The sequence below is a fragment of the Myotis myotis genome, unplaced genomic scaffold (genome assembly GCF_014108235.1).
Source record: "Myotis myotis isolate mMyoMyo1 unplaced genomic scaffold, mMyoMyo1.p scaffold_m19_p_14, whole genome shotgun sequence".
Taxonomy (NCBI): Eukaryota; Metazoa; Chordata; class Mammalia; order Chiroptera; family Vespertilionidae; genus Myotis; species Myotis myotis.
Genome location: NW_023416318.1, coordinates 3,654,655 through 3,726,743, shown reverse-complemented (window position 1 = coordinate 3,726,743; position 72,089 = coordinate 3,654,655). Strand labels below are relative to the sequence as shown.

Sequence of the window (72,089 nt, the reverse complement as noted above, 5' to 3'; positions counted from 1 at the left end):
ACATCTGAAATTATTTTCCCACTTTACCTTTATGATAGATTGGTATATTCCTATTTAAACCTAAAGCTGAATAAATTTTTAGAGCAGCTCAAATGTTAGGACTCTGATGTTTTTTTCAGAAGTTAATGTCTTATTATAACTGACCTTTAGGGCAAATACATTACAGTTATATATTTTTCTGTGCACCTATGATGTAAAAATAGTTCTGCCATAAAGCCAAATGAATTGATGAAAAAACACTAAAAATTCCTTCTGGAAATGCTTTATAAAAATTAATGTTGAAAGGTATCCAGCAAAAAATAAAGCCATTTATGTATATCCAGAGAGGTGGTTCTGGTAAGTAGTGCCATTGAATTTAAGTAATTCCTTTTCAGTTATAAAATCAAACACGGCTAATTAGGTGTGCTTTTCAGTATACATGCAATGAGGTAAATTTTAAAAACATAAGAAAATAATATTTGTACCTTAGCCAGTTTGTTAAGTGGTTAGAGAATCCACCTGCAGACAGAAGGGTCTTGGGTTTGATTCCAATCAAGGGCATATACCTCAGTTGGAGGTTAAATCCCTGGCCCCAGTTGGGGTGCATGCAGGCGGCAACAATCGATGTGTCTCTCTCACACCAATGTTTCTCTGTCTGTTTCTCCCCCTCCCTTTTACTCTCTCTAAAAAAATCAATGGGAAAAATAACCTCAGCTGAGGATTAACCAAAAAAAAGGAAAGAAAATAATATTTGAGCCACATTCTTTGTAAGCTGATGGGAAAATAAGCATGTGATGTATGCTGCTTAACCCAATCATGTCCGCTTTCATTTCTCTCAAAGAACCAGAGCAGGCCTCAACATGTCCATGTGCTTTACATATCTCATTAGGACAGCCTTGAACCATGAACTTTGTGTGATCAGCAGTGTGTAATGAAATGGTAAGGGAAATTTCCTATCCAAAGTCCCAAGCTTGTACCATGTAGCTGCTACCATGAATTCTCATAAATTTTAGAAAATAATCCTTTTGTTAAAACATAAATAGCCTAGAGAAAAAAAATGTTACTTGAGAGATACATTTCAATTGAGTTGCAAAATTAGTAATTGTATTAGATTATTTCCTACTAACAGGATTGTTTTAGAAAAAGCATGCTTCAAAAGGAAATTTTATATATATATATATATATATATATATATATATATATATATATATATGCAATTTATCTTAGGACTAACAATCTGAAAATGCAGACTTATTTTTTAAAATATTTTGTATATATTTTGTGAGTACCTATTGTGTGATAGCTAGCTGCTAGATATATATTTTATGATTGAATCCTTCAATCCTAAAAGAAAGATATTGCAATTACCTGTTAAAGATGAAGGAATTGAAGTTCATTTTATTTGAATAACTCTCTCATGTTGCCAGTAATTAATGGAGAGAGGCTTTAAAATGGTTAATCTATCTGACCCTTAAACTTTTGTTTCTAACCACTCTATTATCTTGTATCACTTTACCTCCTGGACTCTCACAGTTACCCTGTGGAAAGAGTATCACCGTCTTCTCTTAATAAATGAAATAACTGAGACAACATTAAAAGCAACTTGCCAAACTCAAGTGCGTAATTATGATTGGTCATACTGGGACCGATTTTGAATGTCAAACCCAGTAAAATCCCACTGCCTTTTTATTCACATCAGACCTGTTCTTTGACATTTTGACCTGGGGGAGGGAGTGTCCCTAAAGTGAGGTTACGGTGTTTCATTCTATATCTGAGAGATCCTTAGGGACATGTCAACATCATCATTACCTTTGGACTGCTAACCTGGGTCAAGAATTTTGCTAGCACGTAAAGAAAAGAAAATACTTCAAAATGTGACCATTCTTGGTTCTTGTCATATGATTCCGCTAGATTTCTTTACACCTTAAAAGAGAACTAGGTATACTGGATTTGCATTACTGCCTCCCAAACTATGAAAACACATTACCTAATTTCAGAGGAGCAAGGCCAAGGTTGTTACGTGAGACAAATGCCTGATGGCAATAACATCGGTGGCCCACATGATCCGTCTCAGTTCTGGTAGTATGGGGAGCTCAAATACATCTTACCACATACCCAACACTATGGAGAGAGGAAAATGTGAGGAATTGAAAGAATTTTGCTAAAGCATTAAATCTTTTTTCCCCTTTATTGATTAAGATATTACAAATGTGTCCTTATCCCCCCAGTGTCCCCTCATCTCCCCAATCCTGCCCTCACCCTCAGCCCACATCCATCGTAAAGCATTAAATCTTGATGCTAGAGGTGACAATCAATCTGACCTGAAGGCTACATAATGAGAAAAAACATTACATCCTGACTTGTAAGCAGGACAAAGGAGTTATTTATTTGTTGGGGACAGCAAGAACATTCTTCAGATTAATGGCTCCACTGCAGGTGTCAAATGCTCTCATGTCTAAAGAGGCCAGTGCAGGTAAATAAATGCAAGAAGGAATTGTTCTTAAGAAGCAACACAATTTGCTCACTATACCTATAATAATAGTCCACTTTAACAATAATTATACTTACCCCGTTTCCTGAAAAACACTTCCTTCTCTGACTTTCATTTTTTGGAGTTTGAGTTTTATTTCAGTGTCCCTTCATTTTATTACCTAAAAGACAATAGTGCAAAGGCAAGGATAAATACCAACTGAGATTAATTTTTGTTATGAGAAGAAGAGAGAGATGAGAACTGTGCACACACTTCTTCAAAACCAATTCTGAGAACCCGCCAAATTTTGCCATATAGGAATGTGGAATCTGTCGGCCAGATATTACTTTTTCCAAAGGAACAGATGATCCTGGTATTGTAAAATCAATTCATTTTTACTTGGCAACAAAATGGTATTAAACCAATTCCATATGGATGAACTTATGCCTATCATGACAACTGTTTCCATCTGCATCTGTCCCAGAAATCCCAATTTTTCAGCTTCCGCTGCAATGCACAAGATAATGGAGATCCTAGGGTATTCACAAAATTTAGTTGAAATTTGGGAGAAATCGTGAAGCCCAGATTCACATAAATGTCCAGGACATACATAGCTGCCTATTCAAAACTCCTGCTACTATCTGTGTCACTTTATTGGCTACCATCCTCAGGCAAGTGGGCCACTCCTCCAGGGAAGTACAAGCCCTGTGCCAGGCGGGCTCCAATCCAAATACTAACTTGAAAAATGTTTGTTTTAAAGGTCAAGTATGAATGAGTATGTATTAAATCATAGTTGGCCCAAGAATGGAGCCAGTCATTAACTAACTAGTGAACCACAACTTGCATTTATCTCACACACCCCCTTATCGTATTCACCCCTTTTGAACTGCATACCTTTCTAGAAAAGAGAAAGATTGAATGAATTGTAGAGAACAAGTATTCCCAGAATTACTCCAATGTTAGTAATCAATATCCCCTACAATTTAAAATTCCCTATGTAAACTATTCTCAGCACACAGTTGCCCCAAATATCCACTCTGGTTATTCCAACAGCTATTTTAAATTTTAAGCATAAAAATCATAATATTTTTTCTGCTTTAGGCTATTTCTTATTAAAAACCAAGGAATAAACCAGAAAGGGAAACTATTTACGTGTTATGCAATAATTTTAATTTTTTTTTTTACAAAGAAGCAATAGTGAAATGTCAGTTTTTTGTTTGTTTTTTGTTTTGTTTTTCAAATCAGGAACACAAAGCAAGGGGAAGGGTTATCATAAGTTTGACAAGAATAAAATTGTAAACAATAAGATGGCTTGAACTTATTTTTATTTTAGAATTAATTTTGCTATGAGTGCTAAAGTAATCCTTCTCATTTCTATAATCTTTATGTAATATGTCTGCTGCCTAAACTTTTATTACAAACAGTGTTCATTGGTTACATTTCTCATAATGCCTTTCGACCAATTATTTAACTCAGATGAAGGAAGCGGTGGTTTCCAGCAATTCTGCCTTATTCCACTGAGAGGACGCCCCTCAGTATGGACAGCATGAGAAGAGGTGCTAAACTCCAAACAGTCCCCATTGTCTGTGTAAAATAAACATCTTTTTTCAAAGCTAAATACCCATTCTGTTCCATCAATTTATGTATTCATATTCACTAAGGACAGGAAGATGCCTTACCTATTCTTGAAGGGGTGGTTCTAGGGTTACAAGTTGGATGTACCAACTAAGAGGCAAAAAAGCTTCTGAGCCAAGGTAGCACTGTGAGAGCCAACAGCTTTATCAATATTCAGGCTAAAATCCTCTTACCACTGACAGATGGAGTATTATCGAATTCCATTCTATGTTTAGAGAGGGTCTAATATTACAGTTCCAAATACAAATTCATGAACACAAAACTATTTGTTTAAAATATTCAGCCCAAGTCCTCATACTACAGTTTTAAATCTCCCGATTCTCTTGCATTACTTGTGCAAATGCAAAATAATTTAGTGTAGTTTTGTTTATAGACTCCCCTTTTGCCCAGATTTCTTCCTCAAATTAAAGAATGCTAGTTTATTTCATATTTTACTTTAATTGAATTAATTTACTCCGCCTCCTTCAGCAAGGTTATGAATCCTTCATTAATGTTTGCCTCCATCGATATTTACAATAGCACCAAGCAGATAGGCCACCAGTTTAAGCCTTTTATTAAAAATCAAACAAATGGAAGAAAAGCTCATAAAATCAGCCTATTGAATAACTTTTAAATATTATGTTGGAAGCATCATCCCTGAATAGAAACCAAATATTATCATATTTGATATGTAAAATTAAATCCAGTATTAAATCTTGCATCTATTGTCAAAGAAAATTATTATTTAATATGCTAACAAACCATATTTAAAACAATTTTAGATATGACTTTTTTCTCCAAAAGTAGTGTTACTTAACTAATGGCCAGAGTGCTATTAAAGAAATATCTAAATAAAATTTTATACTGGGAATGGCATACTTTCACCAAACATATATAGGACTTACTGGTAAAGTCTCTGAAAGATTTTTTAAACTAAATACCAGCATTAATTCCATGTATATAGTTTAAATTTGAATATAAATGATTGATTTTAATGTCATTTAAGATTAAGTCAAGGAATCAGAAGCAATTCTGAAGGGTTTTAAAGCAATAAAGTAGAAAGTCAGGCCTATGTTGGGAGAACAGGAGGGAAGGTCAAAGGAGGTGCTGCTAAGGGCTTCGCCTGCGGTGCAGGAAGGGATGAACTTAAGATCCTGATTGGAGTTTGCTGAAGTTGCTCAAGAACTTTTGGGAAGACATAAATAACTACCAACTCTCCCTGTAGTCTGTAGCTTCTGCATAGCTTGCCCCTGAAGCCATTGTGAAGCATTAACATCTGGGAAATTTCAACCAACTCTCAGGCTGTTCCATCTCTACACCTAGAAGCTGCAATGAGCCTGAGGAATGGTGCCCTGTCTTCCCTTTCTGTCATCAACTCGAACTAAACACTTCTCCCTGGCAGATTCTCCAGCCGTGGGCAAACTACGGCCCGCAGGCCAGATCCGGCCTGTTTGAAATGAATAAAACTAAAAAAAAAAAAGACCGTACCCTTTTATGTAATGATGTTTACTTTGAATTTGTATTAGTTCACACAAACACTCCATCCATGCTTTTGTTCCGGCCCTCCGGTCCAGTTTAAGAACCCATTGTGGCCCTCGAGTCAGAAAGTTTGCCCACCCCTGTAACGTGGACCACACAGGAATAAGAAATGAGCCCACTTTTCTGGATCTCCTCTTCTTCCATGTTTGTTTTTTTTTTCCACTCAGCCATGGGAACATCTTTTAAGGACCTCCTGGGGACAACATAGAAAGGCAGTGTTTATTCTATGTATGATTTTGCATGCTGTGCACTGGAACAATGTGATACCAAGTTGATACAAATACATTTTAAGTCCAACTCCAATCTTAAACCTTTCTCATGCTTGATTTCAAACATTTGAAAAAACAAAAGTACACACAATTTTACAATGATGCACTTATTCTTATTTGCTGTGTTATTTTCTGTTTCTCCCCCGCCCCCTCACTTCAGTTGAAATATGTTAGGTTTCAATGTGCTTTTGTTGCAGGTGGAGATGGGGTTCTTTCATGGATCTCAAGGGAGGCATTCCAGAGACCCAGGAATGGGCAGTTGTGAGTGACATGGTGGGATTTATTTGGGTAGAAGTAGAAGGCTGCCCCTGGTTCCCAATGTCTCATCTCCATCTGTCCCACTGTGAACGAAGTCCAACCTTGTCTTCATCAAGCCCAGAAATAGAGCCAATGTCCAGAGATTTGTGCTATTGGTTCAGTCCATGTCTGTTCCCATTTGGATAGCCTAGCCTGTTCTGAGTTGCAGTCCCCCCTGGAGCAGGGTAGCACTTGGAGTCTGTCAGGCTTCTTGACCCAGGCCATGGCTAGGGCCACATGACTGCTATGGAGAGAGATACAGCATGGAGAGAGACATGAGAGAAAACAGGGCAAGCATGTGGGGGGGGGGAGAGTTTTTTTAGCTTGAGTTATATTATCTTGGGCTTGGGAAGGACCAGGAGCCCTTTCAAATGTACCAATCAACTTCCCAATCGTTCCCAGGTTTGTGCTGGATCCTCCCCATAACCAATCCATTTCCTAGATCTTTTGGGGTTCTGTGTCCCTTATCCAATATGATCCTTTGCCCAGGCTAGACACACAGGACTTTAATGGTTGCCATCTTAGTTTCTACTGCACACGCCTCATTGTAGAAGCATCTCTCCTTGCTGCCACCTTGACTCCTACTGCTCATGCGCCATTTCCCCTCCTCCTTCTCCCTATAATAAGAAATAGGAAGTTGCCTGGGGGTGTTGGAAAGCTGGTCCCCCCTCCCTACATAGGGAAGGGAGGGATGTAGACCCTCGTGGCTCAGCAATGCTGTGATCCCCTGGGGAGTGTGTGAAGCTGTAGCTCCCTAGTGAAGGAGGACTATGCTCCTCAGTTGATTATGCTTAATAATTCTGATTCCTTTTGCTTTCTTCCTTTATTAGCTATCTGAGGTGATATGCTTCTTCCAGAGGAAGTAGTAATGCCCAGGGGGTTGGGAGACTTTCTAGATTCCAATCTAATAAGCCTGTTTTATTTTATACAGTAACTGGTGAAGAAAACAAGAAAGATGGGCCAGAGACCATGCGCATCACTCACCTGTGTTTCCATAGACCGTCTGAAACTACTTCAAAAGCTATGAAAAAGTTAGTTGAAATAGAAAGACAAGCAACCCAAGTGAGAAATTGTCTCGCTCTTAAATCTTTTAGAGATGTTCCCTCAAATAAAAGTCACATAAAGTGCTCACAGCCAGATATTACTTCAGGTTTGAATTCTTTTGAGACCGATAAAAAATGTCTGCCTCTCCACAAAATTAAAACTGCCAAGCTAGTGCATCACGGAACTGGCAGGGAATGCACTAAATGGGGGACAGAATAACACAGGGGGGTTGCTAATGGCCAGGATCCTGAGCTTCTTAGCTGAATTCAGTCCAGGTTGGTAGTGGCTAACTATCATCAACATCAAAATTCCTGTGTCAGGGTTCTGAGCTTCATGAGTTATGGGTTTCCAACTCTTCCCCGAGGAGGCATAGTAAAGGCAGTACAGCACTGATGCCTCTGTGACCTTTCTAAGGCAAAGCTCAAGCATTTGAAGCTTAGGTAGTTGATCATATTGGTTATCTGACCTTATCATATGGCCTAAGTCGAGTTAAAATGTGAATTATTTTATTTTTTGTCTATCTGGTCCTTCTTCAGCATGTTGGTAGGTTAAATATTAATTGGTTCTTCACTTCATTTTACATATGAAATGTTAAGACAAAATCATCAGTATCTGAACATAGAAAATTGCACCATCCAAAATATAGATATAAATCTTGCTCAATGCTCTCAAATTTTATAAAATAATACTCTCATAAATATTTTTTAATGTTTTCCCAAATTTAATATTATTTTTTAAAATATATTCTTTATTGATTTCAGAGAGGAAGGGAGTGGGAGAGAGAGATAGAAACATCAATGATGAGAGAGAATCATTGATCAGCTGCCTCCTGCACGCCGTCTACTGGGGATTGAGCCTGCAACCTGGGCATGTGCCCTTGACTGGAATGAAACCTGGGACCCTTCAGTCCACAGGCCAACACTCTACCCACTGAGCCAAACCAGCTAGGGCTGTATCACAGTTTTAAGTCTTTCACAATCTGACCCTGATTGTCCCCAGACTTATTTCCACCAACATTTGTTGTCTTTTCTTTAAAACATTAAGATCAGTATTTGACAGCCATGTTATTTAATGTTTCACACATTGATTGTACTACCTTCTCTTCCCTAAATTCTTTCATTGACTTCAATAATTTGTACATAATAATTTTTTTTCATTAAACTGTGAGCCCTCAAAAACAGAGACCTATATTTCAGTAGGGAAGCTGCTTAATAACTGTCTATTGGGTTGACATGTAATTAATGAAGTGGGCGGCTTTGTCTAAAATGATACATACACTAAACTATACTAGTTAATTCGGGAACAAGAAGCAGGTTCTAACTCACGGCTGGTGTTGCTACAGCCTGGGCTCCTTCTCATCACAACACTCAATGTGGCTGCTATTCAGACAGCATCAGCTGTGAGCTAGAACCTGCTTCTTGTTTCTGAATTAACTAGTATTTATTGGGAGAGATGCTCTTGCTATATAGTTTCCATTCTTGCTGAAAAAAAGGGACCTTTTTTTAAGTTATTGTTCATTATATCATTTTATTCTTTCTTTCAACATATGTATGTTGTACTTTAATTCTTTGGCAAGTATGTTTTTTTCTAGCCATGGTAAAATAAAATTCAACAAGGTGATAAAATATGAAGTTATAGAGCTTTTTGGTATTACTTTGGTATTATAAATAGGGGTAGCCTGAGAAAAGAATGAGAAGAACCCAGCAATATGAAGATTGGCGGCCAGTGGCTCCCAGGGGCAAGAATATAGATAGAATGACCTGAACACCCAAACAAAATTAATTATTGAAGAAACTGGAATTTATAGAATATAAGGGACTTGGTAAAGCAGAACAATAGAGAAGTAGTTGGATTTCAAATTAGACAAGGCTTTGAAAGTTATAGCAACATGTTTGGATTTTATTCTAAGAGTAAATAAGAGGGGGTGGTTAGTAAACTATACAGGGACTGGCAAAATTAGGTTTCCAGTTGTAAGTAAATGAAAAAAAATCATTCTAGTATTATTATTTATTAATTATTGTATTATTTTCCACAGAACAACTGTAAACCAACTTTTGCCCACCCCTGTATTGTAAGTGAGAAATAAAGTGGCTTAATCAGAATGCTAAGAGCTTAATTTAAAACTGTAGATTCATACAGGGTATATTAACTTGTTGATGGATTGCTTGTACTTATGTAGTATGTGGTATGTAGTATGAGGGTAGGGTAGGTGTGACTGAAGGATGGGTAAGAGGCATAGAAATATTAAAGATGATTATATAAGTTTGCCTTAATGGATAGATGATTGGGGAGTCAGTTTTAGAGAGGAAGTTCAAGAATTCTGCCTTTAACTGGAAATCCAATGGAGGCCTTTTAGTGATACTGATGTAGAGCTCAGAGGAGAAGGATAAAGTCATAGATTTGAAGTCAGTTGTATGTAAATGCGATTTAAATCAATGAAATATAATGATTTTATCTGAAGGGTATGTATATAGAGGAGGTGGCTCTAAATTAAGCCTAACGATATTTAAATTCTTACTTATCAGCTGAAAAAAAAATAATTTTTAGTGAAATAAAAAACATTTAGTGACAGAGTCAGAAAATGGGCAGCCACTGAATAAGGAGAAACTTCATGGAATTGGGGAGATAGAACCCGACGGGCCTTTTCAGAGTAATGATACACAACAAAGAAGTGAATCATTACCTCTTTTAAGATATTTTCCTGTGAAGGAGAGTAGAGGGTTATAGCAGTAGCTGGACATGAGATCAAAGGAGAGGAATTTTGTCTGTGTGTGGTTTTTTTGTGTGTTTTTTTTTTAATAGGATACTGGAGCACCTCTGTTTGCTGATGGAATGATCCAGGATAAAGGGAGACACTGAGAGCAGAAAAAATGTGTCTGCAGAAATAAGTTATTTAGAATGTGAAAAGGACAAAGTGACCTTTATACAAACATAAAATTACTCTATTCTAACATGAAAAATTAAAGAGATTTTATCACAAATGATTAGGCAATTAGGATGGCAATTTCATTTTAGAATGAGGAGTTATACTTTTAAAAGCTTCTTTTTTATTTTTGGTGATAACAATTTTCACACATAGTGGAAGGATGAATTATCTAAAGAAGAAATTCTTTTATTTCATTTTTATATTTTCCCGCAAAGATCACTGGTTTGGTACGTAATCCTTACCTGTGAAATGATGGGATTAGCAAAAAAAGACCAAAATATCCCCTTTGTCTCTTAAAGTTTTTTAGAAGACGGTTATAACCACAACATATTTCCTGCAACTGCCTATTACCATTGTCCTTTCATTGTGGAGTTTTGACTCCAGAGTCCTCATACAATTAATTTTTCTGAAGTCAAGATTCAGAAGCTTAAAAGTTACTATTACACAAGAATAAACTCAAAATGAATAAAAGAGCTAAATGTAAATCATAAAACCATAAAAAATATAAAAGAAAACATAGGCAGCAAAATATCATACATCTTACATAGCAGAATTTTCATTGATACAATGTCTATGAGGGCAAAAGAGAGAAACAAAAGGAAAAATAAACAAATGGAACTACATCAAAATCAAAAGCTTCTGCACAGCAAAAGAAACTCGCATCAAAATGAGAACTCCAGCCCTCGCCAGTTTGGCTCAGTAGATAGAGCATCGGCCTGTGGACTGAAGGATCCCAGGTTTGATTCTGATCAAGGGCACATGTCCCGGTTGCAGGCTTGATCCCCATTACAGGTCATGCAGGAGGCAGCCTATCAATGATTCTCTCTCATCATTGATGTTTCTGTCTCTCTCCTTTCCTCCTGAAATCAATAAAAAATATATTAAAAAATGAAAATTCCACAGTGTCAAGAATAATACATTTAATAAAGCATTAATTTCCAAAATATATAAATTACTCATACAATTCAACAAAAGAATGACCTACTAGTAAATAGGCACTTCTCCAAAGAGGACATACAAATGGCTAAGAGAAATATGAAAAAATGCTCAACGTCACTAATCGTCTGAGAGATGCAAATTAAAACAACAATGAGATACCACCTCACATGTGCTAGAATAGCTACCATCAATAAATCAACAAACAACAAGTGTCGGGGATCATGTGGTGAAAAGGGAACCCTAGTACACTGCTGGTGGGAATGCAGACTGGTGCTATTACTATGGAAAACAGTGAGGAGTTTCCTAACAATAATTAAATATAGAACTTCCATTTGACCACGGATCCCACTTCTGGGAATCTATCCTAAGAAACCCAGAACACCAGTCAGAAAGAATGTATGCACCCCTGTGTTCATAGCAGCACAATTACAATAGCTAAGATCTGGGAACAGCCCAAGTGCCCATCAGTAGACCAGTGGATAAAAGAGCTGTAATACATTTACACCATGGAATAATGGTGCAGAAAAGAAGGATCTCTTACCCTTTGAGACTACATGGAGGGATCTAGAGAGAATTATGCTAATCAAAATAAGCCAGTCCAAGAAAAACAAATATCACATGATCTCACTTATATGTGGAATCTAATAAACAAAATAAATGGACAAAAAAATAGACCCAGAGACATGGAAGCATGCAACAGACTGAGCATATTCAGAGGGAAGAGGGGCAGGAATAGATTAATCAAAGAACTTATATGCATACAATAGTGCAGTGAAGGGCTGGGGAGGGGGTGGAAAGAAGAGTGTCAATGGGGGAGGAATAAAGGGGCCATCTGTAATACTTTCAACAATAAAGATGAATTCTAAAATAAGCTACTATTCCACAATCATCCAAATAAAACATTTAAAAATAATTCATGGTATTTGTTAACTACAAACAATACTTATACCCTTTACATGTGTTCAAAATGAAAACATTTTGAGAACTTCAGGTATAATTTCATCCAGGAGGTATCATCCCATTTGTTTTTTTCTAAACTTTAGTACATAACAAATATTGCTAAATGTACTAATCCCAACTAAGTGCACTGATCAATTAATATTAAAAATTAAAAAAAAATACTTGTTGTTCTCTGACTGGTTTATTTCACATAGCGTAATTTTTTCCAGGTCCATCATCTGTTGCAAAGGATAAAAGTTTCTTAATTTTTATGGCAGAGTAGTATTCCATTGTGTAAATGTACCACAGCATTTTTATCCAAAAGTACCATATGATTTCATTCATATGTGGAATTTAATGACAAACTGAAGTACCAAGCAAAATAGAGACAAAAATCATAGACAGAGAGCAGGCAGACAGCTCTGGTGTGTGTGTCCTGGTGGTGGCAGGTGTTGAGGGCTGGTGGAGGCATTGAGGGAAAAAAAGACAAAAGAACACATGGACAATGGACATGGGCAGCAGTGTGGTGATTTCTGGGAGAGGGGAGAAGGTGGGTAGAGGTAGAGTGGGCATTAAGGGGATCAGTGGTGATAGGAAAAATGAAATAAAGTAAAATAAAGAAACTATGATGTCTAATACAAATTTAAAAATAAATGAATTAATTTTAAATTTTGGCTAGCAGTTCTTGAAAATTTTGAAAATTACACAGTAGCATGTACCAAAGCTTAAAAAACCCTGTTTAGTGCTGCAATTCAGCTTATTTATTACTAGAGGCCCAGTGCACGAATTCGTGCACCAGAGGGGTCCCTCTGCCTGGCCTGTGGGATCAGGCTGAAACCAGCTCTCTGACATCCCCTGAGGGGTCCTTGATTGTGAAAGGGCACAGGTCAGGCTAAGGGACCCCACTGGTGCATGATTGGGTCCAGGGAGGGAAGTGGAAGGTTGGCCAGCCAGGGAAGGGACCATGGGAGGGCTCTAGGACATGCCCGGCGCATCTCACTCAGTCCTGATCAGATGGACCCCAGCAGCAAGCTAAACTACCGGTCAACTGTCTGTCCCCTGGTGGTCAGTGCATGTCAATGCAAGCAGTTGAGTGGCCTTAGCATATCATTAGCATATTATGCTTTGATTGGTTGAACAGACGACCAGGCAACCGGACATTTAGCACATTAGGCTTTTATTATATAGAACTGGAGGCCCAGTGCACGAAATTCTTGCACTCTTCAAGGGGAAGTCCTTCAGCCCAGATTGTGAGAGGGTACAGGCCAGGCCAGGGGACCCCACCAGTGCACGATCAGGGCCAGGAAGAGACATGGGGTGTTGGCAAGCCGGGGAGGGAAAGCAGGAGGGCTCCAGGGCATGACTGGCCTGTCTTGCTCAGTTCCAATCAACCAGACCCCAGCAGCAAGCTAACCTACTGGTCAGAGTGTCTGCCCTCTGGTGGTCAGTGCACATCATAACGAGCGGTTGAGTGTTCTTAGTATATCATTAACATATTACCCTTTGATTGGTTGAATGGCTGACTGGACAACCAGACACTTAGCATATTAGGCTTTTATTATATAGGATATGCATTTGATATCTAACTACAGGTTTAAAATTGTTTTTCTTCCCAATCAACAAATATATATTTGTTACAAATTGGATCAGAATTGCTAATGAAATATTCAAAAGATAATATCTCCATCTAAGGCCAAATAAGCTTGTCTGTCAGATTGATTAGAAGTCTTTGGACTGTGTCAATCACCCAAACTCTTACATACCATCATGACATCATTGTCTATTAAGTCTGTCTACACTGAATGCCTGCAACAGTACATTGACTTCCTGAACTCAGTCTTATTTTATATTTTAACCACTGTAAAGCATAGGTAGGTTCATATCTCAAATATTAATTGCTCTTGTTACGGGCAGAATTCAGTGAATTTAAAGGTTGTTTTCATGACAAATTATGTATATTAGAAATAATTTGTTGCTCTAAATATAGACATTACTTTAAAAAACGTCTGAGGAAAATCGTTAAAATGACGCTATTCAATAAAAAAGAAATGCAATGAAAAATATTTAATATTTGACCTTTTTCAGTTTTTAAAATCCATTACGTGAAGCTGAATAATTTATGACTGTGTGAGTTATAAACAGGAAGGATGAAGCAGTGGATTACAAATAGAAACATCTTAGTAGAAATGGTAGTAAGAGTAACAGAATCGATCTATATCATGTGAATAACTATATGTTCAGAGTAAGGTCACTGGATTTGTATTGTGTTGATCACTTTTAGTTAATTTTTTTATTACTCTGCCACAAATACAATTTCCTTTTCCAACTGTGACCCCAACCTATTCATTTTCATTCTTCTTTGTTAGACAGACAGACACACGCACACACACATACACACACACAGACACACACAGACACACACACACACACATATGTATACGCTCAATAGTAGTTTCCAATAGACTGAACTGTCTTTGTTGCATTGGCTTTCTTATTTTTTTCTTCACATTGGTGATAGGAATAATTTGCATAAGAGACAGTTTATATAATGTTGAAAGCAATTCTAAGATTTTCTCATATACTAGAAGAGTGTTCATCTAGAGCAGTGGTTCTCAACCTTCCTAATGCCGCGACCCTTTAATACAGTTCCTCATGTTGTGGTGACCCCCAACCATAATATTATTTTCATTGCTACTTCATAACTGTAATTTTGCTACTGTTATGAATCATAATGTAAATATCTGATATGCAGGATGTATTTTCATTGTTACAAATTGAACATAATTAATGCATAGTGATTAATCATAAAAACAATATGTAATTATATATGTATTTGTCGATGGTCTTAGGCGACCCTGTGAAAGGGTCGTTCAACCCCCAAAGGGGTTGAGACCCACAGGTTGAGAACCACTGATTTAGAGCAAGCATGTCAAACTCAAAGGCTAACAGGAGCCAAATAAACAAGGTTTAAGTTTATGTGGGCCACAAAAAAACAAAAGTTTCAATTTTCATGAAACATAGGTTTATTTAGATAGAGACATGCTGAATGAAAGGGCTGAAATAAATGAGTAATCATTAACATAAAATAGTAGAACATTTTAATAAAAATTAATATTTTTTCTTGAACATTAACTTACCAGATACTGAATAACTGCACAAATTAATAAGTGTAACACAAATAAACATATTTTCCTTGTTCTCCAAAAACGAAATCATTCCAAACAAGTCAGTCTAAGACTATTGATGTGGCAATTGGCTGCTAAAATATTCGCTGCTAGTATTAGTGGAGAGAAATGATGTGCCTGCACGTAAGGCATGTAAGGGAAGTGCAACACGATTATAGTAATCAGTCACTAGTGAAAATTGTAGTTCGTTATTAATAACTGTGTATAACAGAATATTGTAAAAATTAATTTACGAAGTTTTTATTAAAACGTTTCTTACATGCTGTTATTTTGGCTGTGGGCTGCATGCGGCCCGCGGGCCAAGAGTTTGATATGCTTGGTCTAGAGATAACATAAATCAAGACACTGAGCAGCAGCGCCCTCAGCCATCTTAGCTGACAGGTGTTAAGACTCCTGAAACATTAGGTTTCCCAGATAGCATGCTCTGGTCTCTCTCTAGCTCTCTTTTTTTCTCTCTCTCAGTCCCTCGCTGTGTGTCTCCTTCTCCTCTACCTCCGAGATGAGGATGTGGTCTTCTACATGGTAAGATTACTTTAAATGTCCACTTCTTTTCTATTGTGAAATGGGTTGTTGATTTGCTTGACAATATCATTTGATCTTAAGATCTATCATCATTAAATACAAGTCTGTGCTTGCTAGTGTGCTTAACTAAAAATCCTCTCATGGCACATTGCAAAGCAGAGAAGTCGTTTGGTGATTGACTAACATTCAAATAGGTAAAGAAGACAGGAGGTATCCATCTATCCCAATGTTATGGTTCGCTGGTAATGAATATTTTTAGCATCTGTTTGGGTGTTTAGTTAAAATATCCATCAGCCCATCTCTTTCCAGCTGATAGGGAGTTTTCTGCAAAGGAATAATTTTTAAAAGTTTGCACACCTCATTTAACAGACACAGAATTAGAGCCCGAGTTACGTTTTCTCAGAGGAGCCCACTGATTGATTTACAGCACTAATCAATTTATTAGCAGTTCCCATGAAGTCTAAATGTTTACAGGACTACCATAGACTCAAGCGAAAGTTATGAAAATGATGTGAAAGAACACAAGTAAGAGTCCTAACTGGTTTACAAGCCAGCGTGCCTTCTTGATCGGAACGTCTTGATTTGAAATCATGTCAGGGAAAGTTGTTCTGTGAGCCTCTGTGTCTCCTTTAGATCGCTTTCTTAGATTAAGCTATTGCAGTGGGTCGCATAATAGGTCCCCAATACTTTTGTTTCCCTTTCTCACATTTTAGTCTTCCCTAGTCAACTTGTATGTTCACTTAATACAAGTAGTAAAATATTTGTATTCTATTCATCAAAAAACTTAAATAACCAGTTCTAAATACAGCTTCTCTATTTCTTATTAACTGTTCGATAGTGGGCAAGCTAGTTACTATGTGGATGTTTCAATTCATTTACCGATAACATGATGATAAGTTTAATTACTTAACAATGACTATAACGATTAAGTCAAATAGTCAAGATGAATTTATGTCAGGAACTCAAGTTTTGTTTAACATTGAAATAACAATCAATGTACTTCAACACAATGATAACGTACAAAGAAAAACATGTAAACATCTCAAAAGATGATTTTTTTTTATAAAACTATAACAACCACTCAGAAAGAGAATCATATATAGAGAGAGTCACCTTCTCAAACTGTAAGGAGGAATCTATAAATAACCCATAGTTCACATTTTACATCTTACAATAGTGAAATATTGAACACTCCCCTTCCCCCTCCCTCCCTACACTCAAGCAAGGTTTTCTGCTCTCTCAAAGTTGAGATTAAAACAGAGGTCCTAACAGTTATAATACAGGAGAAAATAAAACAAAACACATAAAAATTGAAAGAAATAAGTAGATTTATCTTTATTTGCAGACTAGAGGCCCAGTGCACAAAATATGTGCACTTAAGAGGGGGTCCCTCAGCTTGGCCTGCACCCTCTCACAGTCCAGGATCCCTGAGGGGACATCCTTAGTGCTGCCACGGAGGTGGGAGAAACTCCCGCCACTGCCACTGCGCTCACTAGCCTTGAGCCCGGCTTCTGGCTGAGCGGCATTCCCCCTGTAGGAGCACAGTGACCACCAGGGGGCAGCTCCTAGATTGAGTGTCTAGCCCCTGGTGGTCAGTGCGCATCATAGAGACCGGTCGTTCCGCCATTCGGTCAATTTGCACATTAGCCTTTTATTATATAGGGTTATATACTTTTATTGTAGAAAATCCTCAGGCTTCTGTTCTAAAGTATTCTGGATGTAATAAGAGCATTTTAAAAGTGTTTATGATTAAAAGAAGAAAATTATATTTCTACTATTAGCATCAAACAAATGAAAAATTATAGCAACAACAAAACAATAAAATAATTAAAAATAAATATATGAAAGGCTTGTCATAAGTCCATACAGAAAACTATTGAATATTGGTGAAAATTATAAAACTCATTAAAAATATAGAAAGAAACTACTTTAATTAGAAGAAAAATAACATGCACATTCTCTCAACTTTTTTCCATTCTCTCTAATTTGACTTAAAAAATTCCAGCAGTTTTGAAAGAAAATGACAACAAAAATGCAAAGGATCTGGAATAGCTAACATAATATTAATTTTTAAAATTCATACTATCTGATTTCAAAGACTACTCATACATTTTTAGTAATCAAGACAGTACAGTTTTGTCATAATAAGTTACAATCATTAGAACAGGTTGGAAAGGAACAAAAAAAATGACAAATTTGTATAATCAATCTAGTTTTTAAAAAGTTGTTAAAATATTAATGGTGAAAAGAAAACTTTCACAAATTGTGCTGGGACAATTGGATATCTATGTGGCAAAGGGGTGAAAACCTTTAGTCATAACTCATACTATACCTAAAATTAATTTCAATTGATTATAGGCATAGAATCTTTTAATATAAGGTGCTTAGAAAGACGCAGAAGAAAACCTTCATTGTGGAGAGCGGCTATAATATTTGGACAGGTTCAAGCCTCGGACTAATGAGAGGGCATGGTTCTCTCATGGCAAAACCACGTGCAGGTCCCAGCTTGGAGGGCATAGCCCTCCCAGCACAATTATAGCCAAAGGCTATGGTTGTAAGCTTGACCTTATGGGCCGAACCTGCGGTCCCAGATGGCTGAGTGATATGGGCTGCAGGAGTTGCAGCAACTGCTGCCAAAACAAAGCTTGATAGAGTTCTCAGGTGCATGTAATTAAGTAGATTTGAAGCTCAAAAGAACATTGTGAACATCTTGACCATGCCCTGGCTTTGCCTCATGAGATCTGACTATAAATAAAGACCCGGCTTGCAGGCTGTGGCACACTCTCCATCTGAGAACAGTGTCCCACCTGGCCTCAACTGTATTCTCTTGTTTGTTTTCTTTAATCCTTCACCACGCCTCCTCAGGTTTACACCTGGCCGTGCTGGAAGCAGTTCACTTCATAACTTTTGGGTAAATAAAAACTTCTTAGAAAGGCCCAAAACCCTACTAACTCTCAAAGAAAAATCGACAAGTTTTATTACATCAGATTTTGAAACATTTGCTTATAAAAAGCACCACTCAAAAAATGTGTAGTAGAAAAAATCACATGTAGAAGAATGTATTATATGTGTTTAGGTCTCTCTCTCTCTCTCTTTTCCCCACTCTCTCTGTTATATATGTTAAATGTATCATATTATTTATAAAACTGGATAGAAAGTATATATATATATATATATATATATATATATATATATATATATGTTTCTACATCTATATAATTGGGAAATTAATTATGCTTAGAATGTATAAAAATTCACACAAATTAATATTATGAGATAAATCTAATAACAATGAACAAGGAATTATATGGACAATTCAAAAATTCTAGTTAATAATTACATGAAAGCGCTGGTCGGCTTGGCACAGTGGTTAGAGTGCTGGCCTGTGTACCAAAGGGTCTCAATTCCGGTCAAGGGCATGTACCTGAGTTGCAGATTTGATGCCTGGCCATACCATAGTCAGGTGTGTGCAGGAGGCTGATGTCTCTCTCTCTCTCTCTCTTTCCTTGGCATTCTCTCTAAAAATCAATGGTGAAAATATTATCAGGTGAGGATTTAAGAAAAAAAAGCACCTATAAGTTTTCTGCACATGTGAGTCATCAAGAAAATGAAAATTAAACTATCATGAGACACCACTTGACACTCACTAAAATAGGTAAAATTTTTAGAAAATGCATAAATTTAAGAGTGTGGAGCTCTTGTATAATTTTGGTGTAAAATTCTATTACAGTTTTAGAAAAAGTTTTTAACATTTTTTTAAAGCTAAGTAGAAACCTAACCTAGGTCCTAGAAACCCTGCCAGTAACACTTACCCAAGTGAAATATTAACATATGTTTACAAAATGACTTAGAGGGGAATATTTATAATATGTATTTGTAATAGTCTAAAACTATATAGAGATTAAATGCCTATCAACATGAAAAAAATGTGGTAGTCATGCAAGAAAATAAAAATAAATGAGGTACTGAGATATGTGGGGCACAAATAAAAAAGAAATGGCTATTTTAAAATAAGATATTGATTAATTTGAAATTATTCTCCAATAATTGTTGCACATTTATGTTTTCTAGGAAAGACATACCTGGGCTTTCATTTTGCAGGGGTTACAATTTCCAGAGCCGTAATCATTCAGGTCAATGATCCCTGGATGATCTCTGCTGCTTTAACAGTTGTTCTAAAAGTGTCATTCCCATTGATGGATAATGTAAGTTACTCTGTGCACCGTCTGACTCAAACAGGAAGAAGAAACCTTCCTTTCTCTTTCTGGACATCATATTTCTCAGAATGAAATATTATATTTCATGCTCTTTTGTTGGGGAACCTTAAAATGTGAACTTTTTTTATTTTTTAAGAATTTCAATCATTCTTTTATTAAATAGACATGGAGTGTTTACCATATGCCAAGCTCCACTCACAGCCCCTGCCTTTGTTTTTAATTTTAGAAAACTGAGGCGTGGAAGATAAGCAATGTACTCATCCCTAATGCCATTCTCAAGGCTACTCCTAGACTAAACCAGGCCATAAAGATAGTGTGTAACTGATCCAAGTCCCGCCTTCTGCAGGTTTGCTGCTGACCCAGTTCCTCTCATAAATGATTTATGATCTGACTGGAGGGGATGATGAGACACTGCCCAATAAAACCTATTGCTTCATTAACTATGATAAACTTGATGGAAATAATAGAGATTAGTATCTGGAGATGCGTGTCTCTTTGTTATTAATATAAGGAATAACACTATCTCTTGAGTAAGTTATATGCTCTATGAATCATAGAACTGGTCACCTTTCTTCTCTTGCCTTGGTACCAGAAGGCTAAGATATGTGATCTTCTCATAAATATAAGGGCATTAATAGATTATTAAAAACTAAGACACTGAGAAATTAGTTATTATGTGGATTTTTGAAAAACATATTTATTGTTGAAAGTATTACATATGTCCTCCTTTTTCCCCCATGGACCCCTTCTAGCCCACACACTCCCCCCACCCCATGTCTTTACCACACCATTATCTGTTTCCATGGGTTATGCTTTAAAAAATGTGTTTCCACCCCTGTCTTCCGTCTGAGATTCATGAAGGTTGATTATAAAATTTAAAAACTGATGCCCAGCCAGTGTTGCTCAGTGGCTGAGCATCAAACCATGAACCAGTAGGTCACTGTTTGATTCCCAGTTAGGGCACATGTAGGGTTGATCTCCAGTATGGAGGCCGCCTATCAATGATTCTCTCTCTTTCCCTGCCTCTCTCTGAAATCAATAAAAACATTTTATATTTTTTAAGAAATCAACTTAAAAGTTGTGAAACAATTAAAGTTCACTCTTTGTACTTTAGTTTCCTTTCCTGTAAAATGGGATAACAAATGCTAGCTCAAATTGGGCAAAAATACTAGTATATTAGACGGATTAGGCAGCATTTCAATTTGGTGAAAAACAACATCTAAATTTCAGTGACCTGATTAAACAACAGTTCGTCATCATTCACACCACTTGTTTGATACTGGTTGGCAAGCATATGGGGGTGTTTGAGGGTCCTATCATCTTTCAGATTCACGGTATAAAATACATATATAGAAAGGTACCACACTTTTTACTGCGCTCTAGCCTAACACGGCACAAGTTATTCCTGTTTCCAGCCTACTGACCAGAATAGGTCAAATAGGACTTATGGCTCTGTGTTCCTGGAAGGAGAATGAAGCAAATATGAGGAGCACAAATAATCTCTATAAGAATTAGATAAGAGAGTGCAGACAAAGGCATAGTGCTGTGCCTGTCTCAGATACCCTCAGAAATGTATAGCAGTTAGGGGGGAAAGGCATGTAATAAGAATAGAGCCACAGCTGTCTAATAATTACTCACTTCACTAACTACAGATACGAGGTTTCCTTACAGACCCTGGAAACAGGAGGATGACATAGCCCTGTAAAAGATAAGACACCTCAGAGCCCAGGTGGGCCCATTACTCAACAAAGAAAAATATTTTGAGAACAGACCAAGGACATGCTTTGATTTGGTTGCTGTACATGGACTCCTACCCCCTCTGGGAGTTTCTCTCAGGAACGCTGACCATTCTCTGGTCCCAGGAACAGGCTGAGCTGTTTGTTACATCATAGAAGATTAGCCACCTTGTTATAATACTTTGAGCTTCTGAATGCTGATTGCAGACTCTACCCTCCCCTGTCCTTGTTAGATTTGTAGCTTGCAGCTGCATGTAGCTATCTTCTACCTCATATGTATACAACCAGCACGGACCCTTTGGTTGTTGAGTTATACAGCTACTTATTTTCTAATTCATAATATTGTAAATTGCATTAGTATCTTCACTTCTCTTATGAAATTTTAGGCTTTGAAAGTCAGCATAGTGTAGGTAAAACTTTAGATTTGAAGTTAGATCTGAGTTCTAGTTATAGGTCTACAACTACTCTCTTTGACTCAAGAAAAGTTATGTAATGTCTCTGTGTCACATTTACCAATTAATTTGATTTTATTATACACTAGTGGCCCAGTGCATGAATTCGTGCACATTTAAAGGAAATTAATTAGAAGAAATATTTTAATATCACTATTCACCCTTTCTCTATAATAGAAGTGTCAACCAAATTCACAATCAACAATGACATATCAAAACACAGACATGCAATTGGCACCAGCGAGAGCTTTATATGTATCACTCATGTGTGAGTCAACTTAGCCTTTTATAGATATAGAATAAACTTGTTTAATTAGACCTATTTCTGATTTAGCTAAACTTTTTCCAGCCCAGTGAAGCACACCAACTTTTCTTTCAGGTAATTGTCATTAACACAGTAGTAAATATCAAAACAAAGCAGATTATTATTGTAGATCACGCAGGGAGAACAAAGGGTAAAATATTTAACTGCAGCAGTGTTTGACTATATTCTGTGCAGTGAGAAAACCTGAAGCCATTTTCAAGGTCCACCATTTCTTACTTCTCCATTGGGTCAAGTTTCTAAATCTCCATTTTCTGGCTATTGAAAAGAAAATATGATTCCACTGAGTCTCCTATCTACCTACTCCAGGACTTCTGTGAGGATCAAATGAGATGAGGCACAGGAAAATGCTTCACAGACATTTGGTTAAAGTGTGAAATGTTTGCACCTTGCTATAAAGCAAGTCATGTTCCCAGGCTGAAGAAACTCTAAAGAGGCTAGTCGCTAGGGAGAGGAAGTCAGGTGTTGCTATGTGACATCATTACCCAGATGGTTGGACAATTACCATATTAGCCTTTTTATTTATATATACTAGAGGCCCGATGCACAAAAATTTGTGCACTGGAGGCGGGGGGGGGGGGGGTCCCTCAGCCCAACTTGCCCCCTATCACATACTGGGAGCCCTCAGGGGATGTCCCTGCTCCCCTTGGGGAGCGGGCCTAAGCCACAGTATGGCCTCCTTTTGTGGGAGGCGACCAGGCTGATCAGGGGAAGGCACCAGCACCATCACCCCACTGCTGCAGCCACGGCCAGTCACCGCAGCCACCAAGGTGTTTTCATCAACACGGACTCCAGTCCCTTCACCATGAAAAAATGACAACTTTCTTTAGGCATTTTCAAGATGTGTCTTTCACAGCATATGACATTTCTTTCTTTCTTTCTTTTTTTATCCTCACCTGAGGATATGTTTCCATTGAATTTTAGAGAATGTGGAAGAGAAAGGGAAAGATAGAGAGAAACATCAAAGTGAGAGGAACACTTTGATTGGTTGCCTCCAGCATGAGCCCTGACCTGGGCCCAGGCCAGGGAGGAGCCTGCAACCTAGGTACATGCCCATGGTCAGATTGAACCCAGACCCAGCAGTGGGCAGGCCAAGGCATTATCCACTGAGCAAAACCAGCTAGGACAGGATATGACATTTCTTAACCCACCAGCAGTGGACCTTCCTTTTTTTCTCCAGGAGTGTGGTAAAAAACCCTAGTTCACCTATTTGTATTCTTATTACCAAAGTTACTAAGAATATTACCAGTGGAATAGAGGGAGGTAAGCCAATGAGCAATCAGAAAAGGTGTCTCCTCTGTAGTTCACACCAATTGCCGCCTTGGCCCCTTCCCAGGCCTAACGCCTCTGGCCAAGTCATTAGCCCTGGGCAGGGACCTCCAGCTCCCTCAATTGTCGGCTCAGCCCCTGCTCCCCATGATCACTGGCTCTGCCCCTGCTCCCCACCATCGCCAGCTCCCACCCTGCTCCCCGCATTCACTGGCTCTGCCCCTGCACAGGCCTAATGCCTCTGTCCAAGGCCTTAGGCCTGGGAAGGGGACTCCCAGCTCCCACCATTGCCAGCTCCACCCCTGCTACCCCCGATTGCTGGAACCTCCCCTGCCCAGACCTAACACCTCTGGACAAGGCATTAGGCCTGGGCAGGGGACCCCCAGCTCTCTGCAATTTCCTGCTCTGCCCCTGCCCAGGCCTAATGCCTGTGGCCCATGCATTAGGCCTGGGCATGGGACCCCCTGCTCCCCACGATCGCCGACTCTGCCCCTGCTACCTGCTATCACGGGCACTGCCCCTGCCCAGGCCTAACACCTCTGGCCGAGGCATTAGGCCTGGTCAGGGGACCCCAGCTCTCTGCAATCTCCCGCTTTGCCCCTGCCCAGGCCTAATGCCTGTGGCACAGGCATTAGGCCTGGTTAGGGAACCCCCAGCTCCCCATGATCACCAACTTGGCCCCTGCTCCCTGCGATTGCCGGCTCTGCCCCTGACCGAGGCATTAGGCCTGGGCAGGGGTCCCCCAGCTCCCCACAATTGATGGCTCTGCCCCTGCTCCCCACCATTGCTGGTTCCCCCCATGCTCCCCACCATCCCAGCTCTGCCCATGCCCAGGCTTAATGCTTCTGACCGAGACGTCGGGCCTGGGCAGGGGACCTCTCAACTCTGATTGCAAGGTCTGATAGCCGATAGCCACTGGTTGCCTATGTATGCAAATGAACTGCCATCTTTGTTGGGTGTTAATTTGCATATCATGGTGATTAGCCAATGGGAGGCATAGTGAAGGTACGGTCAATTACCCTGTTTGTCTATTATTAGATAGGATACTACTACAAAGTTTCTTACAGTGTAAGATTATCTGAAGATTACATTTGACTATGTAACTTTTTATTATCTTTTTAAATCCTCATCTGAGGATATATTTTTTTATTTATTTGAGAGAGAGAGAAAGTGGAGGGAGAAAGAAACACTGATAGGTTGTCTCAATCAGGAATCAAACCCACAGCCCAATTATGTGCCTGGATGAGCAACCAAAATTGCAACCTTTTGGTGTAGCAGAAGATACCCCAACCAACTGAGTACCTAGTCAGGGCAACTACATCTCTTTATAGAGCAACTAGATGTAACCCCTTTGTAACCTAAAGTTTAGCAAGTAAATTTTACTTTTTAAAATTTATCCTCTATAGAAAACATCACACTTAAACCATTTAAGTCTTTGCAAAAATGTATATAGAAGTACTAAAATATTATTCAGTGCATTATGAACACAAATCTGGAAGAGAATGACGGGTTCTTAAATTAGTCATTGTTAGCTCCAGGGCATACAGCAGACATTAATAAATTTGAAAATATTTTGTTATCATAGAAAATTAATTTTTTTCCATGCAAAAAATATAAGGTTTAGTCTTAGTCCTTTTTAAGTCATTTTCTCTTCTAATTTAAACCTCAAATTCAGTGGGTTGCCTATGTTTGCCTTTAAACACAAAATGCTATTCAGAATACAATGCAGATAAAAGAGAGACCATCTTGCCGAAACCAGTTTGGCTCAGTGGATAGAGCATCGGCCTGCGGACTGAAAGGTCCCAGGTTTGATTCCGGTCAAGGGCATGTACCTTGGTTGCGGGCACATCCCCAGTAGGAGATGTGCAGGAGGCAGCTGATCAATGTTTCTCTCTCATCAATGTTTCTAGCTCTCTATCTCTCTCCCTTCCTCTCTGTAAAAAATCAATAAAATATACTTAAAAAAAAAGAAATATTAAAAAAAAGAGAGAGACCATCTCTGTTTACAAAGAGTTTATGTTGATGACCTTAAACCAAGAAATTTCTTTAGAGAAGAATTTTCTCAAGGAAAACATGGTCTAGAAGAAGACAAGATAAAGTCAAGATTTCTTTGCATTTGATCACACTTGGCCCTTAATTACAGGTTTGGAGAAATTATTTAGTATTTCAAGTTTTCTTGGCAAACAAAATTAGGTGTATCTTTGAATCATAGCTAGAAAATAAAAGATATTAGAATGAGAAAATCCATATTCAATATTAATTATACTATTTTTATGTTTGATATTCAGTCAGTATTTAAAGTCTCTTGATCTGCATCTACATAAAATGGCTTAATAAAATTCAACGTTGAAGATATTAGAATGCAAAGACTGTACAAATTATAAACCACTGCAAGATACAATAATTTACTTTTTCCTTGCATTCACTTAGGGTCTCATATAAAATACGTAATAAGCATTAGCCAATCAGAGAAAGATAAATAACATGATTTCACTTACATGGAATCAAATAGGCAAACTAAAGTGAGGAACAAAATAGAATCAGAGGGATGGAGACATTGAACAGACTGACAGCTGTCAGAGGAGAGTGAGGTAGAGGGGTGGAGTGGATGAAAGAAGGTGAAGGGATTAGCCAAAGAACATATATGCATAGCCCAGGGACACAGACAACAATATGGTAATGGCCAGAGGGAGAGGGTTTGGTGGATAGGTAGAGCTGAGCACAGGAGGAGAGGATGGTTTCATCTGTAATAGTGTCAACCATAAAAATAATGTTAAAAAATATGATGGTTAATGCTTTTTGAAGCAAAGTATGAATGTGAGGGTAAAGTGGCAGTCAGGGCCTACTCTAAATTCAGGTCCTGTATATAGAAAACCTGTTTCCCTACACCAAGGATTTGTTCTTCTATGAGATGATTTTGTTTGGGCTCAATGACTTTCCCAATAAAGTTACTAGACGATGTCTAACAGGACTAATTGTATTTTTTAAATTTATAAATTTAGCCCAAATCCACGCACTTTACCCTTCTATAGAACTGTGTTAAAATTAACACTTACACTATTTCCATTATATCCCTCAAATGATATGTAAAAACGTGCTGTATTTTGCATAGGGCCTTAAAATACACTTAAGTTATTTGGTTGTTTATATTGAGGTTGGGGAAAAATGTTGAAAAATAAAAATCAAAAACTGATAGAGAATGAAAAAAAAATAACTTCAGGTGAGCAAGAATTCTACCTGATTTTTCTTTTTTTTTAAGTTTCTTTATTGATTAAGGTATTACATATGTGACCTTATCCCCACATTATCCCCCAACCCCCCCCACTCATGCCCTCACTCCCCTGTTGTCTGTGTCCATTGGTTAGGCCTATATGCATGCATATAAGTCCTTTGGTTGATCTCTCCCCCTTAACCCCAACCCCTCCCCTACCTTCTCTCTGAGGTTTGATGGTCTCATCAATGCTTCTCTGCCTCTGGATCTGTTTTTGTTCATCAGTTTATGTTGTTCATTATATCCCATAAATGAGTGAGATCATGTGATATTTATCTTTCTCTGACTGGCTTATTTCACTTAGCATAATGCTCTCCAGTTCCATCCTTGCTGTTGCAAATGGTAAGAATTCCTTCTTTTTTACCGCAGCGTAGTATTCCATCATGTAGATGCACCACAGTTTTTTAATCCACTCATCTGCTGATGGGCACTTAGGCCGTTTCCAAATCTTAGCTATGGTGAATTGTGCTGCTATGAACATAGTGCATATATCCTTTCTGATTGGTGTTTCTAGTTTCTTGGGATATATTCTTAGAAATGGGATCACTGGGTCAAATGGGAACTCTATTTTTAGTTTTTTGAGGAAACTCCATACTACTTTCCACAGTGGCTGCACCAGTCTGCATTCCCACCAGCAGTGTATGAGTGTTCCTTTTTCTCTCCATCCTCGCCAGCACTTGTTGTTTGTTGATTTGTTGATGATAGCCATTCTGACAGGTGTGAGATGGTACGGCATTGTCATTTTGATTTGCATCTCTCAGATGATTAGTGACTTTGAGCATGTTTTTATATGTCTCTTGGCCTTCCTTCTGTCTTTCGAAAAGCATCTATTTAGGTCAATTGCCCATTTTTTGATTGGGTTGTTTATCTTCCTTTTGTTAAGTTGTATGAGTTCCCTGTAAATGTTGGAGATTAAACCATTATTGGTGATAACATTGACAAGTGGCAAATATATTCTCCCAAGCAATGGGCTTTCTTGTTGTTTTGTTGATGGTTTCTTTTGCTGATTTTTCATTCCTATTGACTCAATTTTTCATCCCTAGTGACTCAATTAATGTCAGGCCCATAGAAGAGACTCAATAAATTGTGTTGATTAAATAAATAAAGGATGAGAAAATGATTGCTTAAAAATGTATAAAAAATGAAATGTGAAAAGGAAGAAAATAATGGGAAAAAAGAGGTAGGAAATATACAAAGAAGTGGAGCAACCAGTAGGATGTTGGAAAAAATGCCAGGAAGGGAATAATGCAGACATTTTCTTGAAGCCAGGGTGATTCAAAGGGAGAATAAATGGAACAAAAGCAGGACTGATTTGGGTTTCATTACAATCACTGCATCATCCCTTATAAAGCCTTTTCTAAGATAGATTGGGCTACCTCAGGAAGTGGAGTTATCAGTCACCAGAGGCATTCAAGGTCTAGATCAAGGCCCTTGAATTTGAAGGTAATTGGAGAGCCAGAGCCTCCTCTGAATTTAGATCACTTATATAGAAAATGAATACAATGATATTAACATTTCTATGTTATGAAATTCAATTATTCTGTGAGAATGTGACATGGAAGATTTATAGTGTGTTGTGAAAGAATCAGAGAAAAGTGAAGGACAGACTCGGTAACAATTTCCTCTTTCATTTACCCAGCAGGAAGATGAAGGAGATATGGGAACAGAAGGGAAGGAGAGGTGTTCTTTAGCTTATCCACAATAGAACTGGCCCTCCTCGGACTTATTTGAACCAAATTGAGACAAACATTTGGAATAAAACATCAGACAGATCTTTGTCACTAATATTTTTTATTGTATTTAATTCCTCAAATAACATATCACCCTATTATTTTGTAAATTTCATGAATTATTTTAAAATCACATATTTATATTTGGAGTAACATTAAATGCTAAGAATATTCATTTGTAATAAAGTATTGCATATGTTGGTTATTTAAGTCAAGGATCTAAATATTCAGCCTAAAGACAATCTTTTCTAGTTTTATCACTTTCAAAGATGAAAAAAAAATGGAATAGTAATCAACTTTCACCATCATCTTTTATTACATTTTTAAAATATAATCACACTTTTTCTGCCTTTGCCCAAAGGAAGTATATTAATATGAGCAATCTGCTTCAATTATAAATCAAGAGGCAAACATCATACAGCATTGCAGTCCTCAATACAATTTTATATTTAAGGAAGAAACACAGATTAGAATTAATTGGCCTACAAAGCATAGAGGATACCATGATGGTAGCTTTTTGCTAGAAAGTAATTTTAAACTTCAATGAAAAATAAATAATATGCCCATATAAAATACTCAGCTTCAATATAAAATACATATATAAAGAGACTATAGCACAAAATATTACAAAATAAAATTGTCTGAAATTTGGAGAATTTTTATACCTAAATAGTGTAATGGAGCAAAACAAAATAAAAATGACAAATTCAAAGAAATTTCCAGCTTCAATATATTTTATCATATTAAAAATATATAAAGCTCTTTCTGTTTTATATACCATGCATGTCTTGGCTCAGGAGGTCAGTATCTATATTAGGCAGAAAATTTTGAAGAAAAAAAAATAACCATGATATGTTATATATAGGGTGTCCCCAAAATATGTATACACACTTTGAATAATTATAAAGGCAGGGTTTGTTAAAATTCATTTTCAAAAGGTAATGGAAAAATTTAACTCATATTGTGTTTTATATTCACTTAAGATAAAATTAGACAATTCAAAAATTTAAAAAAAATTAAAAATAAATAATAACTAGTATACTCTTAACTTTTTAGAATTTAACATTTTATTATTAAAAAGGTATACAATGGAAATTAGATAGTATTTTAAAATTAATTGTAATGAAACTATGGCAGGTCAAACTTCTAGGTTATAGTTAATGCTGTGCTTCAGGAAAGCTTTGAATCCTTAAAAATGATGTTGCAAAAACTAATGATGTTGCAAATATAATAGCCACTTATTGTATTTCTCATGAAACACACACACACACACACACACCTATGAGAAAAAGAGCAATACAATAGGATAGAATGGAATTTCCTTGAACAATATATAATATTGAGGAAAAAGCTTATCATAAACTTTGTATTTAATATAAATGAACTAACAGTTTTAATGTATACCATACCAAAAGCTACCATTATTTGAAGACACCATTATTGTGTATGTAACAAACCCAAAAATATTTATAGCAAAATTATTAGAACCATGAAATGTGAATTTATCAATCTTCATTTTTTAAAAAGAAACAATATAGCCTGATCGGGTTGGCTCAGTGGATAGAGCATCAGCCTGCGGACTCAAGGGTCCCAGGTTCGATTCCGGTCAAAGGCATGTACCTTGGTTGCGGGCACATCCCCAGTGGGGAGTGTTTAGGAGGCAGCTGATCGATGTTTCTCTCTCATCGATGTTTCTAACTCTCTATCCCTCTCCCTTCCTCTCTGTAAAAAATCAATAAAATATATATATAAAAAAGAAACAATATATAAAAATCTACTGCATTGTGCTAGCAATAAACATTAGAAAATGTAATAAAATTTTAACATTTAAAGTATAATCATATTGTGTGGTCTATGAATGAATAATTATTTTGTTGTTCATATGAAACTAATATAATTATATGTTAACTGCATTTTAATGAAAAGGAAAAAAACTTACAATAAAAATGCAACAGTTTTAAGAAAATGTCTATATGCATCATAGTATACAGGTTTTATATTAAGATCTCAAATTAAAAACTATTTGAAGACTGAAAAAAATAATAAAGTCTCTACAAATTTTTAAAAAAACCCTCAAAATTATTACTTTTTAAAAATACATTTTTATTGATTTCATGAAGAAGGGAAAGGGAGAGAGAGATAGAAACATCAATGATGAGAGAGAATCACTGATCAGTTGCCTCCTGCACGCTCCCCACTGGGGATCTAGCCTGCAACCCGGGCATGTGCCCTTGACCATAATCGAACCTAGGACCCTTCAGTCTGCAGTCCAAAGCTCTATCCACTGAGCCAAATCAGTTATGGCAAAACTAAAAATTATTTAAATTTTACAGACAACCAAATGACACACAGCAAACAATGAACAAAATCTTTGAAAAGACACTTTCAAAAGAGGTGTTTAAATCAACATTGAAAATGTGATGGGTATCATTAGTCAGTGGGGAAATAAAAATTATAACACAATCATGATGCGCCCAAACTTAGGATGGCTAAAATTTAAGAGGTTGTTATTATGAGTATTGCTACAGAATTTTATGCAAGCAATGAGGCATTTTCTACAAAACTATTCATGTATATTCTAACACCCAGTGATTTAAATCTTAGGTTGTAATCAATAGCATTGCATACATGTGTGCATTAAAGTTATGTGTAAAATATTCATAGTACTATTCTTAATAACCAATACTTGTATGACTGTTCAACAGGAAGAGAATAGGTAAATGGTGCATGAAAGAACATGGATTAATCATACAAACAGAGTGATGTGGAAAATAAACCAGACACAGAACAATGCATACACATCATTCCACTAATGTGAAATGCACACATGGACAAAACTAACATAATGTGTTAGATGTCAGAATGATGGAAAGCTTTGTAGGAAATGGTGACTGAGATAAGGGCAAATGGATAGCTTCTGTTACTCCATTCTGTTCTACAGTGTCCCAAAAACATGTATCCACACTTTAAAAGCTGATAGCTCAATTAATGTTTCTTTCTTTTCTGCCAGACTAAGCTTTGAACAAAGGAAATTCGTCCTAAAATACTATTGAAAGTACAAACGCTGCCTTTATAATTATTCAAAGTGTGTGCACATTTTTGGAGACACCCTAATAACAGCTAATACCTCACTTAATGTTCACTCCTTTTCAGGCTTAACTGATTTGAAATAAAGGCTGAAACCAGACTAAGCTTTGAACAAAGGAAATTGTTATAGTAATAAGTTTAGTTAGTATAAGTTAGCATAAACAAACTCCATTTTGTATTAGTATAGGTTAGCATAAACAAACTCCATTTTGTATTAGAGTGAATTTTAACTTTACTTAGAAGTGAAACTTAAATGTGCATGTGCACTCCTGATAAGTACCTTGTAACCCCCTGCGTGTGTACCCCGATAAGCCCAGAAGGCACCACCGGAGCCCACTGATAAGAGACACTGAAGAAGCCCATCCATCGGGTATGAAAGAAGAAATCTCACCCCAGCAGTGAGATGCCTGTCTGCCCTTCACAGACGAGACATCCTCCTTACCCTCCTGGAACCTGCTGTTCCTGCTCTGCTCCTGAGCCCAGATTATTAGAGGCCTCTCTTCGTGTCAAGAGACCGAGCACCTGCAGTGGCATATCTGATGACCTCCGTGTGTCTCTGTCAGCGAGTGTCTCCGGGTGGCCTGCCAAGGACTGAAACCCATCAGCTCTCTGGTAAATAAACCTGTGTGACTCTTGCATTCTGTTTGTCTCCTGTGTCTCCTCTCTTCTTAGTTTTGGTTTAAGCTCGGCCTAAATAATAAAGTACCCTTTGACATCTCTATTGGTATATCCAAATGAGTCGCACTGGGTCACCTGTGCATACGTTCCCATACAAGTGGAACAGAAATGTACTACTAGACTTTTTGATGGGGATACATAAAATATAGAGGTTATGGGACTATACCCTCAACAGTTGACAAATTGAGAGCACACAAATACCAAATAAAATGATTCCTGATGTTTGTGATTCCATTCTTTTCGTTATCAGCATTGCCTGGATCAGAATGGACATCAGTTTGAAAACAGATGTTGACAAAGAAATTATTCATTTCTGTAGATTCTTTTGAATTTTGAAAATGAACTATGTGTTAATACTAGTAAACACTGACTTCATAATCATTCACAGTATGTATACATTTTTTTGGGGGGAGAGTCAGTTTCAGTCTTATATTTCCTGACCTAAATGATAATTACACAGGTTTGTATAACAAGTAGTACATTTGAGACTAGAAACCTTTTTGTATATACGTTATCTATCCTTCAAAAAATGATTATAAAAAATCATTCAGAATTATTTTCCATGTAATTCCATTGATTTTTTTCAGAGTAGAAATAGTTTTCCTCCAAATGTAATGTTTCAACAGTTAAATATTTGAATAGTTTTATATTTTAAATATTAAAAGCTCTTAGAGAGAAAAGATTGTAATATTATTTAACTCAACAGGGATATTTAACTCAATGTAATATTATTTAACTCAATGTACTCTATCTGTAAGTTAAATTGTATCACTCTTTTTTTTTTTAAGAACCTAGGTTATTTTAGAAAGTTTATTCTTTTTTATTATTAAAAACTAGAGGCTCGATGCATGAAATTTGTGCAAGAGTAGGCCTTTGCAGCCGTGGCGACTGCCTGGATCCCTCCCTCATAGCTGTGGCTATAGCCCTAGCTTCATCCAGGTTTTCCGGAAGGACACCCAGTTTAATTAGCATATTATGCTTTTATTATTATATACAAGAGGCCCAATGCATGAAATTTGTGCAAGGGGCTTGGCCCTTGCAGCTGTGGCGGCTTGCCTTGACTTTTGCAGCCCTGGCTTCGTCCGGAAGGTCATCCAGAAGGACGTCCGGAAGGTTGTTCAGCTGTCTGGTCTAATTAGCATATTACACTTTTATTATTACAGATGATGTGGTTGCAAGTGTCCCCCTTGTCCACACCCTTTACCCACCTTCACTCACCCCCATCTCTCTTTCCCTTGGCCTTCACAAAACTTTTGTCCTTGTTCAGGGGGTATGCATACACGTTCTTTAGCAAATTCCTTCAATTCTCTTATCCAGTCACCCCCAACCCCTCCCTTTGGGTACAGGCCAGTTTGCCCTGTGTATCCATGCTTCTGGTTCCATTTGGTTGACCATTTTATTTTGTTCATTAGATTCCACATATAAGTGATATTACTAGTATATGGCATTTGTCTTTCTCTGACTGGTTTATTTCACTTAGCATGATACTCTCCAGGTCCCTCTGTGCTGTTGCAAAGGGTAACAGTTCCTTCTTTTTTAGAGCTGCATAGTATTCCATGGCTTAAATGCACCACAGCTTTTTTTAATCCACCATCTGTTGATGGGATCTTGAGCTGCTTCCAGATTTTGGCTATTGTAAATAATGCTGCTATAAACATAGAGATGCATATATTCTTTTTGATTGGTGTTTGGGATTCTTAGGATTATTTCCAGAGTGGATTGCTGGGTCAAAATTCAGTGATTTTTAATTTTTAAAGGAAACTCTGTACTGTTTTCCACAGTGGCTGCACCAGTCTGCATTCCCACCAGGGGTGTATGAGGGTTCCCTTTTCTCCAAATCCTTGCCAGCACTTGTTGTTTGTGTTACCTCATTGTAGTTGTTATTCACTTCTCTTTGATGATTAGTGAACATGAGCATTTTTAGATGTTTTTTGGCCATCTGTATGTCCTCTTTATAGAAGTGTCTATTAAAGTTCTTCGCCTATATTCTAATAACAGAAGCACCAAAAAAAATTACTACCTTAACACTGAGCATGATATAAAGCATATGTTGAAAAATAATCAGTGTAGCTGATTATTACAAATTCTGCTCTAGCAAGGTGAAATTGTATAACCTTAAAATCTATAAAAATAAAAACATAATATGCTAAATAGACCAAACGTCCTTCCGGACATCTTTCCAGATGTCCTTCCTTCTGGACAAAGCCGAAGTGGGAGGGGGCTGAGGCGTCCAATGAAACCAGGAGGCCCCACCTGGCTTAAATGCAAGTTCTCTTATCTACTCTCTCACCACAGAAATGGTCCCCTAGCTAAACAAAGTTCCTTATCTAAAGGACCAGGCACAGTTCTTATTTATCTCTTAGGAGAAGGGTCAGTTACTTGACAGTGCATGAAATTTTTCCAACACACCAATCACATCCTCCCATGGTAACCAAGGCCACCACACCCCTTGACACAAAAAGGCTGCATTTCACAGCCCTGGAGTGTTCGCTGTTTCTAAGTGTAGCACTCATGTGGCCGTGCATGGCATGCTGTGTCCTCATTCTCTGAGTTCTAAGTGTATGTAACGGATAAACTGTCCTGAGTTCATCTGTTTATTGTCGGGCCTTGTGTGATTGGCTATTCCCATAAACCTGGAGCGGGACTTCCTCCTTCACCAATGTGGTGAGTAGGAAGGAGGTAATTAAAACACTTCTCTACGTCTTTTCATACTGAAATCAAACAGCAATTTTCCCAATTTTATAGTCTGATGGAATCATTAGTAAGAAGAGAAGGTACTAATTTTGACTATGTAACTCAAGTATTGTACACTCTTACACTCATGTCTCTCTTCTTCCTCTCTTTTCCTTAGCTGACCCATATGTTTCAATTATCCTATCTAATAATAGACAAACATGGTAATTGACCATATCTTCGCTACGCCTCCCATTGGCTAATCAGCATGATATGCAAATTAACCGCCAACAAAGATGGCGACTAATTTGCATACTGCAGGCAGGGCGGGACACTGGAAGCCACCATCCAGGCCCCCGTGTGAGACCCCAGGAGCCGCCGGAAAGCCGGGCCGCAGGCAAGGCGGCACCCGGAACCCAGGAGCCACCTTGCCTGCGGCCGGTGTTCGTGATCATGATCAGAAAGTCAGGCCACAGGCAAGGCGGCCCCCTGGAACCCAGGAACCCCTCGGCGAGGTCTGCAGGCAAAGCAGAGATCAAGCTATGAGGGGGAGGGAGGGGGTGGAAGGAGCTATAGGAGCAGCTCTGGCCGGAGACTGAAGACTCCCGCTGGAGTGAGGAGCAAAGACTGAAGGCTCCAGCCACAGCGAAGACTGTGTCCAGAGCGAAGACGAAAGGCAGTGGCCAGAGTGAAGGTCTGGGTCCCGGGTGCCAGAGGAAAAGTGGTGCTGGCAGCCAGGGGAAAGAAGGCCTATTGCACGAATCTTAAAAATATTAAAAAATAATTAAAAATTAATAAAATATTATTTGAAATGTATCTGCATTACATGAAAAATCTCCTAATTGCTTCTAGCATAATTTATTAAATCGTGCTAAAATTTACAAGGGTTCAATGAAAAAAAATGTTAATTCTAAATGATATAATAGAAAATATATAATAGTGCAGTTATAAACACTTATCTGAAAATAAAAATTTAAAGAAGTGAATTTAAAGAAGGGTTTAACCAAAGAAAATATATGCACAACCCATGGACACAGACAACAGTATGATGATGGCCAGAGAGAAGTGGGGGGCAAAAGGTGGGTAGAAGGGGCAAAAGTGGGGAAATAGGGACATCCTATATAATAATAATAAAAGGCTAATATGCACATTGACTGAATGGCAGTTGCTATGATGCGCACTGGCCGCCAGGGGGCAGATGCTCAATGCAGGAGCTGCCCCCTGGTGGTCAGTGCACTTCCATATGGGGAGTGCCACTCAGCTAGAAGCTGGTTCATGGCTGGTCAGCACAGTGGTGGTGGCAGGAGCCTCTCCCACCTCCATGACAGCACTAAGAATGTCCAACAGTTTAGACCCGATCCCTTGGGGGCCTAAGCCTTTAGTCGGACATCCCCCAAGGGCTCCCGGGCTGCCAGAAGGATGTCTGACTGCAAGCTTAGGCCTGATCCCCTGGGGAGTGGGCCTAAGTGGACAGGTGAAATCCCCTAAGGGTCCTGGACTGTGAATGGGTACAGGCTGGGCTGAGTGATTCCCCCCCCCCAAGTGCACAAATTTTTAACATTTTTTATAAATTTTATAGTTTGAAAGTGTTGACGAATACAAAATTCCACATATTATTTTAGAAGAACTCTTGAAAGTAGCTTTTGTTATTTGCATTTTTGTCACCCAGAAAGTCAATGGTAATCTCAGATTTTAAGACTTCCTCTCTGGATTCAGGATTCAGTAACCTTATCAACCCCATCCCAGCTGCCACTGTTAGGGAACCTAGATAAAGAACAGGCTATACACTCATGTAGTTTACTTTAACATTTTATTCTTGGTGTTGCCTATATGAAGAATATTGGCTCTGAGTAATGGGGTTCAATAGGAAACAACATGGTAATTTTATGATAGTATCTCTTTCCCTCGCGACCCTTGAGATTAGACATTTTGTCTCACTTGGATAAAAACTAATATTATCTTGCCAGACGGTGTCTTTGTAGTTTTGACTGGAGTAGAGCTGGACACAGTAATAGCTGATGATGATTCTAAATATCAGGAGTACAATTTAAATAGACAAGTGTTTAAAAATACTTGGTAACCCATGTAATCCAGGAGTCCAACAATGTTAAAGGACTTTTTGCCTTGCCCATAGTGTTCTACAGTCACCACGACAAACTCATAAAGAATCATATTTTTCCACCGACTTAATGTGATGACTGGGTCGTTTCTAGGGCATGTCTGTAATTCTTTTGAGAACTATAGAATCAATAGAGTAATTTCTTTTGTTTCAGCAGGAAAACATGTTGATTTTATAATTTTAGCCACATTTATATCTCATGGAGAGAAAGAGAGAATAGCTCCCACAGAGCAGAGGGAGGAAGCAATGCAGCTTCTCAATCCAAAAGTTTATTGAACTTAATTAGGACAGGTCTACCTTCTGTGGCAAAGATGTCTTTCAGTCTGCACTTTGCTTGATAATATTTAAAGCTTATGGAAACTTTCTACAGAATACTTTTATTTTATTTTTTTTAAAATATATTTTATTGATTCTCTACAGAGAGGAAGGGAGAGGGACAGAGAGTTAGAAACACTGATGAGAGAGAAACATCGATCAGCTGCCTCCTGCACACTCCCCACCAGGAATGTGCCCGCAACCACAGTACACGCCCTTGACCGGAATCGAACCTGGGACCCCTCAGTCCACAGGCCGACGCTCCATCCACTGAGCCAAACCGGTTAGGGATCTACAGAATACTTTTAATTAGTTTTCTTAGAAATGAATTAATTTGGTTTTTCCCCAGTATGTCTCTTTCTTCTTTGCTTATAGACAGGTAATTTCCCTCTGACCATGTTCTCCCCAGGTGTGTGAGATAGAATCTCCTTATTCCAAACCAGCATTGGACAAAGAGCTGTAGCAGGCTTTCACTGCAGCTCGCAATGTTAGTTCCTATAATTTGACTGATAGGAAAATGTACTACCTTTCCTATTTTGAAATGAATTTCATTGGTATGCAATATATTTTCTCTTCCACAATACACTGTTTCTTTCAAAAAGTGGACTAAATGAATGTATACGGAGGGAAAAAGTTGGTATACCCATGAGAGCAAAATAATCATGGTTTCAGGTGAAATTTGCACACATGAAATTTAGCAGTAAATGTATCTGAAAGAATCATTTATGTAGAAGGAAATGGAGAAAACTTGCTTAGAAAAATATATGGAATTTAATAGAATGATTAGTTTCAACTCTGAAAACTGTCACAACATGACTTCCTGATTTTCATGGTAATAATATAAACATTTATTCACTTAAAGAAAAAAAAAATATATATATATATATATATATATATATATATATATATATAATTATTTCTGCATGACAAGTCTTATAATTGGTACCAGAGCATGTAACAGTGAGTACAACACACACAAAAAATCCTGATTTCATGGAAACTAAAAAACTAATAAAAAAATTTAAAGGTAAACAGAGCAAGCAAATACGGTAGGCTGTTTAAAATCTTCACCAAGAAGATAGAACTAACCCTAGAAATTTTAAAATTCTGAGTAAATTTCCCTGCTGACAATTATTATGAAAGCCAGTGTAAGCCTACCTATATGCATGGAAAGCAGAAAATGTATTCAAAATCAATTAGACCAAAGACATGGTATACTACCCAAGCCAAAATTCTGCCCATTAAGGCTATTTATTAAGACATTTAGTACTATTGTCAGTTCTCCCTGCCCCTCTGATTTTTCTCAGAAAATTTTCAAACAATAAGTGAAGATAAATTGTTTCAATAGACTTATTTTATGAAGAGGTAACCTGAGACACAAAATTTAATTATCTCATAATCAGCATGAGAGATTAAAGTTGAACCCATCTTAAATCTTGGAACTAGATCATTAAAATCAAATGAAAGTGCTGGCTCAGAGGGCTAGACATGGCATGAGGTCTTGTCCTGGGGATCTTGTCACCAAAGGTGGCATGAAGGTGAGAGAAGAGGAGTTGATGTGAAGTAACATGCATGAATGATCAAAAGCATTGCTTAGACCCCAGGCCAAAGCCAAATTCTTAGCTATAGTCCAAAATGGGACATAATGAACCTGAAGAATAAGGTTCTTCAATAAGGTTGAAACTAATATAAGAATAACCTGCAATATAAACACCATTTTCAATGTGTCAGATCTAACCCAGCAAATTACAAGAGTTCCATATCCTCTACATTAGAATTTCCTCAAATATATTTAAAAGTTGAATCTTTGAAAGGCAACCCACATAATAAATCATATACCAGAATCCTAAAATTTGTATTTCCAATATGAATCGCCTTCTTGATGTATAAGTAGGAATATCTGGGCCCTGCCTCCTGATCTTCTCCCCCTCTCTCCATTCTGAAAAGTGCTCTGCACCTGACCACCATGAGGAATTTCATAAGAGCTTTGAGGACTTTTACTTCTACACCTGAAGGTTCTGTCTGGAGTTAGACTCATGAGCTAAGTGGATTGTGCTGTTCACCACCTACTCTAATGCTAAGCACACTTCCACCTCCAAAGGAACACCAGCTTGCACACACCTGGTGGACGGGTTGCTTATCCCCACTCCTGGTCTTTTGTGACCTGCCATTGGACTTCCTGTGGCAGATGGAAGGTCCTGGGAGGTGGAAAGATGGAGAGGGATGTACAAAGAAGCATGAGAGAGATTAAGATACTGAACTTCTTGCAACAATGAAGTGCCATCTAATCAAATTTTACCTTTGACTAGGAACTCTTTGGAGAGCCTTATTTGCTTTGTGGAGATCAAGAAACAATTTCAGTCTTTCATTGAGACAATAAGGCCACAGGCATAACAATGAATTTTCCTGTTCCAGAATCTCAAGATTTTCCCTTAGTAGTCAAAGTTGATAGATTCTACCACCGTATATTTACTTAAAGAAAGAAAATGGAGAGGAGAGGAGGGAGGGGAGGGGAGGGAAGGGGAGGGAAGGGAAGGGAAGGGAAGGGAAGGGAAGGGAAGGGAAGGGAAGGGAAGGGAAGGGAAGGGAAGGGAAGGGAAGGGAAGGGAAGGGAGAGAAAGAAAATAAAGAAAAGAAAAGAGGAGAAAATAAAATAAAGAAGAGCCAACAAAAGGAAAATCCCTGCTGACATTTCTTAGCCTTGTTTGACCAGCTTCCCTTCCTCTAGGCCACTGCTTTCTCTACTGGACTCCATGTGGTTTTCGGACGGTTGCCAATCTAGTCGTAGCATAAGCCAGGCCAGTCAGTGATTTCCCCTGATGTCTGATAAACTGCTGCCGCTGTTGCCTCTGTAATGACATAAACCTAGGCCTGTCTGTGGCTGTCCCCTCAAAATGAAGAAAAATTCATCAAAAATGTGAGAGAAAAAGGTTAATATACAAGAATAACATGGAAAATTACAGTGACTGGTGAGAGTCACTGGAAACACCAAGGCCATGTTGACAAGGCTATTACATTTGATCCTTTTTTCTTTTACATCTAAAGTAATTCGAGTTGGGATTACTTTTTTTCACTGTCTAAAAAAAAAAAAAGACTGTACCCTTTTATTTAATGATGTTTACTTTGAATTTATATTAGTTCACACACACACTCCGTCCATGCTTTTGTTCCGGCCCTCCGGTCCAGTATAAGAACCCATTGTGGCCCTCGAGTCAAAAAGTTTGCCCACCCCTGGTCTAGATAAAATATCTTGACTCATGTTTTCAGTTGATTTCTCTAAGACAATTTGAACTATGAGAATCCATTCAAGAATGCTGAGGAGTTATGATACTGAATGGCACAGATGGTAGGGAATTTAGAGTATGGGGTGGAGTGAGTGAGCACAGGCAAAATCTAAAAAATATACAAATATTTAAGTCAAGATGCTGTCCAAATTTAATATGGATGACATTGATGTGCATCAAAATGTAGATTATTGATTTGTGATGAGAAGTATTACTCCAGAATGCTGGGATTTGGCACTGGAGTTCTTGGGTGGCACACTGTGTATGTGGCTACTATGGAAACAATAAATTGATGTGGCTATTATGGCAACAGTGTAGAGGTTCCTCAAAGCATTAAAGCTGTGTGATCCAGAAAAAAAATACAAACATATAGAAGCTGTTAAGTGGGAATGTCCTCTTTTGGTGGGAGGGGAACATTTTGACAATAGGTCAGCAGCGAAACTAGGATCACCCACAATGACTTTCCAGTTGGCCTGTGTTTCTATTGATCCAACTCACTGGCTGATTCTGGGGACTGTCACTCTTTCTAAGCTGCCCACATCGAATCTGACCAATTGTGTGGAAATATTTTATAAAGCTTAAAGGGCCCATCAAAGGGCAAAATTCTGTTGCAGATTGCATGCAGGTAAGAGTTGAAATTTTTTAGAAACACACAAGACAAAATCTATTCTGGATAAATCTCCTTCTTGCCCACAAATATAACCATGATTTTATATCTAATGTTGTAGGCTGACCAAACAACATTTGCAGTTAGTTTTCTGTTAGACTATTGAGTATTATACATGGAAAGCTATAGCCATGATGTATTTCTTGACTTTCAGTTTTGCTTTGAATTTTCTAGATGGCTTCCTGAGTTTATTTAGGAATCTCAATTTTGGAGAGAAGTTAGAAGAATATGCATTTTAAAACCAGTATTTCTTTGTGTATTTTTCAACCATAACACTGTTATTACTAGTAGGGACAGAACAAGTTTCAGATTCCATATATGTTACATTTTATAAAAATATTCATTATGACATTTTGTGAAATTTTGTTATTCTTATTATATTTTACATGAATTTATTGACCAATGTATGACCTTATTTTTATTATTTTTTCTGTAACAATTCTTGTTCATGTATAATTTTTTTCACATTAGGACCCCTTCCCCTTCTTCATAGCAAAGAGCAGAAAATGCAGATACAAGCATGCACAGCATCATTCACTGTCTCAGATATCTCTCTCTGCATCTTGAAAACCCTATCATTGACATGTCTGTTAGAGAATTTATAAAACAGGTAATGTTTGTATTTATTCATGAGAAGAAAAATGATAGGCAACATAGCCTGCTGAATTAAAATTTTTATTTAAAAAGAAATCACAAAGGTTGCATTGCTAGTGTCCCAAAAGAATTCATATTTCTTAAGGAGACTATAGAAATAAAAACCTACTGAACCATTTTCTTTGCTGTACTCAGCAAAGAGGATATTCAACTAAAATTTAAGCAGTGCCCTGGCCGGTGTTGTTCAGTAGTTAGAGTGCCAGCCCATGCACTGATCGGTCATAGATTTGATTCTGGGTCAAGGGCACCTACCTGGGTTGCAGGTTCAACCCCAGCCCTGGTTGGGGCACATATAGAAAGCACCAATCAATGTGTCTCTCTCACATCAATGCTTCATTATCTTCTATCCCCTTCCCTCCCTCCCTTTCACTCTCTCTACAAATCCAAGGAAAAAATATCCTCAGGTGAGGATTAACAACAACATCAACAACAACAAAAACACAACTTAAGCAGTAAGAGAAATAAAAAAAACAGCATTATATTTAAATTGGGTATTTTGTCAAATATGTTTCAAAAGACACTTTTCATTCATTTATTCATTAAATTGTTTTTTGAATACATAGAAAAAATGCAAGGCAGTACATAGCTTTCTGACTATTTAAAAGCTGAGCACACCTCTGTAACTATTCCCCAGATCAAAAAGACAGAATCTTACCATAACCAGTAGTCCTCAATCCTTCAAGGCACTGTCCATTCCTGCAAGGGTTCCCTGGTTTCTAACACTGTTTATTAATGTCAGTTGTCTATGATATATATGAAATCTTACAGCTTGAACACTTTATATCTGGCTTCTTTCATTTACCATAATATTTATAACATTTATTTATTTTGTTTTATATAATTTTCAGTCTTGCTTCCAGGTGACATTTAGCAATGTCCAGAGACAATTTTGATTGTCACAGTTGGGGGAGAGATGCTATGGGCATCTGGTGTGCTGTGGGCAGTAATGCTGCTATATATCTTGCAACGTACATAACAGCCTCACAAAACAAATAGTCATCTCACCTAATCATCTAAGGGTTACACTGAGAAATCCGACTGTAATTAACTCTTCCCAGGAGTTAATTAATTTAAATTTATTTACCCTTTATTTACCCATTTTCCACTGATAAGCACATGAGCAGTTTCCAGATTGGAGATCTGTATTCTGAATAAAACTGCTATGAGACTTTATTATGTGTATTTTGGTGAACATATGAACGCACTTCTGTTGGATCTATGTTTAGAATTGAATGGTCATTCAATATTATTTATTCAGCACATGTGTTGAGGATATAGCAATGAAAAAAAATTAAAGAGAAAAAGACAATAAATGAATCTACTCCATAAAGTTTATATCCTGATAGAAAGACACATTCAACAAAATAAGTAATAAAATAATGTGTGGTTTGGTAGGTATAAAAGTTAGCGAGAAGTTAATTAGGAAAAGAAAATAGATTAGGTCAGAGGTGAAGGTGGTTGTAATTGAGAGAAAGTTTCCAGAGAAGGAGTTGCTGGAACCAATCAATATTAAATACTGAGTGGTAAGATTGAGTGGTGATGTGATATAAAAGACAGAAGCACCTTAGGGAAGGTGAATCTCAAGTCCAAAGGCCCAGCGATGGCGGACGTTCTGGAATGTTTGGAGGAGTAGACAGGACACCAAGGTGGCCAAGTGTGAGTAGGCAGGAGAGAGTAGTAAGAGATGAGGTCACAGACATGACTGGGGTTGATCAGATGTCTTGGCTCAGCATCAAAGGTAACTGGAGTAACAGACATACACTTGCTGAGTGTTGTTATGTTCATATTCCTTTTTTTCTATGTACTAATGACTCAATGCTATATTTTCAGGCATATATGATATAATCATGGAAAGAGTTTTTTTTAAAATCTTGTTTCTACAGATATATTACTTATTTTGATTATTGTTATTGTTTATATTGTAATTGTTGCTGCTGCTATATTTTCATTTTTAGGGATAATTCACAGTTTTCTGTAGACGAAGATCATTTTGTATTTTAGAAAGTGTACATGTTCCCCCAAAGACTACAGGAGGAGGCTCAAGCCCCACGGTCATCACCCAAAGCTGAAATTCTACTACCCCCTGAAGCTACCATGTGTGTGATCATGTATCCAAAAACTTTACTGTGCCTTATTAGCATTGAATGAAAAGGTCACTAAACCACTTAGCAGCCCTTCACCTATGTACAATTGCACATTAAATTATTTTCCCCAAAATATTAAGCAGGTACTATAGATATTAATATTACATAATACATTCTATGTATAATCATACATTAAATTATGTTCCCCATGAATATTAAGCAGGTAAATAGGTATTAATATTACATTGTACATTTTTTTTTGAGGTGGGGGGAGTTCTGGGCACAGCACCCACAGGTCCACCGCAGTAGCTCACCATCGACATTGTACATTTTATGCATAATCGTACATACCCCATACAGTTAAATAAATCCTAGTCAACATGGATATCCACAACCGTCAAAAATCTCTTAGTCTACCTACCTTGGTGAAACCAACAACCCTCCCAACACGTATCCCTCTTCTCGCCCTAGGCCCATTAATTGTGGGGGTTTCTAAACTGGGTCCTAAAAGGCATCTGGTTCTTACTTCAGGGCCATCACACCTACAATCACCTATTCGTTCCCCTTAAATAAGACATCTCGGTGGAATCATGACTAATCAGCCCATGCCCCAGCATAACTGTGATGTCCTACCCTTGGTATTTTTAAAATTTTAGGTGTGCTTGGACTCAGCCATGGCCACTCTTTGAAAGGAGATTGAAATTAAAAGGTCGTGAATTAAAACATTTACACACACTTCTTTCTGATCCCAATTGGCCACCATTAAGCCATCCACATAAATGACAATGCCGCATTAACAGTGGCAGGTTGTATACAATTAGGAGAGATTCTGTGATAATGCTGCTATACATGATGAATACATTCAGCAGGAGACTTATGCTCTATTTTGAGAACTAGCAAAGTTCCACCTCATGAGCTATTCTATGCTTCCTGTCCTCCTCCATTTCCATTTTCTGCTTGTTTTGTTGTTGTTTTTTAATGTTTTTTTGTTTTGTTTATTTTGTTTTTTTACCATTAAGAGCTATTAATCCTTTATGTTTTATTTGATTTTTATTTTCCCCTCTCTCTATGTCCCTGCTGATTTTCCATTAGATGTAAAGTACTTTTGTCCTTTGTAGCTGAAATTTTATATCAAGCAAAATGCAGAAAATATATACAATCAGCTGTCCTTAAAAAACACACAACTTATTTTTCTAAGTAAAAAATTTTGCATCCTGGGGCATCTTCTAAAAGTGTCCTATTGGATTTTATTCTCAAGCCTTATCAGCATTCTTATCAATATTGCACTTAGGGTACGTATACCAATCATAAGCAACAAAGTTGTCCCAGCTAGTAAAGGTTTCAGCTCTTGCTGGTTGGGTAGTTTTGAGTATGTAGTCCAAGAACTGTTTAATATCCTCTTAGTGAGAAAAAGCCCTCTTTGATGTTACTATTATAATTATTGCAGGCATCAGAAAATATGACCATATATGATGGCACACTTACTAAATGTGTGTGTCCTGCATGCTCCATTGACAAATCTTTCTCTCTCTCCTCAGGCCACCTTGTTCCCTGAGATACGTAATATTGAAATCAGGCCAATTAAAACCACTACAACGGCCTCTAAGTGTTTAAGTGAAAGGAAGAGTCACACATCTCTTACTTTAAATCAAAAACTAAAAATGATTAAGCTTAGTGAGGAAGACATGTTGAAAGTCAAGAGAGACTGAAAGCGAGGTCTCTTGGACCAAATGGTTAACCAAGTTGTGAATGAAAAAAAAAAGTGTTGAAGGAAAAGTTGTTAGATCCTTGGAGTCCTGGAAAAACATGGAAAAGCTACAAAACAAAGTTCACGTAACTGTGATACCTTAACTTACTTGTGAAGTTAGGCAACTCTATAGAAAAAAAGCAAAATGCCATTTTAAGCTCCTCTCAAAAAAATACATATAAACCCAATTTTATATAAATCACAGAAACACTTCTCTCCTGTGCTATTGTATGAAGGAGAGTCACCGACATCTCTCTTTCCTGGATTCATGCTCTGTTTGATCCCCAGAACACACAGCACTCCAGGACACTTTCTGAATATTTGAAGTTTCTGCTACCAAGGTGAACATATCTTTTGAGAACTTTAATAGTCTTTCTCGTATGTGCAAGTGGCTGTTAAGTCTCCTTCATGCACATAAAGCCTACAAGTGAGGATAAACACACATACAGACATATGGGCATTTAAGATTTTCCAAATTAAGTAACTATCACAAAAAGAGTAAGGAAAAATAATAGAGGGTGTTTTTTATGTCTGCACAATTTACTCCTTTTTATTTAGTACTAATGCATGTTAACTAGTTATAAAAAAATCTAAAACTAACACTTATATTTGGCTAACAATATCTTAATAGATTTTGTTCCTACTTTTCAGTACTTCTCTCAACTTAAAGTCATTCTCAAAGTCGTTGGTTGTGTTGAAGATAAATGCCCTAAGTGCAATATTGATAAGAATGCTGAGTAAGACCAGAGAATGAAATCCAACAGAACACTTCTATAAGACACCGCAGGATGCAACTATTTTGCTCAGAAAAATAAGTTGTGTGTTTTTAAAGGACAGCGGATGTACATATTTTCTGCATTTTGCTTGATGTAAAATTTCAGCAACAAAGGACAAAACTAAGGAGTTAGTATTATATTCAGGCACGCAAAAGGACCTATTGTTGTCAAGAAGAAAGTTATTTAGTTTATCCTATCTTTGCAAAGCAGAGGTAACACTCTACAAAAATGAGAACTTTCATCATTTGTACAAAATGCTCCAGAACTGTACTATAGTTGCTTTATCAACCCAACTAGTTTATAAGCAGCTGGAAGGGAAGAGATACGCTTGTTTTCTAAGCCATTCTCACCTCCCACTTCTGTCCCACAATATCTAATAAAATAGGCACACAAAAACATGCTATTTTAGTGAAAGGGAAAAAAGGCTGTATTTCTTTTAAAATATAAAATCCCATTGTAATTGTCTGTTCCTTTCATATGATCCAGGCTTCCCAATCTTTCTATCTGCAAAATAGTGGATGCAGGTTATTCAGCATTTGATTGAATAAACCTTACTGATTAGCATTTTCTCCCTTTAAAGTGCAGTAAAATAATAATTCTTGTTCTGAATAGTAAGCACAGGCTTGCACTAGATTCAAAAGCCCCTTAGGTATCATTAAAAGGATGTTATATTTCTGCCTGTTTTGGAAGCATATCGCAACTTTCCATTAAATAGGCAATTGATTAATCAAAACAATCAATTTTTTGATAATTTCAGAAAAATGGGTCAATTGTCATTTTCTTTGTGATCTTTCTGTAATCAACTTGGAGAAGGATTGTATGACTGCAAGGGTCCTCTAACTGATCCCACTGGCATTGCCATACCACAAAATATGTTACATTACAGAGCTGTGACCCAGTCATGCACTCTGCCCATCGGAAAACCTTTTCTAGCTCCTTAAATCTGTAGAACCTAATTCATTATGTTGACACTTTAATTAAGATACCTAAGTAAAATGATGGTACTATGGGGCAACAGCCACAAGAACAACAATAACAAAATCCTCTCAAACGGTATTTTTTTCCTCTGATTATTACCCAGGTTTCACTGTTACAGATTTTTAAAAATATATTTTTATTTAGTTCAGAGAGGAAGGGAGAGGGAGAGAGAGATAGAAACATCAATGATGAGAGAATCCCCCCTACTGGGGATAGAGTCCGCAACCTGGGTATGTGCCCTGACAGAAAATTGAATCGTGACCACCTGGTTCATAGGTTGATGCTCAACCACTGAGCCATGCTAGCTGGGCACTTTTACAAATTTTAACAATCACAACCACATTTTCTTACTGATCTATGCATAGGGCCACCAGTTGGTAATTTGCATTTCCCTTTTCTTGATTTATGTTTTATTTACCATCCCCTTACTTGGTGCATAAACTACATTACATTGTTTTATTCCATTTATACTGGACATGCTGATGGAAGTGACATTGGAGAACAAGGAAAATGGACTTAAGAGTGAATATTTTCCAAGATGTTAAGAACATCCAGATCCTTCTTTAAACAAATTTAATGATTTTATGTGAATGTTACATGTCACTAGATATTAAGAAGCCAAAGAAAGATAATACGATTTCTGATTTCAAGAAGGAGCAATATTTCTTTACTGACGATGATTTTCCTGTTGGCATGTGTATTTCTCCAATTTCTCACATGATTCTGGCCATTTTGATTAGGGCTCTTCTGCTCATGATAAATAGAAATGCATTCAAGCTCATTAAGTAAAGAGAGATTGATTAAAAGATTGTGAGAGCAGATACAAGAAAATCTTCTGAAGACATAAGAGTCAGATCATATAGAAACTAAAATTAACTCAAAGGACAAGAACTCTTGTTTCTCAAACCTGCATGATGTCTGACATATATATATATATATATGTATATGAGTATATATATATATATATATATATATATATATATATATATATATATATATATACTCATCTTTACTCTCATATCAATCAGATATCTAATGGCATACATTTGTACATAGTCATCATGACTTGCTCAACTGGTAAGCATCAGACCTATCAATTTCATCCCTCATAGTTATCTAGAAGCCTCTCAGCTTCATCAACTTAATCTTGAAACAGGAATTGGTTAAACAAATGTACTTTTTTTTTTCCCTCTCTGAGCATTAAGTCATTGATGAGCATATGGATGATTTCCCTGAGTTAGTTTCCTAACTATTTTCCAACAAATCATGTTCTAGTGGCTGCATTTGCTAAAAAAGATGATATTTCCTCTTCTCACAGGCTGTAGGTTTGCAGATAATACATTTCGTAGATTGAGAATGGAGAAAAATAGGTATCCAAAACATATATTGTTTTAGTTTATATTAAAAGATCAATATTTAAGTAACAAGAGAGAATTATAATGAACCATGAAAGTAGACAAAAATATAATTCACTGGAATTTGTGATTTAAATGAATCTGGAAACATTGAGAGAGAGACAGAGAGAGAGAGAGATTTATTTTTATGTATTTTTTAATTGATTTCAGAGAGGAAGGAAGAGGAAGAGAGAGATAGAAACATCAATGATGGGAAAGAATCATTGATCTCCTGCCTCTTCCAGGACCCCTACCTGGGATCAAGCCCACAACCCAGGCATGTACCCTGGATGGGAATCAAACCAGTGACCTCCTGGTTCATGGGTCGATGCTCAACCATTGAGCAACACCAGCTGGACAAGAGAAAGATAGAATAACTTACACATTTTGGACTACTGTGCGTTTGATGATACCATTCACCAAGATAAAGAATACATAGGAATAAACAAATTTAGGGAATAAATTTAAAATGATGCTGAGTTCAATTTTGAGAATACTTATTTTTAATGATTGTAGAATGTTGAAATAAGGATATCTTACTTGCAGTTGCATAAAACATAGATTGAATTTTTAAAATCTGGGCTAAAAACAATTACTTTGCCTATCAGAGTGAAATTAAAAAGCTGTATAATTTTAAAATATAACCTGAATAATAGTAGAAATTAAAGAGTGTAGAGGGCAAGAAGAGGCCCAAGGACAAAATGTTAAGAGTTGGCCAAAAAATGACATCCTACAAAAATACTATGAATGAATGATAAGAATTAGGCAGATGAATAGGAAATAATGATAGATTAAAATTGATTGTAATATTTAAGAGTACATTTAGTTGCACAAAAAAGAAGACATCAAAGTAACAGTAGCTTTAAAACAACATAAGTTTATTTACTACATAAAGAATTCGAGAGATCCAGATAGTGACCAGGTTACAGAATAGATGTTTTCTAAATGCCAATTTCTTAGTGAAAATGAGAAACTCCCTATGTTCAAGGTATCTAGGTAGAAAAGGATAGTTTGGAAGCCTTACTCTCTATTAAGAATTTTGAGAAATTTTTACTGTGTGTGAGCTTCTACTTCAGTGGGAAATGTCAAAAACATTTTAAAAGCACTGTACTTAATAGAGCACAAAATATTGTTAGAATGTGACTTGTTGATTTTTAAGACAACTCAAGGCCTAATCTTTATATTTCATTGTAAACATTGATCTATCTTGAGGTGACAAATATGTTACTGTTTACCTAGAATGAATTCCTCTTCTCAACCATGTAGTAACCACTACTCATTCTTCCAGAAGCTGCTGAAATGCCACCTCTTCTATGAGAACTTTCCAGAGCCTACTTTCCATGGATGAATATTTATTCATTTCCCATGGCCCTTTGTCATCTTTCAATCTTCTTCTTTAGATCTTAGGTTCCATAAGGTAGGAACCTGACTTCTGTATCATTGTCACCCCAAGTGTCCATTTGCAAATGCCAGTGTTGAATAAGGGATTTAGGATTCTGTCTCACATCTCTCACTAACACAGATAAGTTACTTCTCCCAGGTTTTACCCTCATATAAACATTGGGATTTGATCAATTGCATTTCTCTTTTACATGTTATATTTGACTCATTTTTCTATAAGGCTGATCAGTTATCCAGGTAGAATCAATTTAATAATTTCTCTGCAACTAAAGTTATCATCATACATGTGCAGATTAAATGATGCTATTCAATGTCATCCTTTTGTTTAATAAATATATATATATATATATATATATATATATATATATATATGAGAGGAAGAGATAAACATCGATGAGAGAGAAACATCACCAATTGACTGCCTCCTGCACATTCCCTATTGGTTATCAAGCCTGCAACTGGGCACGTACCCTGACAGGGAATCAAACTAGAGACCTCCTGGCTCATGGCTCAATGCTCAACCATTGAGCCACACTGGCTGGGTTTAATGCCAACCTTTAAAACAAAAAAAAAACTGAAGATAGAAAACTCAACTTTACTTGAATTTTTTTTTAAAAAAGAAGAAAGCTGTGAATATGAGTTTTACATAACTCCAATAAAACAACCTCAGGCCTGAAATTAATAGGAGTCATTTGGGTTGCACTACCTGGGAAAATGCCACAAAAAATCAAGTAGTAATTCTGGGAAGTAATTCTTTCTTACAAACTATAAACCTCATTCTTACTGTGAAGCTTTAAGTTACTGCCAACAAACTAGCAGCTCTGTCTACCGTTGTTGATTTTCAGATATATTTGAAATGGCAGACTTGCCTCCTACTCAACTAGGAAAGTAAAATGCCATCTTATTGTGGCAGAAGGAAAGGGCATCTTTCACTTAAAAACAAAGAGAATTTTTCAATATAAAAGGAAGATATGAAAAAATGTAAACAAGATAAACACTGCAATTTTGAAGTCTAACACATTGTATCTTTATAAGCAAAGCAACTTCTAGTTTAAACAATGCTTCTGTGAAAAAGACAAGATTGAAGTCTGAAGGATATAAAGAGGAGTGAAACAGATTTTTTTCCAAAGAACTCATGAACTAGCTAGAGAGATGGATAAATCTCTATCATTAGAAAATCATAAAGGCAAAATAGGGTGCTTTTTGAACCTGGAAAAGAGAAATCTAGCTGAATTTGGGACTGTGGGGAGAATTTTCCCAGCGGATAATATGAGATGCATCAAATAAAAGACTAGGAAATGACAGGTAATTCAGATTCATTAATAATATACTGTGGACTTGTACTTTGGCTCATTGCTGTTCTAATGCCTTAATATAAGTTACCCGAATTTACAACATTTTGAGGTAGGCATTGCAATTATCCTTTTCATAAACGGACAAACAGTTTAAATAACTTGCCTAAGACACCAGCTAATAATGTATGGAGGTTCCCCAATCTATGCTATATAATAGGCCATCTTCTAGGGACTCTGCACCAGACCCCTGGGTGTGGTGAACACACAGTACAATATACAGGTGATGTATTATAAAATTGTATGCCTGAAACCTTTATAATTGTATTAACCAATGTCACCTCAATAAATTCCATTTTAAAAAGGTGAAAACATGTGGATCTTAGAACTGATTCTATGGTAAAGAAAAGTGAGGCTCAGAGAGGTTATGGTAAGTGTCTTCCCAAGGTAACATAGGGTATGTTAAGAATTAGTAAGTACAACGGTTAGCTGACTCCATAATTGGCGTTTTCACCACTGTAGCAACAGTTCACAAAGTAACCAGACAGCAGCATCAGTGTTATCTTGAAACTTGGTAGAACTGAAAACTAGTAGGCACCACCAAAGACCTTTGGAACCGGAATAGCTGAGAAATCCAGCAATCTGTGTTGTTACAAGACTGCTAGATGCTTCTGAAACCAGGTAAAGTGTAAGAACTACTGGCTAGAGTCCACTGCCTCCTTTGGAGAGAATCACTGATTACTGTTGCTTGCACTACAAAAGCACGATATGCTTATTACTTTCATATAGAAAACCTGGAAGAAATATGAAAGCAAATAAATGAAGGAAGCCCATAAAATTAAAAAAATAAAGTGGTAATTAATTTGGATATGTGTCCTTCTTCTCTCTCTTATATACCTGCAATATCTTGGCCACCCAGTAGAATGGGGCTAGGGGCAGAATAAAAATACATTTTGCTTAATCCAGATTGCACACTCTTCCATTAAGTTAATGACATGGTAAAGAAGACTATTTTTCCATTTTTGTAATATTTATCTTCTGTATGCATGTTGACTCTTTTCTCAGGCTCTATTTTTTTGTTTTATTTAAGAAAAATGAGATATTTCCCTTTCATATCATCTACAAAACTTCTTACATCATTTTTATAAAACTTCTATCATAAGTTTTTAGTATATACTCCCTAAACCCTTTTATTTATTTGTCTTATTTAGTTTAAACAAATATCATTCAGAGTTTCAAAAGTTACTTTTACAAATTAAATATAGCATTGTTCAATGTAGTTTACTTTTTAAAAATAAGAACATAATTGAGAGTTAACAAAAGTATAATTCTTCTTGTAATTCTTTTTCTCCACATTTTGGGTTAAATGCAAAAGCTGTAACCATTGGTTGACACATGGTTTGGTGTGTAGAGCATAAACATATTGTGGGAAGACACCTGGAGAAACCCATCCATTATGGAATTAGGTTAATGGGTGAGTAGCAATTAATCCAAATTAAAACTGACCTAAGAGCTAATATCACCAAGGACTAGATGAAGATTAAGTTTGATATCTCTAAATAATCAGAATTAATGAGGATCTGCTCCAGTCAGTAGAGAGATTGGAGTTAACTGGTGTCATGTTTATGGAGTCCAGTTTTATGTCTGTTTCAGCCATGGTTGTTAGTCAACAGCAAAGGGTACAGAATAATTTCCTTTTAAGAGGGTGTTTTTACTTAGGTTTCAGAGCTTCAAATAAATGTATGAAGATTAATCAAATTAGTTAGGCATTCTTTATCACTGTCCATTTCCCGGGGAGGTGGGGTATAGTACTTAAGTGAGCACATCAATACTCGAGATCTTGGGCTCCGTATTTCAGATAGCAGAATCAGGCTGGTCAAACTAAATGCACTTCTCAGTGATTAGCAGGAATAAGGTGCATAATGTACTTCATTGTTCAATATTGACACAGGATCAGACATTTAAAGAACGAATATGTGTAGTGGAGTAGACAGGTGAAAAGCCAAGGTGAACACTAACAAAACTTCTTTGGCTGAATTTCCAGTCTGAACTTCTTCAGTGCCCTTCTGAATCCATAGTTAATTGATTTGGGGAACAGAAGAAGAGGCAGCCACTGGTAATGACTTAAGGGGATTAGGGTGAGGTTCTTATTCTAAAGTAAACATAGCTCCAACATTTGGCAAATAGCAAATCTAAGAGACTAGGAAAGGGTCAAGGCCATTATCATCTAGTGACTGAATAAGATGTCTTAACTACAAAACCCAGAGCAATTGTTTAAAGCTGGGGAGATGGAGGCAGGTTTAACAAAAAAATATATATAAGGGCAGCGAGCAGGTGGCAGTGAAGCAAAATGCATGCTTTCAATAAAGTATTATGGGCCCAAAAGTAAATGACTAATGGACTGGAACTTGGAAGGAGTTATTTTTTGAGGCCCAAGGGTGTGAAATAACTGGTGAAATGAGCCCTGAGTCAAGATCACATTTTGTGTTTATGCATAAAAATAAGAATATCCCACCCTGCAGGTATGTCTCAGTGTTTGAGAGCTGACGTAAGAAACAGGAAGTCATGATTAAATTCCCAATTAGGGCACATGCCTGGGTTGAGGGCTGATCTCCAGTAGAGGTTGTACAGGAAGCCAGTGATCAATGATTCTCTCTCATCATTGATGTTTCTATCTCTTTGCCTCTCCCTTCCTCTCTGAAATTAATAAATAATATATTTTAAATAAGTAATATCCCTTCAACCCATTATTTTCCTAAGTAAAGATTAGGTTCCTATAAATAAGTAAGAAAATACTTATTTTATTTTGTAGATGCTTAATTCCATGGTACATTTTCTCTGCATAAGGGAGTGCTATGAGAAGTAGCCAAAGTGTGATGACAACAGTAGAATATATTGTGGACTTGTACTAGGAAAGCAAATATGGGCCTTTAGATTACATATTCTAGTACTAGAGGCCCAGTGCATGAAATTCATGCATGGCGTGTGTGTGTGTGTGTGTGTGTGTGTGTGTGTGTGTGTGTGTGTGTGTGTGTGAGGTGTGTCCCTCAGCCTGGCCTGCACCCTCTCCAATCTGGGAGGGATCAGGCCTAAACTGGCAGTCAGACATCCCTCTCACAATCCAGGACCACTGGCTCCTAACCGCTCACCTTCCTGTCAGCCTGATCACCCCCTAACTGCCCTCCTCTGCTGGCCTGATTGCTGCCTAACTGCTCTCCCCTGCCGGCCTGATCCCCCTACTGCTCTCCCCTGCTGGTCTGATTGCCCCTAACCGCCTCTGCCTTGGCCCCTGCCACTGTAGCTTTGTCTGGAAGATGTCTGATCTAATTAGCATATTTCCCTTTTATTAGTATAGATAACCTGCTATATTTTACACCAGCTGAGTTCAGTTCTACTTTGTTCTCTTTATATATCATTTCCTCACCCAGGAGCACCGTGTTACCAAACCTGTCAATGAACTCCCTTGGGCCTCTACACCAAGCATGAGATGCACTCACATTATCTCACTCTCAGCCAGGGAATGGGATGGCCACGTAAGCAGGGAAAATACTGAGCAGTCTTATTTTACTAAGTTTCTGCCAGTTAGCACATGCTCACGTAAATTACAGTTATTTTTATCACTCATGTGAATAGCAATAAGCTAATTTGTTGTCAGGTCTATCACTCTAGTCAAACTTAAAAATTTCTATTCAATTTTATCTCACATTCATGGAAATTATTGTTATTGATTATCATTATTATTATTTTGATTTGGAAATTCAATATTTTCTTATTCATTTTGGTTACTTGATCATCACTAGTCAGATCTCTAGATTTATATTCTACTCATTCCATGTTCATTCAGTCATTTATTATACACCTTTTGGAGTTCTATGTGCCTTGTTCTATGCAGCATACTTTTAGAGATGTAAATGTTAATCAGAAGTTAAAATGCATAATATGAACCAAAATTATTTAATATCAGATCTAAAGTTATAGATAAAATCAATAGTATAAGTTATAACTTTACCCTTCAAAAGAAGAACCATGGGCATTTCCATTAAAAAATGGATATAAATTTTAGGAACTAAAATGAGTAATATAATTCAGAAATGTAGAAATGGGATATAAAAATAACTTGGTTGCTAGATAACAGGAAGGAAACATGCAAGACCTATTGAGGGAGTAGTTAGTTATTGATTCATTTACAAGAGAAAGGAAAATAACTTTGGAATAATTCTTAAAGGCTTAACTAAATCAGGAATCTTTCAGGGAAATAAGACTTGTTTATTAGCATTTGTGGATATATTCCTCCTATTGAAAGCAGGCTTCAAAACTGTGTTTGATCAGCAGAAACAACATAGGAGTTCCTGACGTGGTCAAAACTTCAGTGTGACCCAGGCAGCTAATTTATTTTTCTTAGGTTCCTCAATTTCTTAACATACAGCAACTGTTAAAAACACTGACTGAAATATTCATGCCTTTATTATTATTATTATTATGGCTGTTTTAATGGGTTCCCTCATAAATCAAATACATAAAGGAGACTAAGGGGGGAGAAAGATTTACTTTTATTTTATTTCTCTTCTAAGAAAATAGTAATACCATACTTAGGAAAAAAGAGTGAATTTTTTAAAACTTGGAACTATCTAAAGAGAAAGAAATCCTTTATATATATAACTAGAGGCCCCATGCACTGGTAGGGTCCTCTAGCAGCTGCCGGCTGCTGGCAGGGGCCTCCCTCTATTCCCCCTAGCCGGCACTGCTGCCTGGTCAAACTCCCAGAGGAACTCCTGGTCAAGGGGACAATTTGCATACTACGCTTTTATTATATAGGATATTTATAAGTATTCTAGCAGCTTCTAATAATAATTCTTTATTTTCAAATTTCTGAGCAATTTTGAAGTTAGTCTCAGTTGGAAAAAATAACTCCATAGATATCACTTGCATGTGCCTTTATTATTGCCTAATAATTCTACATGACACATTAAAATGCCTTTTGCACCTAGCAACAATGTATAAGTCTCATTACATCGTATTCTAGATTCATTCATGAAGGCTCTTCGTGGAGGTGGGAAAGACATTTAATATTAAGTCCACAAAGAGAGAGAGAGAGAGAGAGAGAGAGAGAGAGAGAGAGAGAGAGAGAGAGGATAAAACGGAAGGAGGGAAACAGAGACAAAACAAAATAAGCAACTGTCAGATCAAATAAACTCATGGATCAGATAAAATAAGGAATTTAGACTCCATGTCAACAGAAAGAAAAATTATACATGGATGCACTTTCCAGCAGTCTGTTCTGAAACTGCTATATAGTAACAATTGACTTATAAAATATGAGTACTGCCCTTTTCATCTTAAAATAAATTATGCCACTTATGGGTAAGATATCAAAAACATTGGGAGAAGAAAAGTAATCTATTTCTTGTGACTTCTTATCACATATTTCACATGATAAGATTCATTAGAGTCACAGGCACACTTCATTCTCCTTCTCCCCTGGCAGGAGAAATGGCACATCAAATTGGTGAACTGAGGAGAGAAACTCAGCTTTGTGGTTCATCATTGTCTTCTTCTTTTTAAATTTTTAAACTTTTTTTTTTTCATTTTCTTGGTATCCTGCTGTACAAGAGAAGGAAGCCAACAGTCTCACCTGCTCCCAGCCCCACATTAAGGTTCCTGGGGCATCTCCTTTGTTTTGGGAAGTAGGCTGAGTTCAGGAAGTGGTAACAGGCCCTTTGGTGAGGCTTAGCTCACGCCCTCCCATTTAGCCCCGATAGTGACACAAGTCAAATTATGATCTCTGATGACCTAACTCCTACCTCCTGAATTAATTTCAATCATGTCTCTGTTTTCATAAGATCCCTCTATATTCTAAACAGTGAACACATACTTTTCAGCTTTTGACACCTTCCGTGGGGAGCATATTCACAGCAATTTTAGCACATGTTTCTTGCCAATTTATAAATTTTGGATACAAGGAATTTCTAAGGATACCATTGTAATTACCCCAATTATTAATTACTTAACGGGAAAGGAGCAAAGGGAAGGACAGATGATATAAGCACGTCATTTGTGCCAGAAAGCTGCAGTTTAACACTCTCTAGGTCTGTATTCTGCAGATCCTGGGGGAAGGGTCTGCACAAAGAAAGAATAGAAGCATGCCCAGTGAAATCAATAGTCTAGGTGACACAGAGGGGGACTTGACTGTCAGTCATACCTGGGAACAGGGCACTGGCCAGAGTTGTCCTGTAGGCATGGCCACTGCAAAGGGGAAGATTTTCTATTTAGGCTCCTAAACAGCAGAAGCAGTCCACAACCAAATGTAATGCATATAAGGGAAGATTTTTAAATTTTTAAATGAAAATAATACTTATTGTATTTTTAAATATTTTAAAAATATATTAAAGTTTTTTAAATAAAAATAATACGTTTTATTTTATTTTTTAAATATTTTTATTGATTTCACAGAGGAAGAGAGAGGGAGAAAGAAATAGAATCATCAATGATGAGAATCATTTGTCGGCTGCCTCCTGCATGCCCCACTCTAGGGAGAGAGCCTGCAACCCAGGCATATGCCCTGACCGGGAATTGAACCGTGACCTCCTGCTCATAGGTTGACGCTCAATAACTGAGCTATGCTGGCCGGGCTTAAACAAAATTTTAAATGTGCTTTTATTGATTTTAGAGAGAGAGAGAGGAAAGGAACAAGAGAGCTACACCCAATCAACTGAGCCACACAGGCTAGGGCAGCATTATTTTTAAATAGTATTTTTAAATAATGTGTCTCCAATTTATAACAAGGATAAGAAAATGTGATCCACAAGGCAGCATGTTGTTGAACAAATAGTGTTATTCTTTTACAATTAACTTTGCACACAGGTTTCATAAGCTTTTTCCACATTGTGAATACGATTGCTTTTTTTAAATAACTGCTTGTGAACAGCTTCCATAATGACAGACTAATACATGCTCAATACAAAAATAATTACAGCATACCCTGGATTTTAGCTGTTTTGAGTTTTTTTAAACAATGATAATTCAATTCCTGTTTAAAACATTTGTCTTAGCGTGAATACTAGATCAGTAATGTTGGAAATATTGGAAATAATGGAATACTGAAAAGCTTTGAAAACTTTGCAAATGATTCATTTTGTTTCTGTTAAACTTTATTATTTGTAAGGAAAGAAAAATGAGAATTGTAATTTCCTAATTTTGTCACATGAAGTACTTTTGGGAGAAAGTTAAACACTTGGAGAGCTATCGCTATAGCCTTTCTGCCCATCCTTCTGGATGTAACTTGCATCCCACCTTTGATCATAAATTGACAGATAAAGCTTTCATGAGATACGGGTCACCTCTCAGTGAGGCTGTAAAAGCAGCCTGGTTTCCTCCATGGGCATAGAGCTATAGCTGTCAGTCAGTCATCATGCAACATTTAACTAGTAAACTCCTCTACATCTTCTTCATGTCTGTCAAAAATAAAGAAATAAATCCTCGCATAGTGAGTGCTGTCAGAACACTGGGATGGGAGCAACCTTCTCGGTTGTGATGAAAGGGAATGTGTGTAGATGGAGTTCTGTGCCTTTAGCGTGGTCTTGCTGGAGGGCTCCAGCTCGCTGCCTGGGCTGTTCCTCCTGGCTCTGGGAGGTACTACATGGTCAGGAGGCCCTGCCCTGATCAGGAGCTCTAGCAGGTCCTAACTGCTACTCAAGTCCAGGCTGCTTCACTGCCCACTTTTTGGGGCTGGTCAGAACGCAGTGCCCACAAAGTCAAACTCCACACGTGTTGATAAACAGACTCATTCCATACTGCCAGGTCCGCAACAAAAGGAACCAGGACAAGAGCTATTGTGGAAATTTAAGAAATTTTATTACATTTTCTCACAGTGGGCTGAGACCAGTATATCAGTGTCAGCCCCAAGGCGGGTGGTTAGATTCTCTTAAATAGGGTAAAAGTATGCAATATAGGGTCGGGATGTGGGTGAGCCAGTCTGTTAAGCAGAAGGGAGGGCATGAGTCTGTCATTGGCGTCAAGAGAGGAGAGTGCAGAGGTTGGTCAAGCGAAGGGGCATTCATCTTATCTTGCTTCTGCAGGCGTCAGCCGTCTGCTCCAGCTATGGGGAAAAGCTTATAACAATATACATTTCCGAAAACATGTGCAAGCAGGAGAGACTAAGGGTAGTTTATCCTAACACATACTTTCACAATTGGTTTCCCCCTGAAAATGCTCAGGTTTTAAATTTTGGGGTACATTTGAGTTTGTCTCCTCCTTAGATGGCTTTCTAGCATGTAGTTATAATGCAACCAAGCCAATCGACCCAATTCATTAAGGGATATGGATGCCTTCGAGCAGAGATGTCAAGTTATCTTTGAGGCAGTGCCCTTCACCAAAGTCTCACCTGGCCTTCACCAAAGTCTCACCTGGCCAAGTTCCATGCCTGGCACCTGTAGCCATGCTGCCTCTGGGCTTGGGGGATTCGCAGCAAGGAGGGGCTGTCCCTCAGCTGCCTCACTTGCTCCTGGCCAAGAATTGAACCTTTGCTCTTAACTCCTGCAACCAGATGAAGACCTCCTCTGCTACTCAGAAATACTCATCAACAGAACTAAGTACCTTTTCCGTTGGTATTTATTTACAGTATTTTTTTAATCTCCTTGTTACAGTAAAGAAAAGGTTTACTTTAACCAGGCACCAGTTCAGCTTGTGTCAAGACCCAATCAAAGGATTGATTTCACTGGTGATTTTAATGTGCTCCTTTCCTATACACGATACTAAAAACTAATTGATCATTTTAAAAAATGTTCTTAGTGACAGACATGTTAATTATTATCATTTTTCCCTATTGCAAATTCTCTCAGAATAGTTGTTTTTGCGATTCCTCTACTTTTTTTAGTAAATGAGGCAAGGTTTTAAAGTGTTTGATTTTTTTTATTGAGAAATAATTGACATAATTAAATTATATTTTGAAACATAACTAAAATATATTTTTAAGGTGTCTCCTACATCGACTCATGACTGAACCAAGTGTTTTTAATAGAATAGCAAAGTAAAACAATCCCCCTCCCCTTTTTAATTACCTCTTTGGTACAGCTGATAAGGCAAATTGGTCACAGTCAATTAATTGCCACAGGCTAGTGGATTTCATATTTGATTGTTTATTGGAATTACCAGGGGAGATTTTCACCCTCCCCCTGAGGCCCAGGAAAAACCTCAGACCAATGAAATGAGAATCCCTGGGTGTAGGTTCTGGCTTTCAGTGATTTTTATGGCTTCTCCAGTGACTCAGTGTGCAGACAATTTCAAAATCACCATGCTATTATTTTCTAAATCTCAAATCTCATCCAGGGGATAAGTAGGTGTGTGTGTGTGTGTGTGTGTGTGTGTGTTCAATAATTTTATCCTCCACCTCCCAATATTCTTGACATTGCAACTCATGTAGTATAAGTTTTAAAATTTTGCTTGTTGAAATATATATACTAGAGGCCAGATGCATGAAATTCATGCAAGGGTCTCAACCCTCAGGGCCCTGTCCCTTGCCCACTGGTCATTCCAGAAGGTTGTTTGGCCATATGGTCTAATTATCATATTAGCTCTTTATCATACAGGATATAAGTTTTGGAAAAGAGCAGGTGGGCAAGAAATTGTGGATACCTGTGAGTACATTATTTCCCAAATCACAATTGGGTAACTAACATCTATGAACCATTAGGAAGAGATGGAGAAGGGGGAGAAGAAGTTCACAGTACAGAAACACGACTATCAGCCAACTGATCAAGGTTAACATCTACAATTAAGTCATATTGATGTGATAAGATTAAAATAAAATTTATCTCTGTGGTCTTTCTCTCCAAAACACATAAGCCAGGTATAACCATGGAAATTTTGTTTTAATTAGAAAAATTTCAATAAGAAGACATTCCACAAATTATTTTACCCAACATAGTTCCTCAAAATGGTCAAGGTCATCAGAAGCAAGAAAAGTATGAGGAATTGACACAACTAAGAGGAATATAAAGAGACTTTATGAATAAATAATAATTCCATATTCTGAATAGGATCCTAAGCAAGAAAATGGACATTGGGTGAGAACTAATGTCATCTAAGTAAACCATGGATATCAGTTAATAACACTGCATCATTGATATTTAATTAATTATCACAAATATTCCATGCTAATATAAGATGGTACTATGACAAATCTCTGTATTATCCTTCCAATTTTTAGTACATCTATAACCTTTATAAAATAGAAAGTTTATTTAATAAAAGGAGAGATGGCCCTGGACAAATGGCTCAGTTTGTTGGAGTATTATCCTGTGCACCAAAAGGTTTTGGGTTCGATTCTCAGTCAGGGCACATACCTAGGTTACAGGTTCGATTTCCAGTCCAGTTGCATTCAGGAAGCAGCTGATCAATGTTTCTTTCTCACATCCATATTTCACTCTCTCTCCCCCTTCCTCTATCTCTCTCAAATCAATAAAAACATATCCTCATGTGAGAATAAAAATAATAAAAATAAAAAGAGGAGGGATGTGCAATGCTAAAAAGTCTTTGCACCCACTTTAGGAAGGCAGGATTAAAACTCACTATCATTGTAAGAGAAATATAAAAATATTAAATTGCTTATTCTTTTTGTAGCTTTTGAGTGGCACTGGAAATTCCTAATAATTAGGAATATTTAGTAGGTCTGCTATGCTAAAGCCTTACTCTGGCTTAATTAATTCTTAGGATTGACTAACTACCATCATGAGGATGATTTCCTAATCTATGTCTCTCTTATGATGTGAAATAGTATATGAAAAAGCCCTGCCTTTTCATGTAATATTCAAAATCACATTTTCTTCTCCTTGCATATTTCTTTATAGATTTATTTCTCAGATGACAGTAACGTTTTAGTGTGTAAATGTCCATCTTATCCAAAATGAATTTGTTGTTCCTCTTTCCCTCCCCCACCCCAAACATTGAGTACCTCTCAAAATTTCTCCAATATTTTAACTTCAGAGTAAAATTATACCTATTAGTCTTCACATCTTATATATAGAGCAGTAACAAATCTTATCGACTTATATTTCTACATTTTTTCACTCTTATGAATAGCATCACTAATGTGTGTTCTGTAGCTCCTGAGATTTTTCAGCATGCCGTCAATGGCCACACTCATCTCTACCATTAGTGCAATCTCAAACTTCATCATCACGAACTCTAAACAAGCTGCAGTAACTCCACCTTTCCTAGAAAAACAAGGATGCATTTCAGATTTGGGCAATCAAGTTATTTCATACTAGAGGCCCAGTTCATGAATTCAAGTATGGTGGGGTCCCTCGGCCTGGCCAACAGTTGGGGCTGTGGGAGGTTGGCCGACCAAGGGAAGGGGCTGCAGGTGGTTGGTCTCCCCAATTGGGGCCATCGGGCCAGCAGGTGGGGGTTGGAGGAGATGGGGAGGGTCTGCGGGAGATTGGCTGGCTGGGGGAAGGGACTACAGGAAGTTGGCCAGCTGGCCTTGTCAGGGCTGATTGGGGCCTGCCGGCCAGGGGGAGAGACCATGGGAAGTTGGCCGGCCACAGGAGGTTGGCTGTGGGAGCGCACTGACCACCAGGGGGGCAGCTTCTACATGGAGTGTCTTCCCCCTAGTGGTCAGTGTGCATCATAGCAACTGGTCAACTGGTTGTTTGGTCGTTTGATTGCTTAGGCTTTATATATATATATATATATAAATAGATAGATGCTGCTCTAGACTAGGCAAATGTTTTTTCATAAATCTAGTTGCATTGGAATGAGGATGTCACCAAGAAAACAGACATGGGTCACAACAAAATATCAGCCCCAAAGTACTGACAGGAGGCTCTTTTTTATCGGTAAGAAGAATAGGTTATGATGTTATTACTAGGATCTTTTAAAGAGATATTTTATAGATGAGTATACTCCAGTTTTAAAAGGCTTTCCTCTTAAAGTCCAGTTAAGTATTTTTATTCTGATCCCACAGTGAAATTTTTATTGTCCTCAGGAAAGGAGAAGTATATTTTGGAAATATTTAAGACTAATAATGATGAAAGAGCCTGTGGTGGGAGGATCAACCAGTCAGTATTTCTAGATATTCAGAAGGTAAATGACAACACCAGGTGTCTAGAAAGCAGTTAAAAACTAATTGGATTGAACCAGAGTGACAGATAATGTATGAGGAGGAAATATGTGGTTGACCTACTTAGGCCTTGGCAAGTTGGTGAGAACTAACTCCACAGAACTAAACAGAACAGTAAAAATTTAAGTAGGGGATCCTGAGAATCAATCTGATAAATTATTATAAAAGAATAAACAATGAAGGACATATTTTGCTGATTGACATTAAAGTTTAAAGTCAAATATCCACCTGTCCCATGTGAGGTTGACCTTTGAGCTCTGGAGTTGCTACAGTGACCAAATGAAAAGGGGACAGTGACCAATCAGTGGGGATATCAAGCCACAAAGATCTGCAGCCTTTATAAACTCTAGGAAAAAGGGACTCAGTGGGCTCTTTCCCCCTCCTCACATGGGAGTCTGTGCTTGTTTCTCAATAAATTTCCACCTTTGCTATACCAACTTTCATCCGTGGTTTCATTCTTCGACTCCACCAGACAGGAGCCTGGGAACCATTCTACCCAGGTTAACACCATGTGTTTCCAGTCCAAATTACCTGTATCATTATGTCTCCAGATCTAGGGTTAATTACAACTCTCAGCTATTTCTTATCCTGGGGCACTATCCATCTTTATTTATTGTTTCCCTAAGTCTCATTTATCTAACCTGAATGTGAAATGTCTTACCTATTGGGAGCATGACTTATATAAGTATAAACCACAAAATCTAAAAGAAAAATAAGAATCTTAGTTTGAATATAATAATCCTATACATTTCTTAAGAAAAACTATTTCTCAAGTAGAATTATATTTATTATAATTTACTAGAGGCCCGGCGCACAAAAATTTGTGCACTCGGGGGGAGGGGGGGTTCCTCAGCCCGGCCTGTGCCCTCTCCCAGTCTGGGACCCCTCGGGAGATAACGACCTGCTGGCTTAGGCCTTCTCCCGGGTGGCAGAGGGCAGGCCCAATCCCTAGGTGCAGCCCCTGGTCGGCTCAGAGCAGGGCCGATTGGGGGGTTGGGGCACCGCCCCTGTCACACTCAAGGCAGGGTCAATGGGGAGGTTGCAGTGCCACCCCCTGTCACGCACAGAGCAGGGCCAATCAGGGGGGTTGGGGCTCCATACCCTGTCACGCACAGAGCAGGGTCAATCAAGGGGTTGGGGAGCTCCTCCCTGTCATGCACAGAGCAGGGCCGATCAGGGGGTTGAGGAGCTCCCCCCTGTCACTCACAGAGTAGGGCCGATAGGGGATTTGGGGCACCGCCCCTTGTCACACTCAGGGCAGGGCGGATCAGGGGGTTGGGGCTCCACCCTCTATCACCCACAGAGCAGGGCTGATCAGGGCGTTGGGGGGCCGCCACTGTCACACTCAAGGCAGGGCCGATGGGGAGGTTATGGCTCTACCCAGTCACACACAGAGCATGGCCCGTGGCGGGGCGGGGGGGAGGGCGAGGTTTGGGGCGCCACACCCTGTCACACACAGAGCAGGGCTGATCAGGGGGTTGAGGCGCTGCATCCTGTCACACACAGAGCCGCAGGGGGGCCAGGGGGTTGGGGAGCTCCCCCCTGTCATGAACAGAGCAGGGTGGATAGGGAGGTTGTGCACCCGCCCCCTGTCACACACAGAGCTGCAGGGTGATCAGGGGGTTTGGGCACTTCCCCCTGTCACGCTGATCCCGGTGCTGGGAGGCATATTACCCTTTTACTATATAGGATAGAGGCCTGGTTCATGGGTGGGGCTGGCTGGTTTGCCCTGAAGGGTGTCCTGGATCAGGGTGGGGGTCCCCACTGGGGTGCCTGGCCAGCCTGGGTGAGGGGATGATGGCTGTTTACAGCTGTTCACACACCCTTCAGGGTGGGAGTCCCCACTGGGGTGCCTGGCCAGTCTGGGTGAGTGGCTGAGGGCTGTTTTCAGACTGGCGGGTGATGGAAGCTCCCAACTGCTCCTTTTTTTCTTTCTTTTTTTTTTATTCTGGGCCTGCTTTAGCTCTGCCTCCAGCTCTGAGGCTTCTGCTGCTGAAAGAAGGTATCTGGTTTGTTTCGGTTCTATTATCGAAACACTATATAACTCCAGCTCTGAGATCCCGGGCTCACTGAAAGCAGGTTTCTGGGGTTTTGTTTAGCTTCTTATATTTGTTATAATGTTTCTTAAACTGCAGGCTCAGAGGCCGGCAAAGCAGGCAGGGAACGTTGGTTTCCTCCGTCACTGGAGCAAGCAAGCCTCATGTTAGTTTCAAGCTGCCTGGCTGCCAGCCGCCATCTTGGCTGGCAGTTAATTTGCATAGCTCGCTGATTAGCCAATGGGAAGGGTAGCGGTCGTACACCAATTACCATGTTTCTCTTTTATTAGATAGGATGTGGACGAAAGAGGCCACACGCTGACCTGACAAGCTCAGGGAAGGCCTGCGCGGCAGCCTAGCAGACTCAGAGACCTAAAATAACCACAAAGGATGGTCTGAAATTAAACTTTAACTAAAAGCAGTTATGATGTGCAGTTATGTCCTAGGCCAGTATCTTCACTGACAAGATCAACTTTGATCCCTACTGAGCCCATTTGCCTTTTTGCCTCTAAGATAACATACCCTTGAAATGTCTGGGTAATTTGTAACTTCCCTTTTACTGGAGCCCCTGGGGCACAACCAAATGTTCTGGGCACCAGGACAGATACTACAAATTCCTTCATTATCATGTTAATTGATCCTGCACCCACCTAAGTATGTGTCCATCATTTTACTTTTTATCCTATCCTAGAGGTTTCCCCGCTTCGCTTAATCCTACCTCCTTAAATCTGTCACCAATGAATTTCATGTAACCCACCTATGTCCCTCCTTTGATTGCAATGTATAAATACAATTGTAACCTCGCCATTCTTTGGAGCACTATCTCAATTCGTTGAGGTTCTGCTTTCCGGCATATGCCGACAGTTTGGCTCCAATAAACTCACAAAAATTCTTTACAGGTTTCAATGGTTTTTTTACGTTAACATATATTAGATTCAAATGTACTAGTATAAGATTAGTATTCAAAAATATTGGAACAATAGGTGATTATTAAATTAGTGTCAAACATGTCAAGTAGGAGCAACAGCTGAGAGTAGAACAAAAGCCACTTGGAATCCTGTTGTCAAGTTTCTCCAGCTTGATTGAAACAATTTTAGCATAGTCCTCACTACCACCACCCATCTCCCCAACCCAAGATGACACTATAGAAAGATTAGAGACAGAAATAAAAAATAAAATTTTGGGAGAGCACTGTTCATAAAGAAAAGTCAATCCCTTGTGTTATGTTGTTTTCCATCTCTAAAACACAGGCACAGAGGTTCCCCATGTAATAAATGAATATATGATTTATTAGTCATCCAGTTTTCTGCTGTGTATTCTAACAAAACCTGGGAAAAGATATTTGTGAGGAGATTGAATGACTTGGAAGAGTCAAGGTTAAAGGGTCCATGATTATTCAACTTGATTTTAAGGTTCAGGAGAGATCCAGAATTAGGTCTTTCTGGTGCACAAAGGCACATTGTAGAGAGCCATAGGCAATATGACTTAGAGGGCCCAGTCTCCAGATGCATACACCAAATTGGAGTCTTATCCTAAAAAATGACTAAAAATATGAAATGTTCTGAACTGAAATGTTTTTAAGAAGATTGCTATCACTCAGCAAGAAGAGAAGTTGGTGATATATGTCAGTATACACACACACAAAACAAAGATTAGGAATGTCTATTCACATTGTGAAAAGTATTAGTATTTATTGGCTGGGAGTACAAAATAATGATTACCCTATTGTGTTGATTAAGAATGCTACTTAATTCATTACAAATTGATATTATATGAGAAAATGCAAATTAAAAATATTTGTACCATGTAACTACACAATGATATCAGAACTTACAGTCATGGTTACAATTTTATAGAATATACATATAGACTTCAATCATGTATGTGAATCAGAGATGAAGAGTAACTAAGGTTAATATCAGTAAAAACACACTCAAATGGAAATGCAGTGTTTTGTTTAAACTAAGCTAAAAAGAAAAGTCTCACACAATATTTTTAATTAAATGTCATTCAAAGCTTCATGTGGTGTAATTAATCTTCTATTCAACTTATAATATCCTATATAATAAAAGCCTAATATGCTAAGTGTTCAGTCGTCCAGTTGGCTGTCCAACCAATCAAAGCTTAATATGCTAATGATATGCTAAGGCCACTCAACTGCTCCCTATGATGTATAATGACCACCAGGGGGCAGACAGTCAACTGGTTGGCCAGTTTCTATGATGTGTAATGACCACCAGGGGGCAGACAGTTGACTGGTCGACCAGTCACTGTGACATGCACTGACCACCAGGGGGCAGATGCTCCGACCGTTAGGTTAGCTTGCTGCTGGGGTCCAGCCGATCAGGACTGAGCGAGATGGACCAGACAAGCCCTGGAGCCCTCCCGCAGTCCCTCCCCAGCTGGCCAACCTCCCACGTCCCTACCTGGCCCCAATCATGCACCAGTGGGGTCCCCTGGCCTGGCCTGTGCCCTCTTGCAATCTGAGACCCCTTGGTGATGTCTGAGAGCTGATTTTGGCCCGATGGCAGAACAACCAGTTGCTATGATGTGCACTGACCATCAGGGGGCAGATGCTCAATGCAAGAGCCAGGCTCATGGCTTGTAAGCGCAGCGGCGATGGCAGGAGTCTCTCCACCTTCACGGCAGTGCCAAGGATGTCTGACTGATGGCTCTTAGGCCCTTTCCCCATGGGCCTAAGCCATCAGTTGGACATCCCCAAAGGGCTCCTGGACTGCAAGAGGGTGCAGGCCGGGTTGAGAGACCCCCCCCCCCCCGCCCCGAGTGCATGAATTTTGTGCACTGGGCCTCTAGTATTTCTATAAAATCCTTGGTAAATTGCTTTCCCAATAGTTTTTTAAAATATTTTCTTTAAAAGTAAGAGGTTGGCCTAGATGGTTTGGCTCAGTGGATAGAGTGTCAGCCTGGTGACTGAAGGGTCCCAGGTTTGATTCCAGTCAAGGGCACATGCCCAGGTTGCAGACTCTATCCCTAGTTGGGGACATGCAGGAGGCAGCTGATCAATGATTCTCTCCCTTCCTCTCTGAAATCAATTTAAAAAAATAAAAAGTAAGAGATTGTTTCATAAACAGTTGACATCTACTATCAGAAGACTTTATTGATAAAAATCTTTCTCTTAAGGAAATAAAATGTGGAACTATGAAATGCCACAGAATGATTCTAAAAGCTGTCTCTCTATAGCCAGAGTACAAGTATGTATGACAGCAGACCAACTACATATATAAAAGCCTAAGTGACCATTATGACTGGTCGACCGAACAACCTGTTGACTGGTCTCTATGATGCGCACTGACCACCAGGGGGGAGACGCTCAATACAGGAGCTGCCCCTTGGTGGTCAGGGCACTCCCACAACCAACCTCCTGTGGTCCCTCCCCCGAGGCCAGCCAGCTGGCCCCGATTGGCCCTGATCAGCCAGGGCTCTAGTTATATATAAAAAGTTATATATATTTGCCTTAGCCAGTTTGGTTCAGTGGATAGAGCATTAGCTTGTGGACCAAAGGGCCCTGGGTTTGTTTGATTCCGATTAAGGGCACATGCCTGGGTTGTGGTTTTTAACCAGGTTTTGAGTGTTTAAAACTTTTCAGGTTAATTAAATTACTTATTCTGAAAATCTCAACACCACCGTGCATTCCTTTTTATGATGTTTACATATGTCTTTTTACTTTAAATCATGGCCAAAATGAAATTCCATTGTTATTGTCAACTGCTACCAAACTAGCTTAGTGGCATTTTTGTGTGTGTGTGTGTGTGTGTGTGTTTGTTTTTGTTTTTGTTTTTGTGTGTGTGTGTGTGTGTTGCGGGGGAGGGGGGTCAGTAGTTTATTGAGATGAAGAACAGCAAAGACCAGAAAAGCTCCTTATATCTATTTATTCTTTAAATAATCCTGGCTTGCTCATGTGAGAATTCCATTAAAACCATAGCAGATGTCCACCCTATGCCTCTGGAATTTATCTCTACCACCTCCTGCTTGCCTGCTCTGTCTCATTTTATTTTTTCTTCATTTTTCTCACTGACATTAGTAAAACACTTTTCCCCCTAGCTTATCTTAAATTATGTATATGAAAGTCCATATATTCCACTTTTATTATTTGGGGAAGTTATTTGAATCATTTTTATTTAGCCATGAAGAACAGAATTGATGAGTCACAATACTTCTGTGATTAATTCAAGTATGTTTAATTTTCAGTCTCCTTGATAAAGTATTTTACTTAGATAACCAAGATTTTTCTCCCCCAGAACCAGCAGAATTATATAATCTCAATCCATGTGATTTTACTCATTTAAAAACACTTGGGAATAAAAGAGGGTGCTATGAACAACAACTCTAGGGAAACAGGCATTAACCAGAACTGACCTTGTACAGGTTGGTCTAGTCACACCCCAAAGCCCAATCCTCACTTGATATAAATAAGTGAAAGTTTATTCTAGATGTTCTACCATAGAAAGACATCTTTGTAATCAACAAAATAACATCAATAATAATAAAACTATTTTCTGATATGATAGTAAAATATATTTGCTACTAATAGGAAAATGTTGTTTTTAATATGAAACTAATTATTTGACCTTTACTAATATTTATTTTTAATTAACCTTGAGAAAATTAACTTTCTAAAAAGGTTAGCTTAATTCTGCCAATGAATTTTATCAAATCAAGATAATCAGTGATTGGCTCAGTGGAATGAGCATCACCTGCGGACTGAAGGGTCCCAGGTTTGATTTCAGTCAAGGGCATATGCCTGGGTTGCAGCATGATCCCCAGTGGGGTGTGCACAGGAGGCAGCCAATCAATGATTCTCTCTCATCATTGATGTTTCTATCTCTTTCTCCCTCTCCCTTCCTCTCTGAAATCAATAAAAATATAAAGAAAAATACAATCAGTAATTAGAGAAACATTTAAGACTAAATATTGTAGAACTTCTACTCAATCCTTAAAGTCTGAATAGAGGATGTTCATTTTCTTCACATAAATTAGAATTTGATAGTATATGGTTCCATATAACTTTGAGTTATCAAGATTTCTTTAATTCTCACATTTTGTACTATAAGATGTTTCTCTTCTCCATTTTCTTTTCATTTTCTAATGGTATATATAGGTATTCTATTATGGTGAAACTTAAGAAACATTATTTTAGTACAAGTATAGCACTCCTATATTATTACAAGAGGTAACAAAATCAACAAAAGTACATGATACATGACATGAAGTTTATTTTTAAGATGCCCATAACTAATTACCACTACTTTTAATTACTATTTCTCACCCAAACATTTTGGAGTCATATTTTTATGAATATAATACATAATGCTGCATATGTTGCTTTAATATAGGTAAAGTACTCACAACAGTCATATGAAATGAGCTATTCATAACATTATCTGAACAGAAGGGTAAACTTCTTTGCTCGGAGATTCCAGGAGAGCCCCTGGTTCCCGGTGATAATACCTCATCTTCCCATTTTTAGGGGCATTCTCTTTATATCTTCTTCACTTCTTGAGTATAAAGTATATAACATAACAGCAAAAATCTAAAACCCATTTTTAGAAATGGTTGACAAAATTATAATGAATTCTAATAACATTGAACTGATTAATTCTGAATGATAAAATATCAGATAAGCTTTGTGTTTTAGAGCATCATCTAAAGTCCATATATTCCATTTTCATTATTTGAGGAAGTTATTTAAATCACTTTTATTTAGCCATGAAGAACAGAATTGAAAAGATTTTATGATTCTGTAACCTATTATTAAATAAGACACATACTTCAATTCCTCTGTGCACTCTTCCATTTCAAATAATCCAAAACCATAAAAATCAAAATAAAATGTACACACACAAAAACAAAATCTTCAATTAAGCTCTCATTATACCTGTTAAATATAAAAAAGACACAATTTAGAGGAATTCAGAAGGTAACAATAAAATGAACTCTGAGTATGTTTAACTAATTACTTTCCTATAGACTAAATGCTCATCTTAGAATATAATTTTCACTAATTAATTCACTTACCAGAATTCAGAATCAACTATGCCGTTTGGG

General features: G+C 37.8%; 1 long non-coding RNA gene across 2 annotated transcripts; it reads left to right on the top strand.

The window, feature by feature from the left end:
* Window positions 1-42,017: 42,017 nt before the first annotated feature.
* LOC118668807 lies at window positions 42,018-61,779 on the top strand. Of its 2 annotated transcripts, none has more exons than XR_004971764.1 (4): window positions 42,018-42,153; window positions 50,468-50,593; window positions 53,245-53,343; window positions 61,710-61,779. It is a non-coding gene; the product is annotated as an uncharacterized LOC118668807 (long non-coding RNA). The 2 variants fall into 2 exon arrangements; XR_004971763.1 differs by having other exon boundaries at window positions 50,465-50,593.
* Window positions 61,780-72,089: the final 10,310 nt, after the last annotated feature.